Source organism: Anolis carolinensis, chromosome 6, assembly GCF_035594765.1.
Source record: "Anolis carolinensis isolate JA03-04 chromosome 6, rAnoCar3.1.pri, whole genome shotgun sequence".
Classification (NCBI taxonomy): domain Eukaryota; kingdom Metazoa; phylum Chordata; class Lepidosauria; order Squamata; family Dactyloidae; genus Anolis; species Anolis carolinensis.
Genome location: NC_085846.1, coordinates 101,763,822 through 101,835,910, shown reverse-complemented (window position 1 = coordinate 101,835,910; position 72,089 = coordinate 101,763,822). Strand labels below are relative to the sequence as shown.

The window sequence follows — 72,089 nt, the reverse complement described above, 5'->3', positions numbered from 1 at the left end:
ATGCTGATAGTGGCAAATGTAGCATTACACATGAACTATTGCACTAGTGGATACACACCAGATTCAATGAGTAGCTGTGGATGTGCTATGCATTTGTGTTAAATTTCTATTTAGTTGTGCAGGACAAACCAGTAGCGTCATTGGAATTGATGCAGTAACTCATGGTATCATCCCCATAGATCCTCTCCATTTGTATGAGTTCCATTCATAGGATAAATTTTGGATACAATAAAATAACCAAATTGAATAAAAATACCAACTTCTGCTATTGTTTCTTTTATTTGTGTAAACATTGAAATCATGGTTGATATCTTGCATTGAAGAGACATTGAAAAGTTTGATAAGGTGGAACTGTGCCCTGTCTCAATGGCCCCTTCTACACTGCCATATAAAATCCAGATTATCTGCTTTGAACTGGATTACATGGCAGTGTATAAGGTGCCAAGGTCTCTCCACCCTGAAAACTCCCCTTTTTCATGCTGTGTCTTGTGAACATGTTCATAGCGTGGCCGCTATAGAAGAATGGTTTAGAAGCTTTTGACCATGGCCCCAGCTACACTGCCATATAAATACAGCTTGAAACTGCATTATATGAGTCTACACTGACCATATAATGGAGTTTGGAAGTGCATTATATGGCAGTGTAGATGGGATCAATGTGACTGCAGCCACATGCACAATGGCAACACCATCTTCCAGAACCTCTGCAGGACCCCTAGGAAGTCTTAAAGGACGCCTTGCCAAGGTATATCTCATCTATGTATATTATATCTGTCTGTATTACTTGCAGGATGACAGCCAACATTATTTTGCTATTAAGAGAAAGAAAAGAAATCAATAATTAGTAATTAAAGCTTGTTCTTCAATAAGATGTGTTCATCAGTAATTCTCGCGTTATATTGAACAAGAAACTGTATGAGGAATAGTACATCTAAGGAGCCAGTGAAAAATTAATACTGCAGGGCAATCTTTATATTAGAGGGTTCTTGACCACAAAAAAAGCTAATGCTGCAGAACATATTGCTGCATTATATGCTATATGTCACCACAATTCTGCACCTAGATGAAAAAGAGCAAAAATGAGGGAGATATCCAAGGATTGCTGGGGAACCTTCGTTTGGAAGCCATTAGAAGAATTCAAGACATCTTCTGGCAAATTGATATAACTCAATATGAGTTGGGGATTAATATTTCTTTGAAATTTCTACATACCCTCCAACTGTTCTGATTTGGCAGGGACAGCCCAATTAATCCTGTCATCCCACTTTTTCAGCTTCTTTTAAAATGTCTGAGTAACTCATACCTCTTCCCACTTTTGCCTTGTCCTCTGGTGATGTCAGTTACTGCAAACTGAGTTTGAAATGCTTTGTACTCAATTAATTCAGTGGTTGTATGTTTTTTCTGTACTGACAGCTTTTGCCAGTTTGACCACAATCTCCTCCTCTATGAAATGTTGTAAGGCAGGGGTCCCCAAACTTTTTAAACAAGGGGCCAGTTCACGATCCTTCGGACCGTTGGAGGGCCGGACTATAGTTGGCCACCGAGTAATAATAATAATAAATAATAATAATAATAACAACAACAATAAAAAAGTGGGTTGAAAGAGACCCTTTGGGCCACTGAGTCCAACCCCCTTCTGCCTTTGTGCACCAAAAGCACAAGCAAAGCACCCCTGACAGATGGCCACCAAGCCTCAATGTTAATAATAATAATAAGGGTTGTAAGAGAAGAAGAGACCCCTTTGGTCATTTAGCCCAACCCCCTTCTGCCTTTGTGCCAATGGGGCCGGATAAATAGCTTCAATGGGCCGCATCCGGCCCCCGGGCCTTAGTTTGAGGACCCCTGTTGTAAGGTATGTACTGTTGCCTTCACCACCTATGGAGGACCCAGGTGGCCACTTTTGCTCTTCTCCATCAGTGGCTGGGTGTGGGAAAATAAATATACCCATCCCTTCCCTGTCTGCTGTGCCATCTGTTCTCCTTGCCTAGCCATCCCTGGATGTGAGACATCTGCTTTGTAATCCTATATTGCACAATGGAAAAGAGCTAACTTCTGTTTCATCTTTTCCTTAAGTGCTAATGTAACACTAGAAAGCTGCATATTTCTTTTTGGGTTTTGTTCACAGGCAGGAGAATTAAACCCCAAGATTTATGACAGAGAAGTCTGATTAAAGGAGAAAGGCAACCCAGGAGAGATCACTGGGCTTCTTTGTTCTGCACTTTCCCTTAAAACTCTCCCTAGTGTGACATTTTAGGCTGACTTGTGTTGGGATATTTTTGGTCTACACAGGAAACACATACAGGGATAGCTGTGTTGTCCATGCAGTTAAATACAATACAAACCAAAAGATCTTCATTGGCCAGGTAAAATGCAGAAAATGCATCATTAAAACTTTTGAAGCTTCGCTGGTGTTTTCATCAGGTAACGTTGAAAATTATACAGAAGAGACGACGTTAGTGTGGCAGGTCTACATTTTGTCTCAAACATCACATCTGTGAATCTAACATCATCACTCTTCCTCCATATGAGAAGCCATCTACTGAGTGTTTTAGAATGGTTCTAGAAGAAATGCAACTAGTGTTCAAGGGGAAGTCATGGGAAAATAATAGGGGAGGAGAAAGAAATTTGGTGTTTGGTAGAGCGACCTTCAGACTACAACTCTCAGAATCCCTCAACTCATGCATCTCAACTGAGTGAGGGAGCACCCCTCCCTCCTCCCATTATTTCACCTTCCATCTGTTGAGTGTGAACACAACTCTGTTGAAACCTGAGGTCAAGTCTGAACCAAGAGAAATAATACAGGCCAGATCTATACATGCAGCAGAAATAGATGGGAATGAAATAATTTCAATGGCAAGATGACATTTTAGGACGTTCTACCTCTTGAAACCAGCACAACATTAAAAGGTAGGGAACCAGACCTTGCTGTCTCATCAGCTTCTAGACGTTGACTTTATATAACAGTTATTTTTAAAGAACTGTTATTAAGGAGCAGGCACTAGAAAAACATACCAGATACTTCTGATCCCCTGGAAATCATTGCATAACAACTGTGTTTTATTTGTTTCTATGGCCACATGGTTAACCAGCCTACGCTATCTCAGATTCCAGCTTCTCTGACTCAGATTCATTCTGGTGGATCTGGAGGGCTCATTAGGCATACTTTGTGTGGCTGTAACTTTAATTCCTGTTGGCTCCAAAGGGCTTTATGCACATTGGAGCAAATGGGATATCCACGCATGGGTATCGTTTAGTGGCTGGGATGGAAGGATGCCACATAATACTGCAAGCCTATGTTGGGTCAGAATCAACCCAGATCTATCAAAGTTCTCTGGAAATACCCTAAGACATTTTGTTGCTTGAAGCAAAGGATGAAATAGCACTCCTCTCTGTGCCATATTTAGAAGCCCAGCTGATCCAGCAGCTGACTCTTCTTTTAATATTGGCAATATTTGATATGCATGAAGGCAGATGATTACTTTAAGGGGTGCAAGGTAGACTCTGAAGGTAAATATAGTCAGAAAAGCAAGAAGGGGTAAGGGACATGGGAACACAGCTGGGTACCTTCCTTGCTGCCCACACACCTGATGTTGGAGCTAGTTTCCTCACTTTGCCAGTCACAGTTCCCCTTTTCTTTTACCATTTTTTGCACAAAGTATAATGTGTTTTGCTATGACAAATGTCTGACTCAGCGACTCATCAGAATATCACCTAACAGAGATGAAGCAAATAGTTCTAGAAAATAAAAAGACACCTCTAGAAAACAAACATATAAAAAAGAACAACTCTGTTTAGATATATAGAACCTAAGGTGAGGAAGGGAGTAATATGCTGATCATATATTCTGACTCTTCCATTTCAACTTCCAGTTTAAAAGAGAACACATCTTACCGCTTTCCGCTCACCTGCAATCTCTGTTTGCATTGTTCTGTGGCAACATTGGCCCACTGGATTTCAACAGCAAAAACATAAAAGCATGCCGAGAGCATAAACAGGAAACTTGTGTTTAGGTGGGAGTTCCCAGGAATTTTGTTCTGCTGACCACAAAGGCCATGGGAGAAAGGAAGTAGGAAAAACACTGTAAATACCTGGGTGACTAATAACTCTGCGCCGTTCATCTGGCCTTTTTGGGTCATGCAATTCTCTGCTCTTTCTGTGCAAAAGGAGGGGGAGCTCTCAGAGAAGGAGCTAAGAAGGCTTTTTAGGGTTTTCCATATTTTACCTTTTTGGGGGTAAATAACTAAATTTGTTCCATACTGTCTGTGTTTCTGCAATGCTCACTTGATCTAATATTAGATATACAGCATGACTCTTGTATCTACTAGGAATACATTCCAAGACCAGACCCCCTGATCAGATCTGAAACCATGGATAATATTGAACCCTATATTTTGAGTATACTTGGGCTCAAAGCCTACCTTAGAATCACACTAGAGGACATAAATAAAGCCACAAACACTACTGGGAGGATATTTCTTTGGAACATGGGTAAGTGAAATCATGGATATTGAATATTGAATCTATGAATAAAGTGGTTACACTTTGCAGTAGTCTTTAGTGAGGCTGATGATTAATTGAGCTTCTGTCTTTCCTCACCAGGCTGAAACTACCTGCAAATAGGCATAGGATGGTTGAGGGTTTCCATGCTTCTGGCGGGGCTCTGTGGCTCAATTGGGCACAAACGTCCTATGACGCCATGCCCAGAATATAGGAGACTTCCTGTGTTCCGTTGAAAACCACGGGGCCAGTGGGGGGGAGGGTGGAGTCATGTCGCTTCCCCATATGTGATAGGGAACCATCACTGTCAGCAAGGCAGGAAACTGCCCACCAAATTGCCATGGAGGTTGACGAATCGCCCAGTAGGTGTAGTTGGGTACACCTTTTGTTGACGTTAGCTTCATTACTCTTACCACTGTTAATGCTCATCAACCACTACTGTGTACAGTGGTAGAAATTTGTTCACAGCCCAATCCAATGCAGGTATGCTCAGAAGTACTACCGAGTTCCATGAGACTTCCTTCTAGATAAATACGTGTAACATCCAAGCCCTAATCTAGAACAGCCTTCCCCAACTTGGACCTCTCTGATGGTTTGGACTACAAATCTCAACTTCACTATCCAGTATGAGTAGAACAGTATGTAGAACATTGCTGTGTATCCCCTTCACCAAGAAAATTGTTCATCTTTGTTACCGCCCCTTCATCTGCAACATTTTCTCAGCAAAAACTTGGTGATGGGGAAATGGGATGAGGCTGTGCTTCTATCCAGACAAGACAGATGCCATCCTTTCTCTTACTGTAATTCCCATCTTCCCTCATTCTTATCTATTCTGGCCATCCTTATGGCTGGTGAAGAGAAATCATGATTTGAGATCTAGGAATCCGTATTGAAACCACAATGCTTAAGAGTCAAGAATGTCTCAGAGCAGACAATAGTACTAGAGTTCTCTTCCCATCAGTCCTCTCTCAACTTTTTTTTTTAAAATAAAGACAGATTAGACTCCTGAGTAACTTTTCTATCTCTCCTAGAATCATAGAATAGTAGAGTTGGAAGAGACCTCATGGGCCATCCAGTCCAACCCCCTGCCAAGAAGCAGGAAATCACATTCAATCCTATCTTATAATGGAGTATAATGAAGCCTTTAGTTTGTTTCTCTAAATCACTTATGTCTTTGCTCCTGAATCAAGATCTCTAACCACTGTACACACTCTTATCAACCCATGTCCTTCATCTTTTCACAGGACACATGGAGCCAAGCAACATCAGATTGTGGTTCAGAAGGAAATAGTTACTAACAAGGAAGAACAAACAAGCCAGGAGAGGCTGCAGCAGTTTACTTTTGCCTGAGTCTTCTGGGAAGGACAAAATTTCACCCCTTTTTTCTTCTCACCCTGCTGAATTCATTGAGTGCAAAATACTTTCACACTTTGGACTGTTTGTAGCAATTGAAATAAATTGAATACAAAGGGAGAACGTGGGAGGAAGCAAGGGAAATTTTAACAACTTAAGAACAGCTAAAAAACTGGAACAGTGGATTGGGATAGATGCAGAGTATGGTGTTGTGGTCTTAAAAGTAACCTTTCTGAGTCTGCTTGTCTCCACTGGGAGGGGCATTTTCACTGGTGTTCTCCATGCAACTTAAGTTCTTATGACTCTCCTGAAATTTGTTGCCAGCATGCTGCATTTTTATCTCTTTTGCCCAAAGATGTCCCACTGTCTCTGAGACAGAGAAAGTGGAACAAAGGGGCAAAATCACCCCTTTTGCATGGGCATTGTCTAAGCGGATTTAGATGAAAGCAGCCAAACCTTCACTCCCCTTGTTTTGTACTGAAGCAGCAGCTGGAGGTGGGAGTCTTGTATCTCTTTGTCAGAGGTTTTCCCCCTCAGATCCCCAAAGGATTTCCATTGTTACCCAGAGGGGCCCCTCGAAGGGTGGGCTTTTATTCTTTTCTTCCCCAGTGAGCAGCTTGGAAGAATTTTTTTTTGTTTTTCAACTGACCAGCCGCCTGCATCTTGCATGTGACGGAGGAAATAGGGAAGGAGTGGATTTCCAAGTGGGGCCATCTGTACAAAACTGGCAGAGCAAGGGTGGTTTTGTGGGTCTTGATGGTTTTCCTGCAAATGCCAAGGCCTGGCTAAACCAGAGACATCTGGTCAACTTAATTTAGAATGCAGGCTCTAATTTCACTGGACGGCTTAGGCCATTTAACCATCTACATAGACTCCAGATTGGCAACACAGGGGCAGAGACTGATATAGAACTACATTTCTATAATAGGGAAATTCATCACCCTTGGGAAAATCCATCCGCAATGAAGTCAGAATGAACAGATCAAATTCAAGACAGGAAGAAAGCAAATGGGATTCTACCAGTTTGTATAATGGATAGAAAACGCACTCTCCTTCAGACATCCCTTTTTTTTCAGCTAACCAGTAAAGGGAAATATAGAGACACCGCAAAATCATCTTCCTTGATCCTATGGTTTGCTGGCACTCAAAACAGATGTTTTGCATTTGTTTGCATGTGCCCATGACAACTGATACTTTGTCTTAGCGACTGAGTCATCTGCCTTCTTCACCTAAGAGTACAATATGAAACCCCCATGTGTATGGAATATATATTCACCCTTGTATATTTAAATGGTTCCCCCCCCCCCCCCCCCCAATATTTCTGGCTCATCCTGTAGATGAAACCTATGAATGGCTGGCAACACAATCAATTACAAAACTAAATATTCAAAATAAATAGAATCCAGATATTTTACAAATCTATCAATTGTGAAAGATAAACCTGTATAAAACCATGCATGTACAGTGTTCCCTCACTTATCGCGGGGGTTAGGTTCCAGAACCACCCACAATAAGTGAAAATCCACGAAGTAGGGACACTATAATTATTTTAATATTTATACACTATTTTAGTAGTTATACACTATTTTAAGCCTTTATCAACCAATTGTGTGTTGATAAATCACCTCCTTCTCCTCCCGTTGCCGCTTGGGCTCCTTTTCTCTCCCTTTGGCTTCTCCTTCCTTCCTTCCTTAGGCTGTAAATTGTATTTTTTTATGATTTATAATAGTCTTTTAGAGTTTACTGAAAAACCGAGAAGCAGCGAATCCGAGAAAAGTGAACCGCGAAGTAGTGAGGGAACATTGTATATAGGTTTTTATTACAGTATGACCCCCTTATTGATTTGATATCCATGGTTTCATTTATTCACACTCCCCCTCCCCCACCAAAAAGAAAAAAAACAAGTGTTTCTGGGCCACTCCAAGTCCTTCAGATCAATTATGTAGTAATCGTTTGGCCCAAGCATAGCACAAAGTAGCACTGGAAAACCTAGGGAGGTCCCCAAATAGAAATGCTTGCTGTCCTCTATAAGTTCTCTAGTGTTGTTCTATGGTATGCTACCATCCCAAGTATAGTCAAAATATAGGGTTTACTGTTTATCCATGGTATTCCTTGGGATTTTTGGAACAGATCATATGTGGATACTAGGCTTGCTCAAATAATTCGTTTTCCCCGTTAACCGTTATTAATTCGTTATTTTCGTTTGTTTTGAAGCAATATACGGCATTGGTTGTCCACACGTCTGGATATCGCGGTTTCGAATCGCGAGAGGCCGTTTTTCGTTATGTCGTCGTTTTTTTCGTTAGGAAAAAAAAGCTTTTGCAAATCACCCAAACTCCCACCATTCAGGCCCTTTCCTTTTGCCCCTCAGCAAAAGGGGCGTCACGGGCTCAGCCAATGGGAGGGGGCGAGGGGGAAGGAGGCCGAGGAGGAGGAAGAAGACGGAGGGGGAAAATGGCCGCCGCCGCCTCGCCTCAGCTCAGGCCTGATACTCAGAGGTTTTGACGTCTGTGCGGAGCTAGGCAAGTGGGGTTTATATATCTGTGGAAGGTCCAGGGTGGGAGAAAGAACTCTTGTCTGTGGGAGGCAAGTGTGAATGTTGCAATTGGTCACCTTGATTAGCATTGAATAGCCTTGCAGCTTCAAAGCCTGGCTGCTTCCTACCTGGGGGAATCCTTTGTTGGGAGGTATTAGCTGGCCCTGATTGTTTCCTGTCTGGAATTCCCATTTTCTGGGTGTTGTTCTTTTACTGTCCTGATTTTAGCTTTTCTGTAGCTAAAAATGCATATAAAATTGATTCTATAGGGAGGATAAATGATTGGATTTCAACTCCTACAGCTTAGCTTTCTTTGCCAATAATGGTACCATATCAAACTAAACCTCCCAAGATTCTGTAGCAGTGAGCCATCTTGGATATTGTAAGGGATTTATTATTATTATTATTATTATTATTATTATTATTATTATTATTATTATTATTAGACCTTGCTCCCAGGAAGGTGCCTTCGCTGTGGCTCCCAACTTATCTATCTACCTTTCCACATATTCTCCACATTGTGTGTATGTGTATGTATATTATATATACATGAGCCCCGATGGCGAAGTGTGTTAAAGCACTGAGCTGCTGAACTTGCAGACCGAAAGGTCCCAGGTTCAAATCCCGGGAGCAGAGTGAGTGCCCGCTGTTAGCTCCAGCTTCTGCCAACCTAGCAGCTTGAAAACATGCCAATGTGAGTAGATCAATAGGTACCGCTGTGGCGGGAAGGTAATGGCACTCCATGTAGTCATGCCGGCCACATGACCTTGGAGGTGTCTATGGACAACACTGGCTCTTGGGCTTAGAAATGGAGATGAGCACCAACCCCCAGAGTCAGACATGACTGAACTTAACGTCAAGGGATACCTTTACCTTTACCTATACACACACACACACACACACATTATGCAGGGTCTATATATATACACAGTATATATCACACACACACCAATTTAACAAAGTTTCAGCCACAAAAACAAAGTTTCTGAAGTAGAACAATGACTTTCACAGTAAAGACAACCCAATTTAACAGGAAATAAGACTTTCAAACCAGGAACAGATTTCTGCAATTATTAAAAAATGGTTTATTATAAAAGCTATGAAAATTCGCCAAAAATCAGAGGATAAGGGAAACGTTCCAAATTTTGGTGAGCTATCAGTGTTAAATGTGTTCTACCACTGTACCAAGTTGGAAGAAGATCACTCAAAAATGAGGGTGGGAGAGTCCTGTAAAGTCCTCTCCCTCTGTGCTGTTTTTGGGAATTGCACATGCGCGTCCGCCATTAACGAATTAATTTTGAAAATAACGAATTTTCGTTAATTTCGAATTTTTTTGGGGGCCAAATTCGGAAATACCATCAGAAACGAAAAACTGCCCCCCTCTAGTTTTGAAACGAGTTTAGAATCAAATTTTTCGTGGATCGATCAAGCCTAGTGGATACAGACGTTATACTTTATTATTATTAAGCTGGTTCTCCAAAAGGAAGGCATTTCCCAGCTGGTGTGCCACAACAAAGGAGGTCTTCTCCCATATCTTCACATAGTGGATTGCTCCTAGAGGTGAGACACCAAGGAGGGCTTTCTTGGCATTTTGTCTGCATCAGGGCCAATTCCAGTACCTTGTAACCACTACACTATTCTATCACTGGGACAAAAATCCATTTTTTATTTTTGTTTAAACTTTAATAAAGCTATCCCAAATCCTGAACTCTTTTGTTTGGACAACTTGTTTGAGGTATAGACTGAACCTTAAGACTCTGACATTGGAAATCCTCAGTCTAGTCTGCACAGAGCTATGAAACCCATTGGGGAAGTTGAAACAAGTCACACTCTCTCAGCTTGACATTCCCACAGGGTTGTTGTGAGGATTATGTCAGGAGAAAAGAGAATCATGCATACTGCCTTTGGCTCAGTGGTTTTTATGCATCTCAGAAATAAATAACATCAAATCAAAATTCAAAGCACTGGTTACCTGATCTACAGGTCTAACTTGAGACAATGTATTTTGTTGGATGTGGATAAATGAATCCCCAGAAACCATACCGTACTTTCCAAGCAAACTCTCTACATGGTGGTTTCTGTTTTTTAGGCTTTTCCTCTGCTTTCATCAGCTTTATTTTTTATTAAATGATTGATTCTGGTGTCATTTAAATTTGGTTACTGAAGGCTGCCAGTGGGGATTGTTTTAAAGGCTGAGTATAAATATTACACAAATAGAACATCTGTGCTGAGGAAATTCTGGATGGCACATAAAATGCATGCCCTAATGATGGCAAACAAAACTGGATGACTCAGCTTCCTCAAGCACCAAGTACAACATATGTGCACACCACATCAAAATGACTTTATGAAATTAACAAAATATTTAAAATGGCAGAAGGGGTGGTTTAAGGAGAGTAGCCAGCTCATCAATTGTATGTTTGGACATTTCAGGCACCATGGTGGAGTGCTCCATGGTGGAGTGCTTTTCATGTTGGACGATTATCCTGGAGACTAGGGTGAACATGGCTCCTGGCCATAGAAACCTTGAGCAAGTCACACTCTCAGTCTCAGGAAGGCAAAGGCAAACCCCACTGTCTTATGGTTGCCAAGAAAAGCCTGTGATAGGGAGAGAGGGGTCTTCCTTTTTTACACATATTTCAAATCTTTAAAGCAAGGGAAGGCAAAGTTTGGCTGTCCTGGTATTGTTGAACTACAGTGCCCCACATTCCTCACCATTGGCTATGATGGCGAGAACTGACAGATGTTGTAATCTGTTGTCCACTACCAGCCTAACGTTTTAATGACAATTAAAACATCTGAAAAACATTACCTACTAAAACAGAACACCTATGCTAGCACATGAAAGAACAGTGGAAAAAGAAATACCTGTAGCAGACTTAATATTAATTCTATATATCATAGAAAACTTGTAAAACTTCTTGCATTAGCAAGACAGTACAACTAGTTTGCTACCAAATGCCTCCACCGTCTTATGCTTACCTATTATTTATTTAATTTAGTGCTGCCATTGTTGTTGTTGTTGTTGTTGTTGTTATTATTATTAGATACACAACAAGATGAGTGCACAGCAAACAAGACCACTATGCTGGCTTTGCATTGGATCACACGCTGGATACTTCCCAAGTGTCTAGGACTATGTGATGTATTGGCAAATAATGCATGCAGATCCGAGTAGGGTGGCCATTTGCAGCTAACACGATGGTAATTTTGTCAAAGATGATTGTTTTTAAATGCTAGCCAAAGTCTTTAGGCATTGCACCCAGTGTGCCGATCACCACTGGGACCACTTTTACTGGCTTGTGCCAGTCTTTGCAGAGTCGTTGTCGTTGTCCTCCTCCCCCCTCCCCCTCCTTCTTCTTATTGTTATTATTATTATATTTATACCCTGCTTTATCTCTCCCGCAGGAGACTCAAAGTGGCTTAACATAAAAGCATTAGCATACAATTTAAAATGTACAAATATGCAAACATTAGAACAGGATTAAATACAAACAGCATTTTAAAAATCACAGTCAAAAACCATTAAAATATATTCAAAATTAAAACCACAGCAGCCCCTGATTTGATCTTAAAAACCTTCATCTTTAAAAGCCTGTCTGGGATTGAAAACATCTTCCAAAGATAGTAAATTAAAAACATTTACTATAAAATTTTAAAACATTCCCCAGTAGACCTTAGAGCTCTAGCAGGTTCATATTGGGAGATATAGCTCAAAGCCCAATCTATATAGGGTTTTATAGGACATGAGCAGCACTTTGAATTAGGCCTGGAAACAAACCGGTCACCAGTGAAGTTGTTTTAACAAGGGAGTTATGTCTTCCCTATATCTAGTCCTGGTCAAGATATAGACCAAGTTTCATAATGGATTAAATGAAGGATAAATAAAATAAATGTAATTAAAAAGCAGCCTGAAATTGTCACACAGCAGATGTGTGCTCAGATTTTATTTCTAGTAGATTTTAAAAATCTTTTCGCCACATGCTCTGAACCTTCACCAGACATGATAAATATTTAATCAACTGTTTATTTCAGTTGATTTAAACTTTCAGGCCTTAATCTGTAAACACTAATAATAGTTCAAATGGGTTAAACCTGGTTTCAAAGCCCTTTAGGATGATGTGAACGATGAAATGGTTTTGAGTAGTTCAGAGGAAAAAACAGTGAAAATGCCTTTAAAGTTAAATCCAAACAAGTTCTGCATTTCTATGTACTGAATGGAGTTTATTTTCTGAATAATTAAGCATTGGTTTAAGATGCATGTGTACATAAAAATAATTAGAACTCCTATTGGTAAGATTGACCAGGGCACTGAAGTGTGATATGGAAAATTACTTAAGATTAAGAGTGTAGCAGTTTGATAACACTTTAGCCACCATGGTTTCACGCGAGTTCATATTTTAGATTTCTGTGTTGGATAGGTGTACTGGATTCCCTTGAATGGCATCATTTAGACCTCATTTAGACCTTTAGAACGCATAGGAAATATCTACAAACCCAGCTGAAGTGGTATCAAACTGTTGGAACTCTTGCATAGATACTCTTGCATAGTAACTATGCACCTACATTATCCCAAGAGGATGCCCTGGTGTAGAGTGGCTTTAATGTAGCTTTTCATTTTATATCCACTCATCTTCCAAGAATGTACGGTCGGCGCTTATGAATTGAGTGCCATTCATCCACAGTAAAGTAGTGAAACAGGACAGATATTTATTTACCTTAAGTGATGTTGAGAATGTCATTTTCCCCCTGAAAATCCCACCCTGAGAGACAATAAGAACAAAGGCTAAGGGAAAAATTGCATATTGGTCAAAATGGTGAAATGAATCACTCTTGTAGCTTCATTTCAGACATTTTAGCTGACACAGCCTCAGAAATGCAAAAGGGAAGCCATTCGTCTTCAGTGACATGAACTCAGAGATGCCATTGATCACTTTTACAGTTCTTCCCAGCAAATGTCTCTTTATAATTAGATTCCTTTTCACAACAGTTCTGTGGGGTAGGCTAGGTTGGTCCATGAATCCTTTCCCCAGGTTCACACAGTGGCCATCTTGGGACGGATTTGAAATTAAAATTCAACACTCTGTTTATGGCGTGACAGTCCATATCTGGAACTCATAGATCCTGACTGTTGATGGGCATCTTCTAGGTCCCTTCTTGCTCTTCCTTCTGATTGTCTTCACCTTCAAATAGGAGGCTACTTTGAAAAAATGGACTGCCACCTGACAACCCTCTAAATCGTAGAATCATAGAGTTGGAAGAGACCTCGTGGGCCATCAAGTCCAACCCCCTACCAAGAAGCAGGAAAATCACATTCAAAGCACCCTCAATAGATGGCCATCCAACCTCTGCTTAAAAGCCTCCAAAGGAGCCTCCACCAGAGTCTGGGGCAGAGAGTTTCACTGCCGAACAGCTCTCACAGTGAGGAAGTTCTTCCTAATGTTCAGGTGGAATCTCCTTTCCTGTAATTGAAGCCCTTATTCTATGTCCTATAGTCTCCAGGACAGCAGAAAACAAGTTTGCTCCCTCCTCCCTAATACTTAACTTATTTATGCATGGCCATCATGTCTCCTCTCAACTCTTTTCAATACCCAGTTTGTCATTATAAGAACTACCGTTGGCCCACCACTTTTGCCAGGGTTCAGCAATTGCCCAATTACCCCCATGAAAGTGGAAAAACCGTAAATATCACTAACTATATTTAATACACACACAAAGTACTGGCCAGGAGTCTGGGCTCGAGAATACACACATTATACGCTCATTCACTTGGGTAGGAGGAAGATGGGATGGGGAAGTGAGAGGGGGGGGGGGAGAAAGGATACCACCCCATCCCTTCTTCCCAAATTAGGCAAGTGAGTGAGAGAACGTACATGTCTAGTCCAGCCATTCTGCTAGTTTGAAACCCCAGTGAATGTTGGGGCTTGACCGTACTCTCTGAAAAATATTCGAATTGGCAAATGTTTTGCCTGTAAATGTGGAGGGCCAATTTTGTCCGCATTATCCTTCTTCTCCCACTTTAGTGTTGTCCCTTTTAGATTGTGAGTCTGATGCAATGTACACCTTCTGGAAGTCTTTATGGCTGAAAGGTGTGGTAAAACTGCTTTAAAACAAATAAAATTCCAAAAAGTCTAATCGAAGAGGAGAAACAGATGTGGGAAGGTGATATATAGGTTAGAAGGTGGTCCAATATAATTTTGGTACTTTAAAAAGTGTGTGGGTGTGTGTAAGAGACAGAGATTGAGAAAGGGATGGCTGAATGCACAGGCTGCCTGACAGAGTTCTTTCCTGCTTCCAAAAGATGCAGATGGATGTCCCAATTAAGTACTGCGGAGACGGCTATATTGTCACCCTGTTTTAGCAATCAACAAAATAGATCAGAGCAACACCTGAAGGCACCGCTTTGATCACGGCCCTGTCAACATTTCCACTATTAACTTTTCTTTTTGGTTTATTAAAGGTTGAAAAGTTGGCTAAAGAAATTCCCTATATACTTCAGCACTGAGTGTAAGTCTTCTGCCAGATTTCAATTAAAAGACCCAGGACAGTGGAATTAATCACTGTGTTTCTCTGAAGAATTTTGGAACTTTTTTTGGCTAAAAGTAGAAGTTGTATAGATAGGTGCTTATGAATTTTATACAAGGGTCTAAACTGGGATAGGAAATAGGCAGGCCCCAAGCTTGTTTGTGGTCCAAGTTCGTAGAGCAGGCATGGCCAAACTTTGGGCCTCTAGGTGTTTTGGATTTCAACTCCCACAATTCCTAACAGCCTACTGTCTGGAGGCCCAAAGTTTGTCCATGCCTGTACTAGAGGAACTATTTTGGATTTGGATACTGCCGGTTTCTTTAATTTCTCCTCCAAACATATCAATGTGTTTTATCTTTTAGGTAGGGTGGTATTATTCATGCAATGATTTTAATACTACTTTAAAATTTTCCTTTAATTTTGTTTTAAAGGTTGATTCCATTTGTTGTTTAGTTGTTTATTGCAATTCCTTTATCCATAGATTGTATCAGATTGTATCGATGAGTTCACTTACCTATGCTTCAGAAATATACCCCTCACTTCTAGAGGTATTGGTGGGCCATTCTAGATCCTCCAGCACTTTATTTTCCCTCTTCTCCACCCAAACCCAAGATATCTCAAGAAATATTGACGCTTGTCCTAGTACTTTATTAACGGTCTTGAAATCATGCACTTTTGACCTGATTGCCCTAATTTTACATATTGATGGTAATGTTCGTTTTTATTACCCTCCCTATTTGTCATCATGGTTGTTTTCTATTTTGTGCTTTTAATTTTGCTTATTATACCTGAATTTTATGTTGATATCGTTTTACTTATGTGTTGGTTAACTGTTATATTTGTATTGTTTTGGGCTTGGCCCCATGTTAGCTGCCCCAGGTCCCTTCAGGGAGATGGTGGTGGGAAAGAAAAATAAAATATGATGATGATGATTTTATGGTATGTGTCTAATCCAAGCTTAATCAAAATATAGCAATTTCGGAACATATCCCCATCTATTTGGGGTTGTACTGTAACACTATGTAACAAATGTTCTGTTTCTGGTTTGAAAGTGTTATTTCCTGTTTAATTGGGCGGTACATACTTTGAAAGTAGTTATTATACTCCACAAACTAAGTTAAATTGGTTGGAACTCTATGAGATATTCATGAAAAATCTATAGCAAAATTTGCCACAGGATGTCTGGTAAAAACAAAGTTTTTGCAGTTTAATAAAACTTTTCCATGTTTTTATGGTAAAAGGTAAAGGGAAAGGTTTCCCCTGACGTTAAATCTAGTGGTGTCCAACTCAGGGGGTAGATGCTCATCTCTATTTCTAAGCCGAAAAGCCAGCGTTGTCCGTAGACACCTCCTAAGTCATGTCGCCAGCATGACTGCATAGAGCACCGTTACCTTCCCGCCGGAGCAATACCTATTGATCTACTCACATTTATATGTTTTCGAACTGCTGGTTGGCAGAAGCTGGAGCTGACAGTGGGAGCTCATGCCATTCCCACTGACAAATTCAGCAGCTCAGCTGTTTAACCCACTGCGCCACCGGGGGCTCCTTTTACGATGAAACCAGCTAGGAAATGACATTGATAACCTAGGAACAAAAATTGTGTTACACAATGTAATGTTCCTTGCTTGCTATTACTGTGATCCACCTTGAGTTTCATCTTTGAGAGAAAGATGGAATATGAATTTAGTGTTTAGAGAATAACCTCATGGTGTAAACTGGAGTTGGCAGACTAAAGTCCCATCTGCACTGATCATTTAATGCAGTTCAAAGCTAGCTTCAAATTTTGGCAGCCATAAAACAAATTCCTAAAAAACACACACAAACGAAATCCCTTAATACAGATCAGTGTCTGTGGTTAATCACCCACCATTCAAGCCTCAAACTAGTTCCAGGATTTCCTGTGTAATCATCTGCACAGAGAAACCACTGTCTTCAATATCGGTTTGAAACTGCATTAAATGGTCAGTATTGATGGGGCCTCAGTTGAAGAATCTACATGTTTTTTGCAGATTAAAATGTGTATATTAATTTGCCATGTAGAAAGCAGCTTATGAAGAGTACCTTGCATTATGAGAAGCTGTGTACCAAGAAAATTGAAAGCTTGCTGACCAAAAATTCATTTACGTTAATAGAACAGTTCATTTCAATAAGGTTCACAGTCAGCCGAAACTCTGGAACACGTTGCTCCACTTTTTAAATTTAAGTGAAAGAGACTGAACTCTTCGAATCCAAGCGTGGTGCATCTGAGATCTGGTGATCAATGCCATGTGTTAAGTCAGATGAGAAACTGGAGGCCATATTCTTTCCAGTTCAACTGGGAGGAGGGTGCAGACAAGATGCTTTTGATCAAGGATTTGGCTTAAGCTCAATTGGCCCAAAGCATCCTTGGACCTGCAACTATGTTCCAACAGGCCTGCCTATTCTCACACTCTTGAGAAAGGGGATAAGCTGGGAAATAAGCCTTACATTTATTTGTGCTTGGCAGATAAGCACATTTTTAATATGACATTTGGTCATTCAGATGTTTTGATCGTCAACTCCCAGAATTTCTCAGCATTGTCTATACTATACTTTCTGGGACTTCTGAGAATTGAAGTACAAAAAATCTAGAGGGTGAAAGATTGGGAACCATTGATCTAGAAGACTGTGGCTAAATGTTAAAAGACAGTGAACCTTTAATAGGAAAAGGCAGAGGCATCAGATGAATCAGCATGCATTTTGTGTCAACTTTTGGCGATCCTATGGTTTTAATAGTTTTCTTAGGATATTAAGTAATTGATTTTCAAGTAGATATTGCTGAATACAAACTTTTTTCCAAGTCAATGGCTTGCGATAGCAATTCTATAATCCCTCGTACACATTGCCTCTAGCTTCTATAATCAAAAAAACGATTAAGGACTAATTTAATATCCAGATAGGACTAAATGGTACAAATAATGACTAATCTAATAAAGGGATGGAAGTAACGTAATGCAGGGGAGACCTTTAATGAGTTTGCATTTTAACAAGCAGCTACTTAATTCACATTTCCCAAAGTAATTCATACTTCAGAATAGTAAACTGAAGCATGTTTATTGTAGGGTACTCATCCTTCTGAGAGCCAAGTTTAAGTGCTGTACTACCACTCCGGAGACCAGGGTTCGAAACTCCACTCATCCATGAAATCCCACTGGGTGTCTTTGAAGAAGTCATGCTCCCTCAGTCTCAGAAGACAGCAAAGGCTGATTCCTTTGGAATAAACCCCGTCATAGGATTGCCTTAGAACTGCCCTGAGTCCAAAACAACTTGAAAGCACATAAGAACAAGAAAAAAAATTCATCCTTCTCCGAATTCACAAGCCATTTCTCCCTGCTGTCAAAAATTTGTGCAGAAGCTCTTTCTGAAAGTGTACAAAAATATATTAAACACAAATATGTAGTATTATGTGAAAATGACCACAAAAAGTGAATATTATGAGAAAGGCACATTGAACTCATGCAGAGAAGAGAAAGTAAAAAAAGACACCAAAATTAACAGATTTATCTAATGGTAACCTAAGGATAGCTTATGTGGGGATGAATGCTTATGTGGCCAGACAAAACTAAGATTGTCAACTCTTGCCCTTCTGGACAATTTTATTCATTTATTTATCAAAATACTTCCATTTTGACCTATATTCTGGGGTTTCAGGATGTAACACAAGTAAAACAATACAAAAAAGGTCTTAAAGAATTCTACCTTTAAAGCAAATACAAATAATTTAAGAAGGCTGAAAACATGTTGAACAATTCACCTCAAAACAGCATAAAAGATTAAAGCAATGCACTTCTACATTTTGAAAAGTTAATTAGCCCCAAAGGCTTTCCTAAACGTCATGTACATCATACAAGATTTTATATTGAAAGAAACAACAGCTTTAAAACAGGTATCCAGCGGTTCACCAGAGACCCACAGTATCATTGTTTCTTGAAATACCAATATTCTCGCTCTGGTCTCAAAAAGGCGGAAGACATCATGATCACCTCCTAATTCAAGATGGGGAATCTGGAAGATGGACCATCATCCTACTCATAAATCTGTCTGCTCCAAATCACAGTGTGTATTTTTTCTCACCATCCCAAATATATGCTTAGAAAAAGTACGCTTGGGGATTTTTAAGATGGACCTGCAAATCTACTCCTTCCAACTGTATCAAATGAGTACTAGCTAGAAACAGGTGAACAGGCATTTCATTTTTAATTGTGAAAGAGCTAAATTAGACTCTCTCACCTTCTCAATGCCAAGTTCCTGTGCATAGCACATTTTTATAGTCTGGTAATAAAGCCTAGACAAACATCGTTTTATAGGAAATGTTGACACAACCTTAACTGAAGCAGTGCGAGCTGACACTTCTACATTTCCAATTTGGGGAATTCTACTGGGAAAATATAAACGCCAAGGCAGCAGTGGAAGCCAAGAATAATAACAAATCTTTAATCTTCCTCTACACCCCATGAAGACCTATTTCCAAAAGCACCAGTTCACATGAACCGAAGTTACTCATATTCCCATAAGGGTAACTAACAATTTGTTTCTAAGGTTTGGGTTTCAGTAATCATTGCTTCCCTCGAATCTTTGCTTAATTCCTACTGACACAATGCCTGCACAGCTTAAATAAGGGTCCTAGGACATTTATCCAACTTCTTTAGTGAAACGGGGAGGATTTTGAAGTGTTCAAGAGAAGGCTTCTTAAACTTTTTCCATTCGAAATTCCTTTTTGCCCAAGAAATGTGACCCTGGGTATAGGTATATAAAATCATCAGCAAACAAGATTATCATTTGCAAGGCTTGCTGAACAAGACAGGTTGATTTTTCTTTTTTATGAAGTACAGTAGAAGCATTTCCTGAATGAAGAAGCTAACACAATTATGCAAATATCTATAACAACCACTGGGAGGCAAGCTACCAGCCCACATTAAGTTAGGGAACCCCAAATTGCAACCCAGTTTAAGAAGTTTTATTCTACAGCAAAGGTGTCAAACTCATTTTAATCAAGGGCCACATCAGCTTCATGGTTGCCTTCAAAGGCCCACTGACTCCATGGACGGAGAATCAATGAATACAGAGGGTTACCTATAATTTTTTACATAGTGGTTGGTGCTCTTCAGTTTTTACCCAGATGTTATGAACACCTCCCATTGCTTTTGATGATATGTCATGTGGACTGGTGATAATGGGAATTGCAACTTGTAGTTCAGACGTTAGGGAATGGTTAAAGGGCATTTAAAGTCAGATATCATAACCACAAGCCTTGCATCTAAATTCAAACCTCACTCTCCTGGCCAAAGAACTGCAGACTTCCCAATATTACTGTAGCACAACTCCCATCTGCTCTAGTCATGATGTTTAATGAGGAACTGTCCTGTTTTGTCTTTCAAAAACAGCCTTAAAACACTATGGTAAGTAAATGAAAACTGCTTTATTTTAGCAAAACATAAAGTACAGCATACTCAGTGGAATAATGCAAAAGGAAGCAAGGGAATCTTAGGGTAAACACAGTTCTTTGTCTCTGTTAAATTCCCAAATCAAATAGCAGTCTTACTTCAGACAAAGAAACAGCAATAAATCCTTAGGGGCAGTTTCCCAGATGCAGACTTGAAGCAGGCACAAGGAGAGCGAAGAGTCAGTTTGTTACCAGCAAGAGCTGGCTGCACCTGCTTCTGCTTTATAGCCCTGAGTCCCCTCCCAGCTGCTAGGGCAGTTCCCTAATTACTCAGCTGCATTTCTGGCAGCTATTCTAGCTGAATGACGTCTCTGCTCTGTTTCCTTTCGCCTATCCTGAAATGTGGGTACTTGCAAAATCTCCCCCTCAGATTCCAACTCACCCTCAGATTCATCAACACTTTCCTGCTCCCCTTCCTCTTCTGAAGAGGGATCCCTAACAGGAATACAGGAGTTGTAGTCCAACATCTTGGGGGGGGGGCACCCATAAAATGGCATGGCACAATGGATTCAGCACATAGGCTTTGAGTTTAACACATGTGTTTCACAGGAGACATGATATTATTGGTTTGAATGCTGGACTGGGACTTAGGAGTCCAGGGTTCAAACACCCATTCAGTCATAAAACAAAACCCAACTATTGGGGCAAATTGTACTCTCTTAGTCTTGGAGGAAGCCAATGACAAACCTGCTCTGAATAAATCTTGCCAAGAAAACCCTAATAAATAAAGAATTGCCTCAAACTGATATCAACTTGAAGGCAAGTAAGAAGAAAAAGAGGAAATCCTCATAGGTTATTGAATATTATCCCACTCTAATCATAGTGACTGCGTTTATTCAATTGCTCATCTGCACACTTTTCAGCAACTAATCCACAAATATAGTTCGAACTGTCCCACCATTGTTTTGCTATTTTCTTCAGGCTGAAGTTGAGAAACTTGAAGAATTCAGCTGTTCTTTTTACGCCATCTGGATACGCTCACAAAACAGAACTAAGGAACAGTGGAGCCAGAGTTCGCCTGGTCAAAGTGCCAAGGCATTTTGCTTAGCAAAGATAATGGAGTCACCTTCCACCTCATCCACACCTGCCAGGTTTCCATTTTTTCTTTAAAGTTAAGATACTGGGATGAGCAATTTTTTGCAACAACACTATATAGTTGTGAGAAATCCATGGTAAAATAAATTCAGGTGGCTTCAAGGCCCACTATTTTATAAAGAACAAAATGCCTAGAAAACGGATGGGAATAGGTTATTTTTGATATCTCCTTGGAGCCATGGAACCTATCACAACAGATTGCAAAGCATGACCTTGCCTCTGCTCAGTCATGGATGCCTTCAACACGTAACCACATTTTTCTAAAAAGTGACTTCCCAAAAGTGACTGTGATTTCATTGTGAAATTTTCCATAATGTGGCTGGAACTGAACAGGCTTAACATTCATGTCTTGTCTCACCTTAGTGTATTTTGGGAGTTTTAAGTGTAAAAAGAGATGTACAATTTTTGCAACTGGTAATGCTAATCTGCACCAAAATCCAATAGACAGGATTTTTTAAAAGGGGAACCAGGACAATTAAACGAATGCAAATTCAATATAATGGAAATCAAAGATACAGAATGGGGGACGCCTGGCTTGACAGCAGTGTGTGCGTAAAAGACCTTGGAGTCCTCGTGGACAACAAGTTAAACATGAGCCAACAATGTGATGCGGCTGCTAAAAAAGCCAATGGGATTCTGGCCTGCATCAATAGGGGAATAGCGTCTAGATCCAGGGAAGTTATGCTCCCCCTCTATTCTGCCTTGGTCAGACCACACCTGGAATACTGTGTCCAATTTTGGGCACCACAGTTGAAGGGAGATGTTGACAAGCTGGAAAGCGTCCAGAGGAGGGCGACTAAAATGATTAAGGGTCTGGAGAACAAGCCCTATGAGGAGCGGCTTAAAGAGCTGGGCATGTTTAGCCTGCAGAAGAGAAGGCTGAGAGGAGACATGATAGCCATGTACAAATATGTGAAGGGAAGTCATAGGGAAGAGGGAGCAAGCTTGTTTTCTGCTGCCCTGCAGACTAGGACACGGAACAATGGCTTCAAACTACAGGAAAGGAGATTCCACCTGAACATCAGGAAGAACTTCCTCACTGTGAGAGCTGTTCGACAGTGGAACTCTCTCCCCGGGGCTGTGGTGGAGGCTCCTTCCTTGGAGGCTTTTAAGCAGAGGCTGGATGGCCATCTGTCGGGGGTGCTTTGAATGCGATTTCCTGCTTCTTAGCAGGGGGTTGGACTAGATGGCCCATGTGGTCTCTTCCAACTCTACTATTCTATGATTCTATGATTCTATAAACTATCTAAGTAATATATTAATAGTCACAGCAATATACGGTAAAAAACTTAAAAGTGATAATATGGTAAAATGTGTTAGAATCAGTATGTTTTCAATAGAATCAGTATGTTTTCAATAGGTGTCTACAAGGATGTTGCCCAGGGGACGCCCGGATGTCTTACCATCCCGTGGGAGGCTTCTCTCATGTCCCCGCATGGGAAGTTGTAGCTGAAAGACAGGTACTCACCCTGCTCTCCGGATTCGAACCGCCAGCCTTTTGGCGCAATGGGTTAAATCCTCATGCTGGCAGGACTGCTGACCAAAAGGCTGGCGGTTCGAATCCAGGGAGCAGGGTGAGCTCCTGTCTCTCAGCTCCAACTTCCCATGCGGGGACATGAGAGAAGCCTCCCACGGGATGGTAAGACATCTGGGCATCCCCTGAGTAACATCCTTGTAGACAGCCAATTGTCTCATACCAGAAGCGACTTGCAGTTTTTCAATTTGCTCCTGACACGAAAAGAAAAAAATAGGTGGGAGTCAAGATAAAAAGTTAAAATACCTTTGCCTACCAGACAGATTCCTAAGTCTGAACAATTAACACCATGCCTAGGTTAATCCTTTGATAGGAACATAAGGCAAATTTTAAAAGATTGGGTGACTGAGAATCAAATGCAAGAGGTAACCGTGTATTACAGACCAATAAAGAAGCATTTGCAGAGAAGTGAGAGGTGTGTTTAACTCTTCCTATGTGTGCTGCTTTCTTTCCCCAACACCTGAAATGTTCCTAGTTAAGCAAAGAAAAGCAGGGTGATCATGAAATCAGGAAAGTTTGTAGGGAAGAGAGCATCCTGCCATTTCTTCCCACTACGAAGGCTCCCTTCCTATCCTTACACCAAATAATAGATGTAAATGTGGAATCAAGAGTTCACATAGCCAAAATTCTGCTTCCAGTCTAACTTGCAATTAAAAATACACTTCCATGGAGTTCATTTCCATGTCACACTTTTTTCATCCTGCCAAACAGTATAAAATACATTTGTGGTGTAGGAAACTAATGTATAACGTGACCCTGACATTTCATTGATTTTGCTGAGACTCCAGTTAAAGGAGAACAGGCCTCCCCTTCTCAGACCTACCATGACCCTTTAAGTACCTTTATTAAGACATAATAATGGTAATGATAATAATACTGCTAGATTTTCAGCCTTGCTACCAATAACTTTGCATTGGACTCAAAAGCAGTCACAAAGAAAGGATTTTTTTGGGGGGGGGGGGGTGATTTTTTTAAAGTAGAAAAAAGTCGTGTGTTTTCATGTTAACATTACACTTCTGCAAGACATTATTTCAAAGTTTCAAAGAAAGATAGTGAGTTTCAGCATGTACCTGTCAGTGTTAAATGATTGTTCATTTCCTGTGAATTGGCAATAAAGTAATAAAATACATCTGGAACGCCAGGACATGCTGCTTGTTTTCTTTTTTCCTCCCTTTCCCCCCCTTTTAACTATCCATGAGCCGTATCCTTTACCAGCTGTGAAACAGTAATGTATAAACTCTTGGAATAACTTTCAAGAAAAAAAACATTAAATCTCTAAAGATGTCAGCAACTGATCTGGAATCTGATGCAGGCTGTTCATGACAGACAGCATGATGATACTGGGGAAGAGGATTAAAACCCCTTGAGTGTAATATGCACCAAGTAACCTTGGACTTCTCACTATCTTTCAGGTCGATTGATCTCACAAAGTTGTTGTAACAGGCCTATATAGCTTTGGTTCAGGCAATCAACAATCTGGCTGAACATTCAAGACCAAAACACCTGATTAGATTTTAGTTTTTTTTAATTGCATGAAGCAGGGAAATTGGTGCACTGGATGATACTATGTACATTAAGTTGCTGATCTGCCTCCTCCCCGTGATTCTCCGATCCCTAGCTATTAATTGGTAAAACCCATCAATAGTTCCCAACCTACTGATGGTTCCTTTCTGATTCTGCAATAGCAATAAAGTGACATAGAGGTTTTTGGGATCCTCCCCCTCTTCTCCTTAATCCTATTCCCAAGATGACTTTTTCCCTTTTATTTGATATGCCTTTTTTCAAAGCAGGAATTGCAAAAATAAATTGCACTAAAAATAAATAAAAATAAGGAAAAAGTGGTAGTGGGGAAACCTAGGTTACAATAGCATGCAGAAGTACTATTATGGAATTGTGTGATTGAAAAGAGGAGTGCTATCTGTGCTTCGACTATAGTGGAATATCAGGATCATGCGATAAAGTCCTATCTCTTTGTAATAAATCCCAACACAGGTTGGGGCCAGACTATCTAAAAGACAGCATCTCCTCATATGAGCTACTCGGAGTTTTAAGATCTTCAAAGGAATGTTTGCTTTTAATCCCACTACCTTCACAGGTGTGTTGGTGAGGACAAAATAGAGAGCCTTCTCAGTGACTGCTTGCAGGCTGTGGAACCTGCAGAAGGTCCTGTTAGTCCACTCCCTGCTATCTTTGTAGCAGGTTAAAGCCTTTTTATTTAGGATGGCCTGGTAGTTGTCAAAACTGGCTGAGGTTTATGGGAGTCGAAGCTCCATACATCTGGAGATCCAAAAGTTGGGAACCACGGCCCTAAGATGATCCCAGTGTGTCATTGTTCACTTAAAAAGAGTTGGTGTGGGAATATCCAATGCAAGGATGGTATAGTACCGAATTAGTATCACTGAGTTGCACGGAAATAGGTTGCTTCATACCTGGCTCCAAGGATTATACACCAAAAAGAATTTTTCACTGCCAGAGACTTCACCAATAAGGAAGGCAGACCTCCAGGTGTGTAAGCAGTGATAACTCTGGCGACTGTTGCTGTTTTACAATTGTTCACAGTTGAAGGCTTGGTGGGCTGCAGAGACAGGAAGGGAAAAGGTCACAAAAGGACAGTGCCCCTTCCCAGCATCAGGTTTCAGACAAAAGGGATCATAAGGAGGAAAATAAGGAACATTTGGACTTAATTATAGCACTAATCTGGCAAATAAGGAACAGTTGTTTGCAGGAGATATTGAATGATGTACGGAAGGTTCCCCCCCCCCCCCCCTCCCCAGGTCCGCTCCACCTCCAGTTTACTGAAATATCACTTTCTGAAGTTTTCTGCTACTTAGAAAAAGCTAGGAAGAGGTTGATACAACTCAGTTGTTACGTAAAATGTAAAGCTTAATTTTGCTAAGCAACAACAGTTGGGTTAAATGGGTTGTGTGTTGTACAATGCTGTTAAGCCAAATTCTAAGCATACAAATGCAAGTAAATCTGAGTTTCAGCGGAACAGATTTCCAATCCATGCATGCATTTAGTAGTGTAGCATGAGATTTGAATCTTTTTCATATTTCTTTAAGACGTGCAGTGTCTGAACCTCAACCACCCAGATTTGCTGGTGATTTTATTTTAACGTTTTCATAATCTTGAGGAAACAGTTCCAAATATTACTGTATCTTGCATTCTAAATTTTTCCCAGAACTGTTCAGTAGATGAGATTGCATTGATTTGGCCAAAAAATTAATGTCAAGTATAAAGAAACTGGTTTTTGTTTGTTTTGTAGAAGCGTGCATTAGATTAATGACCCACTAAAATTCATGTTGCCAAATGTGAACATGTGCTTTCTGATGCTCATTGCCAATAGATCAAAAGATCCAATAGATCTAAGCTATGCACAAGATGAAAGAAAACAAGGTCAACGGCTGGAGAACACACAGTCCGCATAATGGAAAAAGAGACTAGGGGAGGCATTTGTGAAAAGTCAAAAGGAAGGGGGAAAACACAAGCAGGATGACATAGGGAACAGAGAAACACAAAGTAAATAATAGGGAAGAAAATGTAAATGAGGACTTAACAAAGGGCTATCAGTAAAAAATATATACTGAAATGAATCACAAAGAACTCTACCAAAAAAAGAGTCGCATGTAAGGAGCCACACCTAAATAAAAAATAGTGGATTTTCTGAGAATCATTACAACGTTAAGACTAAAATTGGCAATTTGTCAAGGAAGAAAGGGATGTAAAAATGGACATGATCACATGTAAACTTGTTTAACAATCAAGAGGAAATGGAGTCCAAGCCTATGTTTGTTCATTTACAAGTATTGGGATCAATGGGTCTTATTCCCTAGCAGAATCCAAGAGTTGGAAGAGACCTCAAGAGCCATCAATCCAAGTCCATTCTGCCATACAGAAATACACAACGAAAGCATTCCCAACAGATGTGCATCCAACTTCTGTTTAAAAATCTTCAGAGGAAACTCCTTCATCTTCCAAGGTAGCATATACTACTGCCAAACACCTCTTGCCATCAGGAAGTTCTTCCTAATATATGTAACATTTCAAAGCTTGAAGTATGATTGAAGCAGAAAGCCACTGAAAAACCATCCTTAAAGGGTTAGGATGTCCTCTTCAGCATGAAAAACAATATTACTGCATTCCTTCTTCCAGACTATGGTAGGCCTCGGAGAGGTATTTGTTTAACCAGTGAGGAAACCATAAAGAATGCCATTCAAAAAAAGATTTGGTGGGAAATGTAGCCCTCCAGGGTGCAATGGGGGCCAATACAACCACCCCAACTCTGGCCGTTTTACATCTGCACCTTAAAAATAGTCAAACTTTAACAAATCAGAGGTTAGTGATTTCCTAACCATCCCGAAATACTCCATAATTTATTCTAAGTCTGTAAAATATTGGTGTCTTTCCCAGATTAAGAGCAAAAATCAAGAGACGTGTGCATCAAGGATTTTTGTGCATGTATAATGGCTTGCAATAAAGATGCTTACTATTCAAATGAAAATTGCTTTTCCATGGTTTTAGCTGCAGGGCTTCAAATATTCAAAGCTCTGACTATGAGACTACATAACACCCAATTTTACAAGGAAGTATTAAATGTTTCTGAAAATCTTCTGGCCCTTCCCAGTAATTGGACATCTGACAAGAATCTGACGCTGTATATTGACCTGTGACAAGGACTTATCCTCATGATTTCTGCTTTTAGCTCAGAATAAAAGTAAAGCATGACACAATTTTGGATTGCTTTAACTTTTACATATAATTTTTGTGTTTTATGATTCCTTCAACTTTCCCACTGAGCTGCCTGGAAAATACGTGGCAGAAATCTCATGCTTGTAGCATTAGATTTTGTCAAGGAGTGGTTGCCACTCCTATCTCTCCTATGATAGTTGAATTATCAATCATGTGATTTCCTATTCACTTTTTTTCTGATTGTATAATTAAATATCTCAAATGTGTCTAAACATACATAAGCGCTTAGTAAATTCTACCAATTGTTATGGGAAAGGACCCACACAATCAGTTCAAGGATTGACCCAATCTTCCCAATGTACAGTCAGTCCCCAAATTACTAAGATAGCTTCTGCAGATTTGTTCTTAAAAAGAATTTGTTTGTAAGGTGGAACAGATGCACATTTTAGGTGCCATACGTGTGTGTAGCTTTGGATAGCATAGAGCAGTGGTTCTCAAACTGGGTTCTCAAGATGTTTTTGGCATTCAACTCCCAGAAATCCTAACAGCTGGTAAACTGGCTGGGATTTCTGGGAGTTGTAGGTCAAAAACATCTCAGGAACCCAGGTTGAGAACCACTGGCACAGAGGATTGACACCCCTTTGGTGGTTTTTTTTGCTGCCTGTGCTCCTGTTCAGAAGATTTCACCTCACTTTCTATCCCTGTGACAAATGGATTTGAAAAAAATGGCTTGTTGTGCAAAGGATTTGTGAGAAAGCTTCAGCTGAGACCCACTTTTCCCTGCAAGAACTCTTTCAGGAGTGAATTTCCCTTCCTAGGAGTAGATTTATCTCACTTTCTGTTGTCTCACTCCTTGGTTGCTGAAACTGACTGAGCTAGATAAAATGGGAAAACTATCAATATTAGCAACATTTTTGAAAGATCTTGTACAACTACAACTTTTATGATTCCATAGCATTGAGTCATAGTAGTTAAAGTGGATTCAAAACTGCATTAATTCTTCAGTGTAGATGCACTCTAGGTTTGCAATCCTATACACACTCAGAAGAAAATTTCCTTGAACTTACTGTACTATTGTGTAAAGATGCATGAGACAGTACTATAATGGAAGAAAATGCTGATTATTAGAAATTATTATTTCTGCACTGTGTCCTGAGGAAAAAATATTAAAAGAGCAACATTCCTTTTACAAACATTATTTTTAAGACCAATCTTTCTAACAAAAGTTTTAGGAAACAGATCTTGGGAATAGGAAATGTGAGAAAATATATGGGCAGGCACTTTCAGTTTCTTTAACCATTATAATGATTTCCCACAAATTCTGAGAATATTCATGTGTGACCTCATGATTCAGTTCCAGGCCAAACAGGCTGAGAAACTGTAAAAGAGGCTCTGTATCAAAAGAATGCTGACTACTTATTCCCCCCAAATAAAGACCCATTGAAAAGTCATAAGATACAAGAACAGAGCAGAAACACAAAAAAACCGCTACTCCCTCTAGAATAATAAACTTATTATATGTGATTGCCACCCTGGTTTTTTTTGGTGTGCTCTTCAAATTGATCAGGCTGCTTCTCAGTTCTGTACAACTATTCTTCTCAGAATGGTTAATAGTTCGTCATCTGTTAAATCAGAATGGCTTGCAAAAGATGCCAGCCTTATTCAACTAGCAAGTATTGTCCTTTTATTTTCGATTGCTTTCATCCCAGTCTATCTGGAAAAGTACAAATGCATCTCCAATGATTCAAGCATATGGGGAACCACGGCCCAATGTAGTTACCAAATTCAGTATACTGGAATACAAGGCTCCTGTGCAATCTTAGCAGCTCAGAACATGTATCCCCACCTTTCCTCACATATTAAAATGAAATATTATCATATAATAGTACTTTGCTAATGCCCAACTTTAGCCCTTGTCATATATACTGAATGTTATCCAAATTCAGCAAGCCCTCCACATTTGCTGAGGTCAGGATCACAGGATAGTGAGGTGTCCTCTAGGAATCTCTAGGTTCTCCAATTTGATTCGACATTCAACTCCTAACAGAAGTTGATCACAGAGATTCCTAGAGATAAAGTTTTATTCAAATCCATGAATAAGTAAATCCAGAAAAGCCAAACCTGTAAATATGGTGGGTTGACTGTACTATCTTGTTTGGGAATAAAAGATGGTCTAAGGCTCAACTACATTTGAATTTGTTTTATGTATAGAGACCAACCAAATGCCTTTGGGAAAGTCAATCACAGAGTTTGAATGCAACAGCCTTCTGAAAATGTTCTCCAAATCTTGGTATTTAGTGTTTCAGTGGTAATTGTGAATTGCCATTAAGGAGACCTATTCTTCATGATTTTTTTTATCCTCTTTTAAAACCATCAGACCTAATCAGATATCTAAACAATAGCAGGTGACTGCATGAAGTATATCAGAAACCAAAATGCAACTGAAAGGAAAGTGGCAACTGTCTGGAATTATGAAAACTTTCTATCAAGATAATATGACAGAAACACAGGCCATCTACAGAACTTGGTTTTTTTTTCAAGGTTAGGAATCAGTCCTGGATTCAGACATAATTATGAAATGATAACATACTTTTGAATATTTGCAAATTTCTTCTCTTTTACAACTCAGTGATCAGAGTAGGCACAGAATCCTGTTACTATTCACTATCTTCCCAACATGGTATGTTTCCACCTTTTGTAAACTACAGGCAAATGCACATAAAAACCCATCCTTTATAAACTATAAGAATATTTCTGGAATAGTAAAGAACATTGTGTTAGATGACAGGTGCTTCAGGTGGGAGTGGATTTGCACGTGTTAGGCACACTGATTTGATATATGCTGGAAGTTGCCTATGAGTCAGACTATTAGTTTGTCTAGCTCAGTACAACTCTGCACACTTTCTATGTTTCAGACATGAGTCTCTTGTCTGGACATCTGTCTGAAAATGCCAGCAATTTAAATCAGGAGCTACTGCCTTTCTTCAGCACCTGCAAACACAATACCTAGAAATAGTTATATGGGGAGTCTGTTAATTTCTGCTAATAACACCAAAGATCTAGAAAACTTATCTTGCATTGCATTGTGAAAAGAACAATTCACACACACATCCACAACCACAACATTGCCCTATTAAATTACAGATTAGCTGAAACCTTCACAAAGAAAACTGATCCTGAAATAGTCTCATTATAAGTTTTACAGCTACAATGGGCCCTTAGTATCCCATGAGGTTTGCTTTTGTGGACCAAAATCCAGACTCTCAATGCTTATTATATATGATATCACAGTAAAATGGTGTGCTTTATCTAAAATGGCAAAATCAATGTTTGCTTTCTGGAATTAAACAAATTATTAATATTTTCATGTCATAGATGGTAGAATCTGTGGATACTGAATCCATGGATATGGAGAGCCAACTGAACATTAAATCTTTTCTTCATTCCTCAACATACACTTTAATATTCTCACTCTTATTCTATATGTAGAATGTTGACTCATATGCAAGCAAATAGCATTACTGTACAAAAACACGAAATGTCAAATTCAAGATTTTGTATCAAGGTTGAAGGAGAATAGATCAATCATCTGGCTCAGAGTTCCTGTTTACTAGAAATGTCAGGAGCTGAACTTGACACTTTTTTCACTCATCGTTCGTGCTATGGTTAAAATGACCAAATAATGGCCTATATAAATTGCAACTATGACTTGTATTTGTGCTCAATTGTTCCAATACTTACCTTTAGTCTGATTTTTGCTAGAATGTTTCTTGCTTTCACATGACACAAAGCAAGGAAAACAAACGTTAGGAGTCATTTGTGCCTGTGCAAGATGCCTTTCATGTAGCACTGATGAACATTGGTAAATCATTCATATATGTATAGTATATTGTCATAATAACAGATCTGCTGAATTAGGCCACCTAGCTCATCATCCAACTTCCTAGAATAGGTAGCCAGATGGCTCTGATAATCCCACAGCTATGACATGATAAAAGCAAATCTCTTCCTTGCATTTCTCCCTAGCAGTTAATAGTCTGTGGCAAGCTGTTTTTTAAATGTGAAGGTTCTACATCGCCATCACAAAATGGTGATTAGAAGCAAAGGCAGTCCCCAAGTTATGAACAAGAGAGGTTCTATAAGTTTGTTCTTAAACTGAATGTGTATGTAAGTCGGAACAGGTACTTTTTAAAAGTATAACTCCAGCCACACACCCACATATATACTAGCTTGGGTACCTGGTGTTGCCCGGGTTATAAGTACCTGCAACTCCTACAAATCATGATGAATTCTCCCTATAGTTCTCTAGTATGTTCATTTGTCACAGAAAAGGATAGGAAAGGGTTAAGGGAGAGGTAGTGGGTGGGGTCATGCAAATTCCACACCAGTGGAGAGAGTAAGAAACACTGGGATATCTGTGGTGGAGGAAAAACAGAAAATCGAGAATGAAATTGTCTCTGTATGAAAGCCTTCACTTGGGTGGGAGGCACTATGGTGTTTGTGGAGGACACTGGCAAGGCTCTCGTGCAAGTTTACGGCGCTCTCTATAACCTGCAATGTCACTGGAGGGAGGGTCATTGGTGTCTCCCGAGTTATGGGAGATATAGCTATTTGTGGACGTGGGAGCTTGTCTGTGTAAGTGGACACCCCAGCCTCCCCCCCCACACACACACACCTACATTTTCACTTTTATTATGTGTATAGATAATATATTCCAGTAGAACAAAACCAAACACCTTGGGTTCACTAGGGGTGGCTCTCTACACTGTAGAAATGATCCACTTCAACACTTTTTACTGCCATGGCTCAACACTATGTAAGCCTGAGATTTGTAGTTTGATGAGGTACCAGCCCTTTGTCAGAGAAAGACCATATACAACTTCAACTCCCACGATTACATAACATTGAGTCATGGATGTTAAAGTAGCGTCAAACTAAATTAATTCTCCAGTAAAGATGCAACCCTTGGAGGGTGGGGTGTACTTACTGTCTGTGATATAAAAATACACAAGTTTGAATATTTCTTAAAATTATGATAATTTGTCACCCTTGGTTTGCAAAAAGATGACACAAAAGGCTTTATTAAATGACCATGAAATTTACAAGTAGAATAGCAATCTGAAGTTCTATAGCAGTGTGGACACCCTCCCCATTGAAGTCAGGCAGGCTCCCTCCCTCCTATCCTTCCGCAGGAAGGTTAAAACTTGGTTGTGGGGCCAGGCTTTCGAATAACAATTAGCAGTGTTAATTATTATTATGTACGCTGGAACTCAATCAACAGACCTAGTCTTTTAAAATTGAACACACCCATCTGTATTTTAGAATGTGTTTTATGAATGTTCGAAGTAAGTTAATAATTTTTAACTGTTTTATAGTGCATTGTACATTTTTTAAAATATATATGTGTGTTTTATTGTAAGCCACCCTGAGTCCCCTGTTGGGTGAGAAGGGCGAGATATAAATATTGTAATAAATAAATAACCCAGTTCAAAGCAGATATTGTGGGATTTTCTGTGGAAGGGTCCTCAGAAAACTATACTAATTAAATTATTATTTTGTTTATTTATACCCCTCTTTATCTCCCACAAAGGGGACTCAAAGAGCATCACCACAATTTAAAAGTATACACACAGAATTAAATGTAACTAGTACAGTAGAGTCTCACTTATCAAACATTCTGGATTATCCAAGGCATTTTTGTAGTCAATGTTTTCAATATATAGTGATATTTTGGTGCAAAATTCGTACAGTAATTACTACATAGCATTACTGTGTATTGAACTACTTTTTCTGACAAATTTGTTGTATAACATGACGTTTTCGTGCTTAATTTGTAAAATCATAACCGAATTTAATGTTTAATAGGATTTTACTTAATCTCTCCTTATTACCCAACATATTCGCTTATCCAACGTTCTGCCGGCTCTTTTACATTGGATAAGCGAGACTCTCCTATACAAATAAAGCACAGAATAGCAACAGGTGCGCTTGCTAGTCAGAGTAATAAACCAAGCGTTTAAGGACGTGTCACAGTAACAGGATAAAGTAATACCAAGCCACGCCTATACAAAAAGCTTAGTCATGGGACTAAAAAACCAGAGAAATAAAAAACCTTCCAACACCGCCACCGCCCTCAGCGCATCTGACTCCCGTCGCGTGAGCTTCTCCCTTATATAAGCTTCAGAACCACGTGACGCAGTGACGTAGCCCGGGCGTGACGCGGCCTCGGAGAAGGAGGGGATAAGTAATCCCCTCCCGTCTCCGCCTGTACTGCTGCGTCAGTCACACAGCCCCGGTGGAGTCTGCGCATGCGCGGAATGGCAACTAAAAAATCTAACGGTCCGGCCTCTCTCCTCGCGCTGCCTCAAGGACCGGACCTCAAAGGCGCGCATTGGTCTCTCCGGACGCAGGGCCGCGTGATCCGCCTCAGGAGCGCTTCCTCCGCGTGGAGTGCCGTTGCCCTCTAGGGGAAGAGGGAGGAGTGCTGTGTCAGGCAATTGGGACTCTTTTTCCTCCCCCCTGACTGAAGCGAGGACTGTTCTTATAGTTCCCTTCAAGAATTAGGTTTGTAAATAACGCTTCTGGGAAATTATTCATCCTTCTGTTAATTACAAGAAGATTTCCTTAGTGACTCCCGCCATTCCTAACAGCCTCAGGCCCTTTCCTTTTCCCCCTCAGCCGCTTAAGCGGCTGAGGGGGAAAAGGAAGGGGCCTGAGGCTGTTAGGAATGGTGGAAGTTGAAATCCAAAACACCCGGAGGGCCCAAATTTGCCCAGTTCTGGAGACTAAAGGTGAGAGACATGTATGCAAGATTATTATGTAAATTCTTGATTGAGAAGTACAGTAGAGTCTCACTTATCCAACATAAACGGGCCGGCAGAACGTTGGATAAGCGAATATGTTGGATAATAAGGAGAGATTAAGGAGAAGCCTATTAAAAATCAAATTAGGTTATGGTCTTACAAATTAAGCACCAAAACATCATGTTATACAACAAATTTGACAGAAAAAATAGTTCAATACTCAGTACTGCTACATAGTAATTACTGTATTTACGAATTTAGCACCAAAATATCACGATGTATTGAAAACATTGACTACAAAAATGCGTTGGAAAATCCAGAACGTTGGATAAATGAGATTCTACTGCAGGGGTCCCCAAACTTTTAAAACTGGGGGCCAGTTCACGATCCTTCGGATTGTTGGAGGGCTGGACTATAGTTGGCCACCAAGCAATAATAATAATAATAATAATAATAATAATAATAATAATAATAATAATAACCACAACAGGAAAAACTCAGCTGCTATCAGGACCTCAAGATTGAACTTCAAAGACTCTGGCAGAAACCAGTGCAGGTGGTCCCGGTGGTGATGGGCACACTGGGTGCCGTACCAAAAGACCTCAGCCGGCATTTGGAAACAATAGACATTGACAAAATTACGATCTGCCAACTGCAAAAGGCCACCCTGCTGGGATCTGCACGCATCATCCGAAAATACATCACACAGTCCTAGACACTTGGGAAGTGTTCGACTTGTGATTTTGTGATATGAAATCCAGCATATCTATCTTGTTTGCTGTGTCATAATATAATAATAATAATAATAATAGGGTTGGAAGAGACCCTTTGGGCCATTGAATCCAATCCCCTTCTGTCTTTGGGCACCAAAAGCACAAACAAAGCACCCCTGACAAATGACCTCCCAGCCTCAATGTTAATAATAATATAATAATAATAATAATAATAATAATAATAATAATAATAATAATAATAATTGGAAGAGAAGAAGAGAACCCTTGGGTCATTTAGCCCAACCCCCTTCTGCCTTTGTGCCATGGGGGCCGGATAAATGGCTTTGATGGGCTGCATGTGGCCCCCGGGCCTTAGTTTGGGGACCCCTTCTCTACTGTATATAGGTCTGAACTAATAATCTGAACAAACCCACAGTCTAAACAAGTAACAAACACTTGCCATCTTTGACAAAATACTGCAGCTGTGAATTAAATTATCACCTTATCATAGTCCTTGTGACTAGTTACATTTATTTATTTACCGTATCAGGAGCAAATTGAGGGTACAGTTAATAAAAACACAAAGTTTAAAAAGTTGACATACTAGATTTCCTTTAACTACTTGGAGTGCCTCTGGTGTCACTGTGAGAAAGTAGGGACTCTGGCTCACCAGCATTAAACGAACAATGCATGAGCTTAGGTGTCCTCTAAAGATCCAGGCAGTGGTGCAAGGAGGATGCCACAAGTTGGATTCTTACTACAAAGGCTATTTATTTTGGGCCAAGCAATGGCGACAAAATGCATGCAGTAGTGCATGAAAAGGTTTTTTGATGTCGCAACTTGAAATAAGGTTGCAAGGTTGCAACAACCAGGAAGACAAACAGGTGATATCGAACAAAGGCAAAATTATAGTTTTTCATGTCTCTGACCCTGACTGTCATATGCTTTTCTGTTTCAAGCAGCTGTGAAATCAGGGAGGGCTGGAGCCCCTGGTTGTGTAGTGGGTTAAAGCCTTGTGACTTGAAGGTTGGGTTGCTGACCGAAAGGCTGCCAGGTTCGAATCCAACCCGGGGAGAGCGCGGATAAGCTCCCTCTATCAGCGCCAGCTCTATGCGGGGACATGAGAGAAGCCTCCCATAAGGATGGTAAAAACATCAAAAACATCCGGCCGTCCCCTGGGCAACGTCCTTGCAAAACGGCTAATTCTCTCATACCAGAAGCAACTTGCAGTTTCTCAAGTCACTCCTGACACGAAAAGAAGAAGAAGGGAGGGCTAGCCAGCCAGTTGCATTAGGGTGGATTTATCTTTTACACAGAGAGTAATCACCTCTCTTTGGCAGCTTTTTCTCCAAACATCAGCATTTTTACAAACATAGGCCTCTGCAAATTAGGACATATGGGACTTACAGTCATTGAAAGCATCCCTGAAAATTCCCTTTTAAAACTACGTCTCCCTCACCTCCATTGTGCACATGGCAGGGCTCCGACTGCATTGTAGTGAGTGGTCTGTGGTTTGCTTTTCTCCACACTCGTATGTCACGGGCTCCACTTTGTGGCCCCAATTCTTAAAATTGGCTCTGCATTTCATGGTGCCAAAGCGCAGTCTGTTCAGCGCCTTCCAAGTTGCCCAGTCTTCTGTGTGCCCAGGAGGGAGTTTCTCATCTGGTATCAGCCATGGATTGAGGTTCCAGATTTTAGCCTGCCACTTTTGGATTCTCGCTTGCTGAGGTGTTCCTGCAAGTATCTCTGTAGATCTTAGAAAGCTGTTTCTTGATTTAAGGCGTTGGCATGCTGGCTGATATCCAAACAGAGGATGGGCCAGAGATATCACTGTCTTGGTCTTTCCATTATTGGCTACTACTTACTGGCAGATGTCAGATGGTGTAATACCAGCTAAACAGTATAATTTCTCCAGTGGTGTAGGGTGTAGACATCCTGTGATAATGTGGCATGTTTCATTAAGGGCCACATCCACTGTTTTAACATAGTGAGATGTATTCCACACTGGGCATGCGTATTCAGCAGCAGAGTAGCAAAGTGCAAGGGCAGATGTCTCCACTGTGTCTAGTGAACTCCAGGTTGTGCCAGTCAGCTTTCATATGGTATTATTTCTAGCACCCACATTTTGCTTAATATTAAAGCAGTGCTTCTTATAAGTCAGAGTGACTCCCAGGTATTTTGATGTGTTGCAATGCTCCAGTGGATTTCTTCTCGGGTAATCCTTGGAGCTTGAGATGCTTGCCTATGAAAATCTGTGTTTTAGATGGATTAGGAATCTGCTGGCCTTCCCTGTAATAGGCAGTAAGAGCATCTAAAGCTTCAGAAAGCTTCTGTTCAACTCTTTCAAAGCTCCCTGATTGAGCAGTGATGGCATGATCATCAGCTTAGATGAAACTGGTTATTTGTGTAAATGTTAAACTTTGATGGAACAAGCATGCTCCCCTGAGCCAGACCATTATTCTGTTTTTGCCATCTGCTTCTCTGACCCTGGAACTCAAAAAAAAAAAGAAGCTGTTTTGTAGCAGATTTCCTATGAAGCTGGTGAGATGTTAGTCCTTTCTTATATTATATTTTTTCTCAGGAGAAGGCAGTGATTTATGCTGCTGACAGGTGAATAATTGTTAAAATGTCATTAACATACTAAGGAAACAAGCTAGATTAATTTGGCTTAGTTGTTTAATCACATGCATATATTGAATTCTGGATTTTATTGGTAAGTATTTCTGATAAAATGTCAAGATTTGTTGCATTTGACATTCATTTGAGAGTTGTTTTCCATGTTGATGCAAAGCATTTAAGTAATATTCCATTCGGAGAAGTGGAACAGCTATAGTAATCCTCTTATGTGTGCATTTTAAAAAACATTATTGTATCTGCAGTGCTCTAGCATTATAGCATTGAAGAATGAAATTGCCTTCTTCTATTTTTTGCTCTGAATTAATAATTAGAGAAAGTAGAACCTTAGTTGTGAAAAAAAACCAAGTTTGCAACTTGAGAATTTGAAGACATGGAAATACATTAACAGGTGGTTGATGGAAATATATGTCCGAATGCTCGATCATCATCTCCCAAAGCAGTTACTATACTCCCAACTCAAGAACGGAAAATGGAATGTTGGTGGACAGGAAAAGAGATTTAAAGATGGGCTTATAGCTAACCTTAAAATCTGTGGCATAGACACTGAGAACTGGAACGTCCTGGCCCTTGTGTGCTCTAGCTGGAGGTCAGCTGTGACCAGGAGTGCTGTGGAATTTGAAGAGGCATGAATGGAGGGCGAAAGGGAGAAATGTGCCAAGAGGAAGGTGCGTCAAGCCAACCCTGAGCAGGACTTCCTTCTACCTGGAAAATGATGTCCTAACTGTGGAAGAACATGCAGGTTAAGAATAGGACTCTACAGCCACCTACACATTCACCACCATTCACTACACTTGGAAGGCCATCATACTCGGACAATGAGGGATTGTCTAAGTAAGTAAAAAAAAGTACATTTTAATTTATTTTTACATAAAATTATGACACCAGCATTTTTTTACATTTTTTTATAGGTGCCCCCTGTGGCACAATGGGTTAAACCCTTGTGCTGGCACGACTGCTGACCGACAGGTTGGCGGTTCGAATCCAAGGAGAGCGAGTGAGCTCCCTCTGTCAGCTCCAGCTCTTCATCCAGGGACATGAGAGAAGCCTCCCACAAGGATGGTAAAACATCAAACATCCCGGTGTCCCTGGGCAATTTCTCAAGTCGCTCCTGACGCACAAAAAATAATAATTCATGTATGCATATTTAATATATGTGACAGAAATATGAAGAAGAAAGGTGACAAAAATAGTCACTTTTGATTTCTTTATCTTTTTCTCATTTTTGTTTTAAGAAAGTACCTTGTTCCTGATTAAAGCACATTTTGTCAATTACACCAGCTCTTATTTCCTACTGAACATTATTTCTGTGTTGCACAAATGTCCAGCTAGGCAGTAGAATAATCCTGCCATAACACTTTCTTCTATAGTCCTTTTCTTTGCTTTATGTGCTCTCAGCATTAAAATGATTTTATTAGAAATGCTAGAGCCATCAGATTGCAAGCCAGAGACATACTTAAAGGGATGCAATTTTGCACAGAGAAGAGGCACTTTCAATAACTTTTATCTTTCTTTTTTCTTCTTTCATTTTTACTCGAGAGGGTTTTTTTCTTAATGATTTTGCTTTTGTCCCTTTAAAAACACAAATAGGGTTTTAAAAGAAGAAGACAGCAACCAACCTCTTTTAAAATTACTGTTATTTGATACAAATAAATTTAGTCTTGTGTATAATAAAAAGAAAATCTCATAACAGCTTGCTTGATTGCCATCATTCCCAGGGATTAAAGTGTGTAATTGCTATAATGAAGACCATCAACCGTCTAACATCCCCACCCCTGAATTGGCACTTGAGTATTTTGTAACCTGATCCAACAGCACCTTCTGAACATTCGGATATTTCCTTGTAGTTCGCCGAGGACTTGAATCTTTTTATAATGAATTATTGGTGTTTAGATCAGATATTATTAGGAGCCCTGGTGGCGAAGTGTGTTAAAGCACTGAGCTGCTGAACTTGCAGACTGAAAGGTCCCAGGTCCAAATCCCGGGAGCGGAGTGAGCAGTTCGAAAACATGCCAATGTGAGTAGATCAATAGGTACTGCTCCGGTGGGAAGGTATGGACAACGTCGGCTCTTCGGCTTAGAAATGGAGATGAGCACCAACCCCCAGAGTCAGACATGACTGGACTTAACGTCAGGGGAAAACCTTTACCCTTACCTAGATCAGATATTAGGAAACTCCTTGAGATACAAGCAAGCAATTCAGAAAGAACTGGCCTAAAATAATCCTGCCTCCACACTGTCGTGCTTGATTTCACTGTAAGCCAAACACTATATACTCTTGAAATAGATACTCAATTGCAATTAAAATTAAGACATGGCTGTGTATGCTGATTTAGCACTTTCATAGTTGGCATTCAGCAGGTTAGACAGCCAACGCTGGCAGCTACAGCAGGACAAGATCGAAAGTTAAACTTCCCATAGCTTGGTAAAATTCACTTAAATGGTTTAAAATGGAAATGGATTTATCAACCAATATCTGATCTCTTTGAGATCTCAGTTAATGAATGGATCACACAAAGGATTGAAAAACAATGACAATGTTTTGAAGCAGGGCTCTTTGACTGCATGGGAACTTCTCCATGAACATTTTTTGTGAGAACTGGACACAGCCTGGTATGTGTGAGTCCCCTTCCCATGGTTCTGCTCATATTTCTAAATCAGAGTTTTTTTTTGTGGGGGGATTGGGTTGTTAATCAATTTTGTTAATTTTCCACTAATGAGACTAAACTGCACAGATTTCTTAATTAACACTGAAATTAATCCTTTAACAAATTAATTGATTAGGTCATTAGAATTTGTTGACAATCTCTGTGATAAATTCATAAAACAGCAGGGCCCCAGGAGAAGGAAGATTAGGAAAGGAGAAAATATAGCTCACTTGCACTGTGTCTGGCTGCTTTGTTGTTTTAATTTGCCTCCTGTCTTGCATGATGTCAGGGGTTGAATGTCAGATTACAACTCTGGAGACCACTGAGTGATTTTGAGCAAATAACACTCTCAGCCCCAGAAAACCCATATGGTCAACCTAAAATTTACATGATGTCAGATAACAGAAAAGAGAGAAGGGCCATGTATAACAGCAAAAAGTCATATTTAATCCATGTTTTTATTAGAATGTTTTTGAATTAGAATGTAAACATACATACGTTTTCCAACAATACATAACAAAACAAGTTACCATGAAGATATCTTCATCATCTATAAACAATTAAAGCTGGGAGACACCTGCTCGGACTTCTGGCTTTTGACCTGTTTGATCTTGTAAGGTTCCATTCTATCTCCTATGCTTATTCACATCTACATGAAAACACTGAGCGAGGTCATCCGGAGTTTTGGAGTTGGGTGCCACCTCTATGCAGATGACAACTCTACTACTCCTTTCCACCTAACTCCAAGGAAACCCCTCATGTCCTGGACCAGTGCCTGGCCGCTGTGCTGGATTGGATGAGGGCTAACAAGCTGAAATCCAGACAAGACAGAGGTACTCCTAGTCAGTCGCATGACCAATCGGGATATTAGGTGGCAACCTGCGCTTGATGTGGTTACACTCCCCCTGAAGTCTCAGGTCCGCAGTTTGGGTGTCCTCCTGGACTCGGTGCTGACACTTGAAGCCCAGGTGTCAGCAGTGGCCAGGAGGACCTTTGCACAATTAAAGCTTTTGTGCCAACTGAGACCATACCTTGAGAATTCTGACTTGGCCACGGTGGTCCATGCCTTAGATACCTCCAGATTGGACTACTGCAATACACTCTATGTGGGGCTGCCCTTGAAGATGGTCCAGAAACTCCAACTAGTACAACGGTCGGCAGCCAGGTTGTCAATGGGAGCAAATTATAGAGAGCAGACAACCCTCCTATTTAAACAGCTCCACTGGCTGCCAATAAGTTTCTGGTCCCAATTCAAGATTCTAGTTATTACCTATAAAGCCGTAAATGGTTCAGGTCCGGCTTATCTTTGTGACCACATTTCCAACTACAAGCCTACGCGATCCTTGAGATCTGCTGGGGAGGCCCTCCTCTCGCTCCATCTCTAATACGGTTGATGGGGACAAGGGAGAGGGCCTTCTTGGTGGTTGTCCCACGGCTCTGAACCCTCCCCCCCCCCCCGAGACAATCAGACTAGCCCCCACCATGACCACATTCCAGAAAGAATGGAAAACCTGGTTATTCCAGTGTGCATTTGATGAATAGGCATGAATTTGACATAAATTGACGGTGTCCCTATCTCCACTTATACCCAGCTACTGCACTTTTTTGGCCCATTCTCAGAGTTACAAGATACTGCAGATATATAAATGTTATTGCCTTGCACCAATTTTTGAATATGCCCACTGCCCCTGGCTATTGATATCGGTTCAGAATATGTTCCGAATATGTTTTTATTATATTTTACATGCTTTATGATTTTATATGCTTACATGTTTTCAGTGTATCTATGTTATTGTATTTTATTGTGTATTACTGGGCTTGGTCCCCATGTGAGCTGCCCCGAGTCCCTTCAGAGAGATGGGGTGGGATACAAAAATAAAGTTATTATTTTCCTCCATCCATATTCTGCAATAACTTTTCCCAAGCAGCATATAAAGCCTATCTAAAACTTGTGGGAAAAGTGGTCTCTCTTGCTATATTGACAGTTGACACTCAAGCTCAGAGATGTTGACAGATCACCCATTTCCTTGAAGAAAATGTGATTTATGTATTTATTTTATTTATATTCTACTTTCCTCCCAAATGGGAATCAAAGCAGCTTACAACATGTATTAAACCAGAACATCTAAATCAGGGGTGTCAAATTCTGAAATATTTAAAACAGGGGTGTCAAACACTGAGGGCCACATCAGATTTATGGTTGCCTTCAAAGGGCCATTTGTAATTGTAAGACTGTATGAGTATAAATGTATGTTGCCCTTTACATCACTGTCCGGCTCTGAGGCTCGTCTGGTATCGCCTTTCTCCGCATTCTCCTCACATAAAGTGATTTGGAGGGCTGGATTCAGTCCATGGACCTTGCATTCGACATACATGATCTATATGAAGAAAGGGCTTGGATCTGAAGAGGAGCCAAGGCTTTTATTACCTTTCCAGACTTCTGCAGAACAGGGTACACCTGAAAGAATATAAAACTCAGAAGTACTTACTGCTCATATCTTTATAGAATTTGGTGCCTTTAATTCTGCGTCAAGATCTCAATTTATTATTCTCTTTTATATAGCGGTTACTTTTTCTCATCCTTTCCTTTTCCAAGCATTGTAGAGTATTTTTGGTCAGAGAAGCAACTTACAAAAACTCAAAAGCAGGAATTCTTAACTTATGGCCCTTCAACAGCTAGACTGATTTTGGTGTGTGTGTGAAACAGACACACAAATAAGTGTTTTCTTTTCCTTCTTCTGTTACTTTGAAAATTGTGTCAAAGTGGTTTTAAAAAGAAGGAAAAGAACCAAAGGTGCAAAGGAGATACATTTCCAAACACAGAGAAGGAAACTGCAGCTCTTAAGAAAGTAGTCTAAATCCAATCATTTGTCCCAATTAGATTACATGCCCTCCAACTATCCTTACTTAGCAGAGACAGTCCCAATAAATCTTCTATCATCCCACTTTTTGCTTTGAAATATGTTTCTCCTCTTCCAATCCCCATTTATTCTCAGTTTACCTTAGTTGCTGTTAACTACAAATTGCAAAAATAAATCTTTTGCTTCAAGCCAGCAAAAAAGGAGGGCAGAATCATGTCCTTCCCAGTAGGTTAAGGCAAAAGCAAACTGCCGCATCCTCTTCTAGCTTATGTGTGGTGTCTCGTTAATAGGTTTGCCATCTTGACCACCTTTTGATATTGTATTGCCACACATGACCCAGTTTGCATGGGTGAAACGTTGAAGTGTATTGGATCGTAGGGTGAGTCTAAGCTGCCCCTTCAATCTGTAGTTATTTTGCTCTGCAGTGTACTAGACGAATTGTTCAGAGCTAAGTGATTGGTAAATGGGGAACTAAAGGGTTACTGTTCACATTTCCTGTGTAATTCCTTCTGATCTTGCTGAGCTGTAATTATTTTCTTGAGGTTAAACATTCCCAGGCTCCTATAACCTTAGAGTCTGTTTGCACTAGCCAAGTTTGTCCCAGGTGATCATGTAGGCGAACCTCCTGCTTTCAAAAAAGAAAAGAAAATATATTTCCTGTGTCAGATAACTTGAATGTGCTGTCCTTTGCTCTACAGTCCCAAAAGAAACCCCTTTAAAAATAATAACATGGTAAGGAAGGTAGTCTTTTCAAGTCAGATTTAGGAATTAAAAAAATACTTGACAGATCAGCAGTATGGCTTTAGAATTTGCTCAGTCCTAGATGAACAGCTTTCGTTTTCATATTAAAGATGATCTTGTGCTAAGGCCTTTAGAGAAGTTATGGTTCGAAAGGCACATTTTACTGCCTCATTTTACCTATATAATTAGCAACCACTCAAGACTGGATGTAGGTAAACTGCAGATGATATTGAAAAGTGCTGTCTGATGCAAAATTTGTCCTCCTTAGTCTATCTTATGTGATTAAGGAAATGCCCAATGGGATAGCTTTAGAACATTCATCTCACCAAGATAGAGACCAGACATTGGGTTGTGAATTAAGTTGAATGGTTATTCCACTTAATTTTCTTGTATATCCACATTCAAAAGTTTGGTTATTCATGAGTTTATAGCTGTCAGTTAATTAACTTGATCTCCATTCCCCTTCCTCCTCTCCATCTTCTGTCCTTCCAAAAAAACCAGTCAGATTTTAAACCCCTTTCCATCCCATCAACCTTGCAGAGGAGGTAGAGAATTATGCAACCCCCGCACATTCTGGGAATGGGCCTGCTGGGCACATTGGGGGACAGCAGTGGTGGCAGTAGTTTGTAGACCAATGGAAGGAGAAGCACTCATTCACACTCTTCCCCTGTCTGTTGTAACTGGTAAGCCACAACCCAGGACTGGGGAATGTCAATTTTTTGACTCACTCATGACTATATATGATAATATATCCTTATGGCAGGTAACAACTAAATATTCTGCCCAAATCTGTAGTCTTAAAGGCAAGAGGTGAGACAAACAGGCAGTTCCAGCATTCTTGAGCAGAGAAGGCTAAAGACCTTATAGAACTACAACTCCCAAAGAACTTATAAAATTACAACATTAAGCCATGGCCGGTTTTTTTTTTCTTCGTGTCAGGAGCGACTTGCATTAAGTCGCTCCTGGTGTGAGAGAACTGGCCGTCTGTAAGGACGTTGCCCAGGGGACACCCAGATGTTTTGATGTTTTTACCATCCTTGTGGGAGGCTTCTCTCATGTCCCCGCATGCAGCTGGAGCTGATAGAGGGAGCTCATTCGCACTCTCCCCAGGTTGGATTCGAACCTGGCAGCCTTCAAGTCAGCTACCCAACCTTCAAGTCACAAGGCTTTAACCCACTATGCCATGGGGGCTCCCAGCCATGGCAGTTAAAGTGATGTCAAAATGCATTATCTTACAGTGTAGATGCACCCCTTGGGGCTTGAGATTATTTTAAGCTACCAACTCTAGTGTTCAGATTATACTTAGCAATGTACTTTCTCTGATGTAAAATATAAAGCTTGGATATAATTTATTAAAATTAATTTGTTAACCTTAATTTGTTTTATAAAGTGATGATGTAAAAGTTTTCATTACATGACTGACATTTATAGGTTGAGTAGTAATTGCAGTTCTATTTTATTTTAATTCATTACTTTGGAATCATTTGATGGACTTTGGTTTACTTATAACCATATTAATTGATTTTAACATGTTCAGATTAATGTATTATTAATGATTAACAAATTAAGTTCTGAATTAACTTCTAATAGCAATGAATTAACTTTAATTCTAGCATGTCCAAGCTCTGAAAATTCACAATTAGGCTTAGATATCTGCCAGGACTCTGTTCAATGGTTTCAACTTTCCACTCCTTTCATTTTCTGGTCAGTTAGCAAAGAATTGCATACATTTAACAAGCTGTTCTGTCTGGAAGCCATTCTGAGATACAGGAAAGCTGAAATTATGACTAGTATTAAAAGTGCATAAACAGGGTCATTTTCTCATGTGGGATCTCCTGTTTAACTTACTCAATAACAATTTTCTCTATAGTCCACATTCTCCTCTGGTGGTCTCAATAATGAGATCTCTACTCTTTAAAGTATGGCAAGAGTAATCTCGTATTTCTTTCACCTTCAGATTTTGAAAGTGTCTTCTTTTAAAAAGGAGGACTTAACTACCTCTGCTTCTATTGTAGTTTCTTGGTGAGAAAAATAGAATACTTTAGGAAAAATGAACCATACCCACACAATGTGGAACATTTTGTATTAAAATTAATGGCTTCTTTATGCAGCTAACATCCCTGAGTGTGTATTCATCTATATATTTTTTTTATTTGAGGTTGGAGCGTAGCTCTAAAAAGAAATTGATAAAATATGTATATATTTGAACATAAAAGTGAAGCATTCTAATTTTTTTTCTCCAGGAAGAGGTTGTTCCAGATATGAAACCTTTGGAAAAAATACTGTTACTGGGCATGGGGTGAGTACAATCCTGCTTCTTGACAAATTACATTAGTGATATGATTGATGATGATACTGACCAGAATTGTTGCTTATCTATCAAGGTGGCACTCTTTTGTTTTGCAAAGTGACATATTTGTTTATTTTGAACACAAGTCTCAGTGGTGAGTGACCTGCTTGATACTCACACAGAAAAGTAAATGGACCCTTCGGGTGTTCTTGCTAAATGTTTCAAACCCTGAAAGAGAATTCCCAAGCATTTGATTAAGGTGCCAACCTTAATCCTCTTGCTACCATTGGTTGTTTTCCTAAGGTTTGTGTTTTCCTTGGAAATGGGGGTGATGCTGGAGGAAGTGGATGACACTTTGGGGTATACACTTTAAAATGGTATTTGACTTTCTCAGTTAATCTTCAAGAAGCCCAGAAAGGGTGTTTTCCTTTTCAAAGTTAGATATCTCTTCATCTTATTCTCAGTCCAACTCTAACCCTTTCAGTTCTATAGATATGTATTCCCAAGTAACCATCTGTAGATTGGCATTATTTTATTCCTCTTTCACTTAACCAGCTACTTACAAGTGTGGTAAATGGATTGATCAAGGCTACAACACCAAAAAAGTTAAGGGTGATCAAAAACAGCCTTTCAAAATCTGTATTGGTATTCCAAGGATGCAGCAGGACATAGCATCTTCTACACTTCTTTGGTGATCTCCAAAGGCATGTAAAGGAGTGACTTAAAAACTATCATTTGCATCCTGTCCCCACTACAATACATTCTAGCATACTTTCCTCATGCCATTGTGGTTGAAATCAATGGTTCACATGGCGTGTCCCAAAAATGTATACAAGGAAACACTTCTGCACAGGAGCAGCATGTATCAAGACCTGTCCCCTTCCTAGAAGCTCTGAAAATGGAGAAACAAAAGACAATTGGTCCTCTATTCATAGACTCAACCATCCACGGCTTGAAAACTTCCTTCCTCTGCCCCCCGCCATCCAAAATGCAAGCCTCAATGATGCCATTTTATTACAACATTATATATAATAAAACTTGAACATCAATGGATTTTGGTATCTGTGGGGTGGGGTGGTCTTGGAACCAAACTCCAACAGATACTGTACCAAGTGCCTACTGTAACTATAGCAAGTTTCCTGCTCCCTACTGTTTTTGTATATAGGTAGACTGAGAGGTGGGGATAACAAATGCCTGTTTGGTTCTCACAGGAAAGCTTATGATCTAATTTTTTCTTGTCTGCTAGAATGCCATGCCTAGATGAATGCAGCCTAGCTACTGACTATACTAAATGTAAACTACCTTCTTACATTCTTACATTCTGTGACAATCCATTTGGAGTAATGGTCATGTTTAACTAATATTCTTTTATTGACAGAAGGATTGGTTGCGAAAAGCATTTTACAGTGCAGTCCTAAAATATCTTGTATAGGAGGATTGATGAAGGAAAGTTCAGGAAATATAATTTTTTTCCAGCTAGAATGATGGAGGATATATGTGACTGTGAGGCTTAAATAAGAAAGAATTGATGTGAGTCTTTGCAATGTCTTTGGATTGTCAGTGAAATGATGCTACTTAACATTAAATACTTGACTTTTGTTGTCGAAGAGCAGGAAGATCAAAGGCATGGCACGTAGATCCTCTGCATGTTTTTTCAGTGTGACAATTTTTGGCATTAATTCCTTTTCTGTAATATGTACTGCTCTTCTTCGTGGAATCTATATTTGCCAGCTTTATGCAGCAATGATTTGTCAAACCTGGTGCGGTATATGTCCATGCAGTCAATTAATTCTGAAAATTCATATTATGCAATATTTTAGATCAATGGTTATGGTGAGGAAGTCAAACCTGCCACTGTAATGGCCTATATCGATTCCGTCACCTCTAATAGTGTATTGAATTCATTAACATCCATGCATGCAAAATAAATGGTTATGCTGTCATGAAGTTCACTGGGTAGGCAGAACATTTCTTAGTCTGCTTAACTAGATTGTGAGAATAATGTGGGAAATGAGTGTCAGGTGCCCTCAGATTATTGGAAAATGTACAGAATGTACATGAAATTCAGCATGGTTATAGTGGTTTGGATGTTAAATGAGAGTGTGTCTACACTTCAGAATTAGTACAGTTTTTCCATGGCTGAGCATAGATTAGAACCTTAGTTTTTCAGAGTCATAGGGTGTGCCTATACTGTAGTATTAATGCAGTTTAACACCACTTTAACTGCCATGCTTGCCTCAGTGCTATGGAATCATGAAGCTGAAGTTTGGTGAAGCACTAGTGCTCTCTGTCAGAGAACGCTAAAGGCCTTATCAAACAACAACTTTCCTGATTTCGTAGCAATAAGCTGTGACAATTAAAGTGACAGACTACATTAGAACAACAATATAGGCTCACCCTAAAACTCTGGGAAACAAGAATTTGAATCCCTGCTAAGCCTTCAAAAATTAGATTATTTGGAGTCATATTCTCTTAGGGTGGGAGGAAAGCTATGACAACCCCCTCAGAATAAATCTTGCCCCCCAAAAGTCCCATGAGTTGTCATAACATACAAATAATGTGCAGTGTGCTAAGAATATTGGTAGATGGCATATTTATAGATAAATAATGGCAAAAAATTCTCCCCCCATACATTATAGGTTAACTTTGGGGTGGACAAACATGATAGAATCATATTTTCCCATTAACCAGTTCTAAATCGGTTAAAAAATGTCTGTTTCCAACCCCTCCCAAAAAAACCCAAAAACAATTGTTCTAATCACAACAAAAACAACAACAACAACAACATTAGTAAAGAACTGGTGGGATCACAAACCTGCAAAGGTATTGGAGAATGAGCACGCAAAGATACTGTGGGACTTCCAAATCCAGACTGACAAAGTTCTGGAACACAACACACCAGACATCACAGTTGTGGAAAGGAAAAAGGTTTGGATCATTGATGTTGCCATCCCAGGTGACAGTCGCATTGACGAAAAACAACAGGAAAAACTCAGCTGCTATCAGGACCTCAAGATTGAACTTAAAAAACTCTGGCAGAAACCAGTACAGGTGGTCCCGGTGGTGATCGGCACATTGGGTGCCGTTCCAAAAGATCTCAGCCAGCATTTGGAAACAATAGACATTGACACAATCACAATCTGCCAATTGCAAAAGGCCACCCTACTGGGATCTGCACGCATCATCCAAAAATACATCACACAGTCCTAGACACTTGGGAAGTGTTCGACTTGTGATTTTGCGATACGAAATCCAGCATGTCTATCTTGTTTACTGTGTCATAATAAAATAAATAATAATAATAATAATAATAATAATAATAATAATAATAATAATAATAATAATAATAATTGTGCAGTTTTCTGGCATTGTATATTTCTGCCGCTTCTGTGACTGTTCATTTGTATTTTGATTCCGTAGCCCACTTGTCGATGGATGTCCAGAATCAGCAGCATCCACTGCGGTCCTTTTTATCCTGGGCGATGACCGAGCCAGTATAGACTTCGTTTTGGTTTGATTCTCCATAATGCTAATGGGTTAGGTTCTCTTAGTTCTACTCCTCAGCTGAGACCTGTCTGGCTTGGTTGGACCTGCTGGTAGTTACACTACCGCCAGCACAGCTCTCAGTCATCATTGGAACAGTTAAGCCCCTTCCCCCACCACAACAAGGTGGCACCTACGGGGTGCCGTGCCAAAAGATCTCTGCCGGCATTTGGAAACAATAAGCATTGACAAAATTGCGATCTGCCAACTGCAAAAGGCCACCCTACTGGGATCTGCACGCATCATCCGAAAATACATCACACAGTCCTAGACACTTGGGAAGTGTTCGACTTGTGATTTTGTGATACAAAATCCAGCATATCTATTCTGTTTGCTGTGTCATACAATAATAATAATAGACTACAAACAGCGGCACAACTATGTGGCCCAAATGATTCATTGGAACTTATGCCTCAAGTACCACCTGCCAGCAGCAAAGAACTGGTGGGATCACAAACCTGCAAAAGTATTGGAAAATGAGCACGCAAAGATACTGTGGGACTTCCGAATCCAGACTGACAAAGTTCTGGAACACAATACACCAGACATCACAGTTGTGGAAAAGAACAAGGTTTGGATCATTGATGTTGCCATCCCAGGTGACAGTCGCATTGACGAAAAAAACAGGAAAAACTCAGCCGCTATCAGGACCTCAAGATTGAACTGCAAAAACTCTGGCAGAAACCAGTGCAGGTGGTCCCGGTGGTGATGGGCACACTGGGTGCCGTGCCGAAAGATCTCAGCCGGCATTTGGAAACAATAGACATTGACAAAATCACGATCTGCCAACTGCAAAAAGCCACCCTGCTGGGATCTGCACGCATCATCCAAAAATACATCACACAGTCCTAGACACTTGGGAAGTGTTCGACTTGTGATTTTGTGAAACGAAACCCAGCATATCTATCTTGTTTGCTGTGTCATACAACGTCGTTGTGTCAATAATAATAATAATAATAATAATAATAATAATAATAATAATAGTAACCTGCCCTGTCTCCCCGAGGGAACTCATAATGTAAAAGAATAATGTAAGATTCTGTTTTCTGGTCTCCACATGAATCATTTTCATTTCATTTGGTGGTTTCTTTTAGCATCAAAGAAGAACCATATAGCAACAGCACCTCCTGTGTCTGGAAGTCCACCCATTCTCAGTAAAAAGTATATGGTTTACATGCTAGTCCCCTACCTCAATTTTTACATTGTTGCATCTTACCAGTTGAGGAATCAATTGTCATTCCAGTACAGGGAAAGGTAACTGAGGAGGAGGTAGATCCAATTTTGTACCTGATGCTATTGAAAGTGGTATTTGGTCACTTCTGGGTTTAATTTTTGCAAGTTTTCAATTCTTTTTTTTGTTTGATACAGTATGACTCTCGTACCTGTGGGACCAGTATCCGTGGTTTCGTTTATCCATATCCTACAAAAGATGTTTCCTCTAGATATTTTCTTGGCCCTCCCAATCAATAATATGATATTTGGTCCCAAAAGTCCTTACAATCAGTGGGCTTTGCTATTATTTGTGGTTTCGCATATCCATGGGAAATCTGAGAATGAATACTCTATGGATATGGGCTTGTATGTTATTTTTATATTCTTTGTTGGGGGCCAAAAAGTGTGCTTTGTAGCTTTGGAACTATTTTGATGGAATCATCTGAATTTTTTAAATTGAGGTAATGGAGGATTCAATGCAATCTCCAAGGCCCTAAGACCTGCGTGCCATGCAGTGGCCACATATTCATCACCTAGTTTTAGGCATTTTTTTCTGCCAGCGACCTTCATTTTGTGCTGACAGAGCTGTTTACTCTCCTGGCTGACAGAACCTGAAATAGAAACAGTAGCCACAACATGTATTTTGTTTTTTGGTTCTGCATGAGGATCCCTGAGAATCTAGGCCCTAAGGAAATTGAAACTTGAATATAGTCTAGTCTTGGAGCAACATATACCAGCAACTTCGGAAATATCTACCATGCCACATACCTGTTCTGTAAAAGGATAGAGTGAAAAATCCAAAATCCATGGCTCACCACCTGGATAGGTATTTTATCAACACTGTGTCTTTATTTGGATGGGAAATTTGGAATCATTTCAGCTTGGTCAGTTCCTGGATAAAACAATCCTTTCTTTTTCATTGCTTGCATGTTGTTCATGGCCTTTTTATGGGATTTTAAAAGAACATTTCATTGATGTCAATGCTGGCCTTTGGAGACAGAAGTTCAACTGCAATTAACATTCTGAATGTATTTCATAGCATCAACTCTCATTGAGTGGGAACCCCTGCTGCCTTTCTACTATTAACATAAATGCCGGTGCAAATAGCGTTTAGGTATGTTGATAGGAAGCAGTTGGTGGCATTTCACTGTGGGACACAACACTTTCATATTGCATGCATCTGTTCAAATAATGTATCCATGCTCAGCGACATGAGCGTAAGGATAGAAACATCTGCCCCTGAGACCATTTGCCATAAAGCAGATGCTTAGATCTTTATTTATGCAGATGGTTTGCATGAAGAGCTTGGTAAGATGATAAAAGCAGGGAAGTTTGACAAAGACTTCCTGTGTGTGGAGCAAACCAAAAATAAAGAAAAGGTGTTAAGACATCTGTATTTTACACAGACACATAATTCAAGGAAGAAGGGAAATCAATATAGATCTGGTTATTCCTTTCATGAAGAAGATACACTATGATTGACATGACATGGAGAACTACAAACAAAAGACTATTAAAGTTTTGGGCAAAACACATTATTTGCATAATTCATGTAGATGAACATACCAGCTGTGGGCAATATATACAGGTGGTCATGGGGATCCGCAGGATATATTTTCCCAGACTTCGCGTTGTTACATGACATAACAGATAATAGCAAACCACATTGAAATTAATGACTTCTGGCCCAAGAGTGCTATAAGTCACCCTGGAGGGGACATACTGGTATTTTGGATGTGGCTAAATGAAACAGCAGTAACTGGTTCTGCAGATATGGGGATCATACTGTATTTATTTTACTTATTTAATATCCATTCTGCCTTGCTAAGGATGCATTTAACTGAACTGGCTGTATTTAATTCCCACTGAAATCAATGGGGCTTACATTCAGCTAATTTACTTTGGATCCAACTCATAGTTCCTGATCAACTTCCTTAGTCGGCTGCATTGTTTGCTTATTGGACCACCCCTTGCATGCAGGGCTCAACTGTGGGTGTGGATCCAGAAATATTTCTGCAATTCAGTGAATATGAAGAAGACACCTGATATAAAGTTTTGCCAGTTGCCAGGGCAAACCGGCAACTGGCAAAGCTTCCCCAGTTCAACTGCCAAAGGCAACTGGATGGGAAGCTGAATTTTAGTTCAACACCAGAGACGGATGAAGCTGCGACATTTCATCTATTTTGCAGTATGGATGGGCAGTCATATCTCCTGCCCATGTGTCTTTAAGTTACAAGACTATCCTAAACTTGATTCCAGGTGTGGGAAAGGCACATCTCTATGTGTGAAAGAGAATAATATATATGTGTTTGTTTCCAAAAGGTACCAAATGTTTAAAAAATTGAAAAATGTATCATAGGTTCCAGCACATTGTTGGCTAGGAGTAGAATAGTATGGACAGGTCAAAGCTATCAAAATGTATCATATCACTTCAGTACAGGGCTTGGAAAATTGCATTTTATACCTAAAGAATGCATATCCTGAGCACTTTTTTATTCCTATAAACTTTGTTCAGGTGGATTGGGTACCCTTTGGAAACAAGCTCCACATATATATTAATGTGATTTACAATGGTCAGTGATATGTGTGAGTAAACTATGGGAAATATTGCCAAGTTTCAGCAGCTGAGGTGGAAATTTATCTGAAGGACGATGGAGTTCATTTGTGAGACAATGTGTTATAAATGTGTGCTATCCATACATCACAAGTGAATTGCCTCAATTACACTGCAGATCTAAACTGCTGCAAAGCAATGGAAATGGCTTTTTTCCCTTATGCAACAATAAATGCCTGCTGAAACAAATATGCATTTGCAGCTTAATGGAAAACATGCAGGGTTTCATTGTGAAGATTTGTTATGATTAGAAAAGTGGCAGAGAAGCAAGCAAAAGCCGAAATAAACAGATTTATAGTAAACCTCAACTAGAACACAGGTTTCTCAGATCTAAGAGCATGTCTATAGTATAAAATTAATGCAGTTTAATGCCACTTTTACAGTAAGAAACTTCTTGATGTTTCTGTAATTTCAGTTAATTGGTCTGCATCTCTGGAGCAGCAGAAAACAAGGGTGTTCCATCTTCTCCATAGGATCCGTACATAAAGAAATAAATACAATAAACAATTTTATTCACCAATCTAAAAAAAGTCTAAATCTCTCCTAAATGTTTTCTCCTCAAGTTTTCACACTCTTCTCCTTGCTCTCTCTTCATTCTGCTGGATTTCTCTGCTATCCAGATTTAGATTTCCTGGGGACAGCATTTTTGCTTTTATCATATATCATTGGTACTTTATAAATAACCACAGAGCTATTTAGTAATTGCAGGATGAATAAATTTCAATAGTATTCACTCATCAGTTCAATAATTTAATTACTCAGTTGTTTGGAATTGGTAGAATAGTTTAACCAAATATATTTTAGTGTCAAGTTTGGCTATATGATCTCTGGTTTCAGGGTGATTCCATAAAATATTCAGTGCTCCTCTCTCCATTTCAAAGGCTTTAGAAAACAAGTATTTCCTTTATCTTTTATATTTATTATTCAACTACTGCAATATATCAAAAGGACAAAATCAAAGTATAAATCATATCTCTGTTGAATAATGAGTGTTGTGGCCTCAGTTATGGGCTGTTAAAGTAGAGAGAGAGAAAAAAAGATCACTATCATTCCGATCTTCTTGTGTTTCTTTCTTCTTTGGGAAAGTCAAGCCAAGCAAGTACTTAGTTTAATTTTTCTTTTGATTTCTTTTAATTTACTGCTTTTTCTGGCAGACTGCTGCTATATATTGATTGCCAACACAGCAGATTTATTTTTTTCATTTTCCCATGAAAAGTTTATATTTTATGGAAACTGTTCTATTGGCTTGAGGTTTGATTTATATTTTCAAAAACTAATTTGGCTTTACATAACCATAAAGCTTATGTAAAATCAGTGCTGCTGGGTTAATACTGCAGTACTAACCACCTCATCCTTCTTTCTTTTATTCCGCAGTCGTTAAATTAAAATAGTATGGGTTTCTGTACAATTCAGTAATAAAGACAATGTTTAGGTCTCGTTTTCCTGCATCTTTGGAAAACAAATAAAAGGTGCTCTTTCATGTATAATTCCTTTGGCATTTTTCCTCTTATTAACAAAAAGGATTTTCTGCATATAGTTATATAAGTTATGGATAAAGCATATAGTTATGGATAAAGATTCCTAGGAGCCCCAAAAATGGCCCTGGAAGGCTGCATATGATCTGCTGGCCTATCCCTGATAGAGGCGGAACCCTAACTCTGTCCTTGATTTTCCTGCAGAACCCTAACTCTGTCCCTAAGCACCGTGAATCCACAAAATTCTTTCTTCTTTCATCTACTCCTATTGTTGAAGTGTTTTGTATAATGTGTTATCAAAGATTTTCATGGCTGGAATCATTGGGTTGCTGTGAGTTTTCTGGGCTGTATGGCAAAGCTTCTGGAACATGGCCATACAGCCCGGAAAACTCACAGTAACCCACTGTTTGTATAATGTAGGTTTGGAAATAAAGAGATTCAAAGTTCATTTTTAAAGCAGAGGTACATTGAATTTCAATAAGATGTTCATACTCTGGAATGGACATTTTTAAAAGTGTTAAAGATTTTTTTGCAAAACATCTGTGATGCTTTTGTGGAACCCTAGGGTTCCACAGGGGGCCCCTTGTGGCGCAGCAGGTTAAACCGCTGAGCTGTTGAACTTGCTGACCGAAAGGTTGGTGGTTCAGATTCGAGGAGTGGGGTGAGCTCCAGCTGTTAGGCCCAGCTTCTGCCAACCTAGCAATTCGAAAACATGCAGATGTGAGTCGTTCAATAGGTACCACTCCAGCAAGAAAGTAACAGCTCTCCATGTAGTCATGCCGGCCACATTACCTTGGAGGTGTCTTTGGACAACGCCAGCTCTTCGGCTTAGAAATGGAGATGAGCACCAACCCCCAGAGTCAGACACGACTAGAATTAATATCGAGGAAGCCTTTACCTTTACTAGGATTCCATGGAACACAGTTTGGGAACCACTAAAGTAGAACACTGAGTATTGAGTTAGTTGATACCAACAATTCAACAAACAATAAAAATAAACACATAATAGTAATAATAATAATAATAATCCCCCTGATTGGGGGGGGGCACCTTGTTGTGGTGGAGGGTTTAACTGCTCCAAGGATGCTGAGAGCTGTGCTGGTGGTAGTGTAACTACCAGCAGGTCCAACCAAGCCAGAGAGGACTCAGCTGAGGAGTGAAACTAAGAGCATCTAACCCATTAGCACTATGGAGAAACAAACCATGCCAGAAAACCACACAATTATGAAAAAGGCTCTGGCATAAACCAGTACAGGTGGTCCCAGTGGTAATCAGCACACTGAGTGCTGTGCCAAAAGATCTCAGCCAGCATTTGAAAACAATAAACATTGACAAAATCATGATCTGTCAACTGCAAAAGGCCACCTTACTTGGATGTGCACGCATCATTCAAAAATACATCACACAATCCTAAATGTTTGTCTTGTGATTTTGTGATACGAAATCCAGCACATACATCTCGTTTGCTGTGTCATACTGTGTTTTTGTGTCAGTATAATAATATTAATAATAATAAAAACTTTATTTATAACCCTCCCTCTCTCCCTGAAGGAACTCATTACACAACTAAAAATAATTGGAAGCAGTGAGTTGAACAGATTATGAATTCTTACAAATGGTCTATTATCCATTCTGATTTATTATCTATTCTGATTTAGGATCTAGTTCTATATTTTACATTACATCATATCTGCTGGACCAGACCAAAATCCTATTGCAGCAGTATTCAGGCAGATAGCACTTTGGTACATCTACTCCAGTTTTGTTCAGTTTTGACTAACGGCAGCTTAGGAGATTAGCATCTAGATTCAACATGAGAGGTCAGAGTTATATCTTATTGTGTTTGTAAACTGACCTGATTCTTTTGATAATGCACCATATTATGGTATCAGCTGCATGGGATGAGCATATCAGCTCTCCTTCTACTGTTCCCAGAGTGTGAAAAGTGCCTGTTCAGAACATACACATTCTTGTTCAGAAACACACATTCCAGGCTTTTGAAGAAAATGGAATGTGATCACTTGAGAAGAAGAAGAAAGATTGTCTTTTCTCATTTTAATACAGTTTTTACATCCGATTGACTCTGTTTTCCCTTCCCTACAACAAAAATTAGCCTTAAAACATTGATTAGAAAAAAACAGCTCAAACCAAGAAAAGAGACATTCACAGATATGTAGGGAACCCCATATTTTGGTGCCTTTGCAAGAGTCAATAAGGCAACCGCACTTTGAAATATCATGTGGTCAAACATCCCATCTGGAGGAGCTTACATACAAGAAATGACTGAAGCTTTTTAGTCCATATTGGTGAAAAATAGAGGGAAGGATCCTATAAGTTTATAGAATACTGTTGTGTGTGAAGAAAGTAGATAGACATTTATGCTAGAACTAAGAGCCCATTGAGCCAAATTGGGCAGGAAGAAATTTAGCCCACAACGCTCCCAAAACTGGAATAGTAATTATGTTCTATCATTTTACTGTCTCTCTAGTTTTTCTAGTGGGTTTAATCATGGCGGTTTATGTAATTTTCTTCAACTTGGTATCCCACATGCTTTTGATATTGGCTCCCATGGTCCTTTACTATAGGCCATGTTAATTGTGGTTGATGTGTTCAAACCATAAGGAGAAAGCCAGGTTGGAGAAATAGTTACCTCAAAAACTATGCATGTACATGTATGGGTACGTACAGTATTGTGTGTGTGTGTGTGTGTATGCATGTGCATATGTACAGTATGTACTATGTATATATAGCACAGTAAGCCAATTAAGTCTCTCCCTAGATGTTTCCACCTGATTCTGAACTGGCTTTCTTTATGTTATCTTTTTAAAGCATAATTCTTTTGGGTTATGAATAGACTTTACTAGGACAGAGAAACAAAGAAGAGATTCAGTGCCAGGTTTCTTGGGACCATCAGGTTACAATGTAGGATTCTCTTCTCCATAGTTATATTATGCCCCTTTTGTGGGTGAAGGAAGGTGACCATTGTTGATATGTGAAACACATGAGGCCCTGATATCTGACTGTTCGGAAATTATTAATATGTACAAATTCCCTAATAGGATTACGCTCGTTTTTGTATGATATCTTAGAAAACAATCAGAATGTATGACTCAAAAGATCTAAAATTTCTTTTCATTCATTTATATTGGAAGAGGTAATTACAAGTGAAATGCAAATTTCTAGGATTGAGATATATTAATTTCTGGCTCACATATTATTTTCATGATTAAAGCAAAGACAGCTTTTGGGGAGCAAAAGCTGTCTTTTGGTACTGTCTGTCAGTACCAAAAATTGGGTCATACAATGACCTGCTATAATGTGCTCTTCAAATAAATCCTTGCCCCCACCCCTCTTCATATCTCTCCTCATTAAGAACTTTAGCCATTTTGACTACCACACTTGGATGTTGCTTAGCCACAGGTGTCCCAATTTTAACTTGTCAAAGGTTGGAGGATAAGTGTCAGTGGAACAGTGAGTTTGCTGTGCCTTTTAACCCATACTTTAAAAGAAGTAGTCAATGTGTTATACCAATGTAGAGCTGAGCCCCCTCTGATAGCTCTTTTCGGGTTCACACTAGAATTTACAATGGATTAACTGTCCCAATAATATACTGTAGAAACCATCAGACTAGCTGTTCCAACTGTGGGGAGAGAGAGTACAAGCACAAGCAAGCATACTCTTCCCTACCTTCATTGTGTCTAGCAGATTTTTACTAAAATTGATGTTACCACAATGCAAAATTCTGGGGTTTTACCATGCAAATATAATTGTGTTATGGCAGCCAAGGCCTTTCTCCCACATCCTAAAAAGTATCCTGTGAAACAAGAGAGATTTTCCTTCCATACTCACCCACCTTCGCCAAATAATTCTGCGCCCAAGAGTCGAGCCTCAGGTGGCAATTTGTGGCAGATCTAGGGAATGAGTCCCTAAAATTGTCTTTCCCTGAAATAATTGTCAGGCTATGAAGCCACTTGAAGAGGTTTCTCTCGGTCCCAGCCATAGACAGTGTGAGAGCAATATAAGGCAGCCATTAAAGAACATCTAAAATTTAGCTTTAGATTGTGAAGAAAGCCCACTGCTGCATTTGTTGCATTTCCTCAGACTGAATGACTTGGCAGAACATTGCTAAAAGAAAGCCGTAATTCTCCATTATCGATAGAAGCAACAAATCACAGTGGTGAAGGATAAGTGGCTCATATTTACTTGGGCTGGTACTGGTGACCTAAAGTCAAGAGCTGTACCAGCTACTTCATAGCAAGTTAGTTCCTTCCCAATCTCAATTATTTTTGATTGAAGTAAATTGGACCTGCTATAATGTGCTCTTCAGATAAATCCCTACCCCGCCCCTTCATATCAAATCAGGCAACAGTTGAATCCTGAATCCTGTCCAACCACTTCATGCTATCTGCCAAAACATTTTTGTCCTAAGTGCAAATCAGACATGTCTGCCAGTAAATTTGCCTTCATGCCCCTAAGTCATCTGGTCACCTGCAATATGTTCTGCCAAGCTAATCAATGTTGGCGAGAGGGAGAGAGACGACTTTCAAATATTGACAGACTCCAGAAGGCTTTCACCGCTGGGCATACTAAAGAAGATGAATGACTTACCTGCAAAACTTTCAGACAAAGTCTTGATTTCTTTGCCACTTTATAGACATGCTGGCAGGGAGATTCTGGGATCCATAATCCAGAAGAATAGCATTTCCAAGTTCCATATAAACTTGGATATAAGACTGCAGGTGGGAGAGAGGAAAAAATGTCAGGGTAGCTTTAGGAGAGAAGTTTTGATTTATTATGCCGCTTTTCTGAAAATATGTTGAGTCCAAATTGTGCAACATAAATATACTTTCCCACTTGCATTATATTTTCCTAGGCCAACAGCTTAGAGCTGATGAATGTCTGAGACAACACTGGATGGAAACAGGACTGATTTCCAAAATGTTAGTTGTGCAATGACAGTCAAAGGCAAGATTGCTTCAGACATTGTAGTTGGGACACATGAGGTCATATAAGGAGGAGCTTCAATAGCCCAATGGGACGTAGTTCTTGTACACATTTCTTTATGAACACCTGATTCCAGTACCATAGCAAACACTTTTGAAGTCTTCCTCTTGGTATCAGGAGCAATTTACCATGTGAGATGAGTTGGAGCACCACTACTGACTATCGAAATCACTCCTGGAGTTTGTATTTGATTGGGTGTTCCCTGTGAATTTGTGGAGACAGTGGGACATTTGACCAACAGAGCTAGCTTCTCTCTACTGGAGAGTCTTAAGGTGGGTGGGTGCAGTTGACAGTGTGAGGGATAATGCCAGTTCTGCATGGTAGACATCCCTTCAGCTGCCTGGAAACCAATCGAAACAATGATTCATGGGGGTGATACATACCTTATGGTCCTCTCTGTCACAGGCATGGGTTATATAGCAACCTTATGTTAATTACAAGCTGAGCAGAGTTTTTGAAAAAACAGTGGAGAATGGTTGATCTGTATAATATTAGGAGTGTGATTCACCCAGTAAAATAAAAATACTATGTATAAATCTAGTAATTTTAACCAAAAAATTGGGTTGAACTACAGGTCAGTCATGGAAAGAAGTGACAAGTGGAGTGCCGCAGGGCTCCGTCCTGGGCCCGGTTCTGTTCAACATCTTTATTAACGACTTAGACGAAGGGTTAGAAGGCACGATCATCAAGTTTGCAGACGACACAAAACTGGGAGGGATAGCTAACACTCCAGAAGACAGGAGCAGAATTCAAAACGATCTTGACAGACTAGAGAGATGGGCCGAAACTAACAAAATGAAGTTCAACAGGGACAAATGCAAGATACTTCACTTCGGCAGAAAAAATGGAAATCAAAGATACAGCATGGGGGACGCTTGCCTTGACAGCAGTGTGTGCGAAAAAGACCTTGGAGTCCTAGTGGACAACAAGTTAAACATGAGCCAACAATGTGATGCGGCTGCTAAAAAAGCCAATGGGATTCTGGCCTGCATCAATAGGGGAATAGCGTCTAGATCCAGGGAAGTCCTGCTCCCCCTCTATTCTGCCTTGGTCAGACCACACCTGGAATACTGTGTCCAATTTTGGGCACCACAGTTGAAGGGAGATGTTGACAAGCTGGAAAGTGTCCAGAGGAGGGCGACTAAAATGATTAAGGGTCTGGAGAACAAGCCCTATGAGGAGCGGCTTAAAGAGCTGGGCATGTTTAGCCTGCAGAAGAGAAGGCTGAGAGGAGACATGATAGCCATGTACAAATATGTGAAGGGAAGTCATAGGGAAGAGGGAGCAAGCTTGTTTTCTGCTGCCCTGCAGACTAGGACACGGAACAATGGCTTCAAACTACAGGAAAGGAGATTCCACCTGAACATCAGGAAGAACTTCCTCACTGTGAGGGCTGTTCGGCAGTGGAACTCTCTCCCCGGGGCCGTGGTGGAGGCTCCTTCCTTGGAGGCTTTTAAGCAGAGGCTGGATGGCCATCTGTCGGGGGTGCTTTGAATACGATTTCCTGCTTCTTAGCAGGGGGTTGGACTAGATGGCCCATGTGGTCTCTTCCAACTCTACTATTCTATTCTATTCTATTCTAACTGCTGTATGTTAATTCTTATTAAAAATGGAACAATTCCCTTCTTTGAGTAGAGTAGAGAAAGGCAAGAGCTTACGACCTCATCAAACGTGCCTCCAGAATCACCACAAATAGTGGCGATTCTGACAGTGCCTATCTGGGGGTGTGGGGAACATGTCGCTCCATGCCCCTCATGGCCTGACTCACCCTAGTCCCCATCCCACAGGGGGAAGCATAAGCTACCCGGTTTCCTCCCATCGATCCAAAGCAACATGGGAAGTCTCCCATTGTGATGACTCATGGGCCATGTAGTCCCGTTCCAAGTACTATTGTGGCAGACGAAGAGGAAAACTTTGGTTTCCCACCGTTTCAGCCAGAATTGGAGCCCTTGCACCTGCAGGATGTTTGCCCTCCAGAAGTCAGCCAAACAAGCCTTGGGCAGAAATCTCTCCCGTTCTCTCGCCGGGATAATTATAATCGAGATAGAGGCGCTAGGGAGGCGAATCGCCGAAGCGCCAGGATCGCTGCCAGACAATTAACTGATTAAGCCTGTTTCCCTTGGGAAATATTAAGGAGTCATGCATCTGGACATAGTATGGGTTTCACTTCTTGTTCCCCAGGGAAAGTGTTCCTTGGCGGGAAAACAAGATCCTATATAGGTGTTTACCCGCAAGGAGATTCTTGTGGAGTCAATTCGTCAGCTTCAGGAGTGAGATCGTGTGTAGACTACGCTACTCCAGTTCCTTGTTTCCAGGACCTTGTTCTCGTTCCAGCCCTGCCTTGTTCCCCGGACCTCGCCACGGATTTCGCCACGGACCCTGTTCTTGTTCCTTGCTTTTTGTTGCCTTGAATCAAGCCTTGTTTGCCAAGAATCTAGTTTGCTCTCCAGCCTTGTTATCAAGCTCCATTGGACTAAAGGACCCTGTCATTTCCCCACACTTTGCTCGGCAAAGTGTGTGTTTCGGTTATTGGATTATAACTTTGGACTCTAATATCTCATATTGGACATTGATTTCCTGGACTATATTTGACCTTTCCTGAAAGGTCTACTTCTGAACTATATCCTTCACTTGTTTTTATTGACTTTATATATTCCCTTAATAAAGATATTAGATAGATTCTGGTCTCTATGCATGGTTATTGGTGCTCTGCAGCCTGGGTCCTGACACCCATGTTGCCACTGTACCTGCATGCACTGGTTCGCCTTTTCTTTTATGACAGAGCCCCGCAGAAGTTGCAGTGCATTGTGGGATGGAAGCCGGTAGGCTCTGTTGTAAAAGGATAGGTGAACTGGTGCATGCCACCAAATTTGCCCCCGTCTGATGAGGTCATTAGTCCATCCCAGAAGAACCTAAAAGAAATGCCAACCCCTTCTCCTCTCTCTCCCATGGTACACCTTCTGGACTTTTCAAATGTCTGGGTGGAGAAACGGCGATGGCGACCAGAGGCAGTTGGTATTGGCGCTATCCCGCTCTGAAGAATGACCCTCAAGTTATCCATGGATCATATATCAAAATCCATAATTTTGCCCCCAAAATCTGCCCTCAATTTAAATATGTGACATATAAATGCAGTAGATTCACTCCTCTCTGTGTGCACCCCAGGATACAATCAGTGCTTCCTTAACCTTTCACCCTCTTTACTGCTGAAGAACAGAGTACCTGAACTGAAGAACCACCTGTTTCCCCACGTGCTTGGCCATCATCTGCTATGGCATAAATCCAATTGCTAATCCCATCTGGATTAAACTCACTGAACATTTACAATGACTTCACTGGTTAGGAGATTCTAAGATAATATCATCTTTTTTTCTTTAAAAACTCTCCACGTTTATAAGCTCTGCATTATGATAACTGGAGATGACTGATCACGGCCATAGTATTTAAGAGTGTTTACCAGAAAGTCAAATTTAGCTTACATGGAAGGATGATCTGGAGTTTGGTAACAGCAGTTTAGTCATGGAAATAATTGCTGACAAGGATGTGAATCTCCTGTCCTTTGATGTTTTTCCAGAAATTTTTGCGAAGACATTTGCCAGGGGTAGTACAGTAGAGTCTCACTTATCCAACACTCGCTTATCCAATGTTCTGGATTATCCAATGCATAGTCAAAGTTTTCAATATATCGTGATATTTTGGTGCTAAATTCGTAAATACAGTAATTACTACATAGCATTACTGCGTATTGAACTACTTTTTCTGTCAAATTTGTTGTATAACATGATGTTTTGGTGCTTAATTTGTAAAATCATAAACTAATTTGATGTTTAATAGGCTTTTCCTTAATGCATCCTTATTATCCAACATATTCGCTTATCCAACATTCTGCCAGCCCGTTTATGTTGGATAAGTGAGACTCTACTGTATTTCTGATTGGTAAATGAGACGTCTCTGGTTATTTGGTTCTGTAAGATATAACTCCTGCCTTTTTTCATTCTCATTCATTTAAAACATTTGTTTTACCTCTCTTCCAGCACTTTGGTTTCTTGAAGTTGTTGACTGGGAGTTGAAGATCACCTGAATGAGTATGAGAACAATAGGTCTATAGTGTGAAGTGGAGTGTAATATGGAGTGTATCCACACTTAGTCATTATTGCCTTTTGATACCACATTAAGTGCCATGATTTCACTGTATGGAATCCTGGAATTTGTAGTTTGCTGAGTAACTTAGCATTATTGGTCAGAAAGTTGTAATACTGTAGTTCAGGAGAATGGCAAAGCTCAGGATTCTGTAGGCGACATCATAATTACTTTTGCTGGTCAGGCTGTTAGTTCAGGACTCAGGTCATCTGGCTCCAAATCCCCATTTGGCTATGACATTCTCTAAATGACACTGGAGCAATCATTTTCTCTCAGAATAACCTATCTCATGAGGTAGCTGTGAAGATAAAAATGAGACACTCTTTGGAGAAAATATAAGCAATATTGATAATTTATATCCATCGTGAATTGTAGCCTTTAAGAAGTTTTGTTATGTTTGGTAGCGAATAAATCCATAAGAAGTTGGAATTGCCATTTATTCAATAAGTAGAATTTGTTTTTCCTCTTTCTTGTGACCTAACAAGGGAATGATTGCTTTGAATTGGAAAGCTGATGCTGGAATTTTCATGCCTGTTAAATCTACAAAGCAAAATAATTTCTAACGTTAATCACAAAAACACATTGGGTGTCATTTCGCTTTCTGTTTCTGTGTGTGTCATGCCAACACACACGCCTGATATAATGAAGGTTTAAGTAGCTTGCCATTCCCCTTTCAAGGTGTCTGCCATTCAGAATATCAAGGTCTGATTTAATACAGTGATACCAGTTTTTCACAGCTTTGCCTTTTTCCTCTTCTTTATCTTCAACAGGCCAAATAAAAACCTTAAAATCTTCATAAAACCTTTCAAAGCATCTAAACATTGACTCCAAAAAGGATGGCTAAGATCATTCGGAATGAAAATTATGAGTTGTTTGAGTTTATTTTTATCTTCTGAGCTTATAAGAAGAGCAAGGTTTAACTCCTAATAAAAACCATCTTTAAGATGATCCACAATATCTTGCTAATAGATCATCTGGCCAGTTACTGGAGTATTTGATTATTTGATATGTGAAATGCTCAAAACTTGTACTTTGTATAACATGTTGATACCAAATTCTTGTTTCCTGGTGGCTGTGTTTTGACTATAATCTAGTTGCATAGCCTGGGAATTTTACTTGGGAACTTTATTTTTGAACTATATTTCAAAACATGGCCTCAGGGATTGGGGGATTGTCGCAAAAAGGACATTTTCCAAGTGCTATCCTTCTGGCACTCATGATCTGAGTTTACTGTTAGAAGGAATAGTTGCATAGTAAAACAAAGGTCTCTGTTCCTCCAGCCCATCAGAATAGGTGTCTCATCCTTTTTTGTTTTTCATCTTCTGTTGCACTCCTTGCAACCCATATTTTCTTTCTTATAGCTTCTCAGATCCTGCTTGGCTAATAAATTGCCCATATTAAACAGCCTTGTGTAAGTTTCAATCTGTATTCTCAGAACAGTATTTTGGTTTCATATACAGCCTGCACAGGATGACTCTCATTTGTAATATAATAAATAGCTTCAAAGATGTAAGTGGCAGGCACAAAATTTGAAATAAGACTTGCAAGATCCAGGAGAAGGAAATCAATAAATCCAATCAGCTAAGAACTAGCAGCTGTCTGTCACAGCAGTTTACAAACAGTGATGAATAACTCAAAGGCAGAGAAAACAAGTAAGAATGTGAATCCCAAAAGAGATAGCCAGATGATATTCAGCTGCTATCTAGATAAGGATAAAAAAAGACATACACCAAGCAGCCATTAAATGACTAGCTTAGAGACTTGCTTTGAGCATTCCAAAGCAGCACAAACCTTTCTCCAGTCCTTTGCCCTGTGAGCACCATTCAGAAAAGTGAGTCAACAAGATATAAATCCATTTAGAAGCTCAATGTCCTTATAGGCTCATGAATGTAATATAACAATTCATATAAGTTAAGTCTCAATGCAGTTAGACATTCACTTAACTATTCCTATGGCCTGAATTACTGTTGCCAGAAAACATAAAATGTGTCGCTTTGGCTAAATGTTTATATGCATTTAGAAAAGTTATTTTTTTAACTATAGCTCCCAGAAATTGGTGCTCAGCAGTAGCTGGGGATTCTGTGTTTTGTATTCTAAAGTATAACTTTTCTCAACTCTGTCTTTCCAGTATGATTTGATAATTATTAATCATTTTGGTCAGTTTTATTTAAATTACGTGGACAGCCCTGTAACCCAATTGTTCAATTGTTCTATCTACCAACCGATGGAATTAATATAGAGTGCGTCTATATTGTAGAATTAATGCAGTTTGACATTACTTCAACTGCCATGCCTCATGTGATGGAAGCCTGGGAGTTGTACTATTTATGACCTCACCCCACTTACCTAAATCAGTATCCTAGAATGCTTCCATCCTGTCTTCTGGACGGAGCCTCAAGCTGGCTATCACACAACGTTGTGTGACTTTCAGTGGAGGCTCCGCCCTCCCACAATGTAGGAGGCTTCCTGCATTGTGCTGGCTTCAATGGAGCCAGCACAAATCCTCTACACAAAGGTGACACTTTCCACATGTGATATGGGTAGTATCGCTGAGAAAGAGCTACATGCGGGGTGACAGATTTGCCCTGCTGCTCCTCTCTTTTCTCACCAAATGCTTTGCCTAGCTTTTGTGATGAGGCCTTTACTCTTCTCTGCCCACCAAACTACAACTCGCAGGATCCCATGGCATTGAGCCATGGTAGTTAAAGTGATGTCTAGCTCCATTAAGTCTACAATGTAGGCGCACCCTCAGTGTGACTGACCTAATAATGAATTTTCATGGCTCTGCAGAAATCTGAATCCAGATCTCCTAAGTTCCAGCCCAAAATATATCCAAGTTTTCATCTGTGAAATACCGTGTGTGTGTGTGTGTGTGTGTGTGACACAGTTGCTTGGTCCTGAAATACTGTTAAATATATTATATTGCAGAATTTTGTGGAGATGCTAGAATGAACAATCAACTACTTATTATAATGCTGTGGTACAAGTCTATATTAGAGTTTACTTCTGATTCAGCAAGTAACTGGCTTGAAACTGTATTAGCACTGGTGCTGTTAAGATAACAAAAGACAATCTCAGTAATATATTTTCAATGTAGCCGGCTTATCTGCCCTGATTGTCCTGGCTTTTCTGCTAAGTGTAACCGTGGAAGATAATTACTATCGTGTGTTACCTGAGATTACAGGGTTGCTTTCTTGCTAATGACACTAGAAGAGCCAAGCCGTTGTTAATATTTAATCAAACTCCTCACTTAACAATTGGATAAATGAGGTGTGTAATTGCACAATTACAAAAGACATTCCAGATAAGAACTCTCATGTTATTAACACTGAAGGCTATTGCTATACTAAAGTTTTTTTTGTGTGTGTCAAGCTTATCATTTAAAGAAAATTCACATGGGGCGCATCTGCATTGTAGAATGAATACAGTTTAACACCACTTTAACTGCTATGGAGTTGTAATTTGTGGAGGCACCAAGCCTCTTTGGCAGAGAAGGCCAAAGACAACATAAAACTGCAACTCCTGGAATTCCAGAACATTGAACCACAGCAGTCAAAGGGGTGTCAAACTGCATTTATTCTACAGTATGGAATGGTCAGGATTTCTCATAACAATCCAGGGACAGTTTAATACAACTTTAACCAACATGGCTCCATTCTGTGGAAACTTAGGCTTATTGTTTGAGCAGCACTGAAAATTCTTATCAGGAGAGCTTTAGTGCTACAATTGAGGGAATATTTAATTTTGTAGTTGCATAATGTCTCAAAGCTGAATTAGTAACTTTCCTCAATCTATTTTTTCAGGTTGATTTAAACACAAGTATATTTTCAGATTTAAAATTCCAGGTTTGATGTGGAATCAATGGGTTTACATACATAGCCTAGTTAATAAAATTTAGTATTTTAGACATGTCAGTTGTATGGGTGGCAGGGGAAGTGGGGGGGCACAGACCTATTAAACTATTGTTCAGTCCCAACCAGACCACAACCATTTAATCAATGAGATTTACTTATGTGTTGGTACACTATTCAGAAATTGTTTCAGGCCTCATCTACACTTCCAGTTTGAACTGCATTATACGGTTTGTGTAAACACATATAATGCAGATTGAACTGAATTGAACTAGATTACATGAGTCTACACTGCCATATAATCCAGTTCAATTTGCACTTTAATGGGGCCTCAGTGCGTCTGCTTTAACTGGGATTAGCAACTGTTAGGCCTGGTACATGATATAACCACGCATGTTATTTTTTCTTAGCCTATTTCATTAGTAATTGTATACATCCCTGATATATTTTTGGTGGCATTTCTTCATCTCATTTTAAATTTTGTAAATAAATAATTGTCCAAAAACATAGAGAATTCCCATTTCTTAAGAAACTCAACTTTTGGGAAAAATTGTTGGACCAGATATTTTGTAGATTTGGAATGTTGTGCTCTTTAGTAATTAGGTAATATTCCAGTATGTAGCCAGGAATGTGCTTCTCTTTAATATTCATGCTTTATATATCAATGCATCTATCAGTAGTAGTGTATCTACATATTGCCCCAGTTTTTATGCTTCAGATGTTCAGATTAATACAAGATTTTGCTTCCCTGCCTGTCAACACCTTTCTTTTAAAAACTGTAAACAACAGCAGCAGCAACATATACAGCATAAAACATGTGGTCACTTCCAACAGGTAGTATCAGAAAAGGAAATCTATACAGGAGGTGTAGATGTTTGCCAAGATTGTACATCACAGTCTATGTTGCTTGAATTTGCAAATAATTCCTGGCTGCTCACTGGAGGGAAGGATATTAGAGGCAAAGCTGAAGTATTTTGGCCACATCATGAGGAGACAGGAAAGCTTGGAAAATATCACGATGCTGGGGAAAATGGAAGGGAAAAAGAAGAGAGGCCGACCAAGGGCAAGATGGATAGACGGTATCCTTGAAGTGACTGGGTTGACCTTGAAGGAACTGGGGGCATGTTCCCTCACATTAAAACATAGCTGATTACACTATATGCAGATCTGAGAAACATTTGGACTACAACTTCAATAATTCCCAGCCAGCATAGCTATTCTAACAAATGCAGTCCAATAGAGTAACTTTCCCCAGCTCTGACTAGATGGATAACACTCCCAACATCATGGAGGTTAGCCTCCCAGATTAAAAAGCAGAGCCAAAAATACTGTATGGTATTGCCAATAATATTGTGGCTCCCTGCCGTGTATTGGGTGCATATAATGCCCGAAATGGACCTCCGTGGGTCAGGATCTTGAACTACTTCCTAATCTGATGCTCTGTGTTTCTTCTGAATTCCAGACCGATGTTTGTCTCCCTTGGCAACATAGAGGAAGATGTGCGCCAAACATCTGTTGCACATTCAGCTGTACTTGGACTTCTCCGCTACAAGTTACTTCTTCCAGGTCCCTTTTGTCGTAAATTACATACCTCATCCCTTCTTCTGTTGAATAAGTCCTCCAAGAAGGATCGCATATGAATAAACTCCACTTCAAAGCTAATGCTTTAGCCCTGCTTATTAAAATGTAGATCGGTTAAGAGGATGTTCCTAATCGGGCAGCGTAATGAAGGAAGCTTTTATAGGCTTGATGGCATTGAAGTCTGGATTTTTGCAATGTTCCATTTTCCGGTCAACAAAAATGACAGGCAATTAAAGGTATCGGACTTAATATGCCTGAAGAGTGAGGGAAAATGAGAGATGAACCAGTGTCCTGGTCTGGTATTAAAAAGAAAAGAGGGACTTTATTTAACTGTAAACTGACAGGTGAAACAGCCCAGGAGAAAGTGCCGGGAGTGATTCAGGGACATGGTTTTTGAATTGCTGATTTTAATTTCTCTCTGTGCTAGGATGGGAGGAGAGTTATGCAACAGTCCCTTAATATCCCTCCCAGCTGCGGAGAACAACCACATCTGGCACGTAACAGTGCAATGGAATTATATTTACGGCCGCACAGTTACTAAATACTTAACTACAAATATATGTTCAACAAACCTAATTGGAGAAGAGGGGTAGATGTAATATGTCACATAGCAATACATTCGCTGGAGGGAAAAATGACAGGAGGCAGGTAACATTTTCCCTCAACTTAAAAACCCCAGGTTACCAGAACTGGAAAAAGGTTAGTTAAGTTAGCATCCTTGGCTGACTCTTAAAATGGGTAATCTCAGGGAGAGCTTGGTAAAGTTACGTTTACTTTACCCAGCCAGGATGTTTATTCCCATATCCTCTGAGGAGTTCAGGACTTGTAGTCCAGAAAAATAGGAGCCAGGGTTTGGGTGGCGGGCAAATTGTGCTGTTAAACGATGAAGAACTGTAAGTGAAAACTGTTTCACTTACAATCAATATGTCTAACTTTTATTATTTACATGAGGTGTTCCATTGCAGTTTTCCACTTCATGCACAAAATGTCTCAAAACCAAACCACTTAAAAGAGTGTCAAGCTCTTGTGCATGGTCACTTAGTGAGCTTACAATTGATTGAAGGCTGACTGAGGATTTTAGTTCATATAACTATAACCTTTATTGTTGTTGTTGCTGTTGGTGGTGGTAGTATGTGTCTTCAAGTTGTTTCCAACTTGCTTCCAAGCCCTTCAGAAATCCTACTATAGCCTAAATACCCCAAAGACACCAGATCCAATCTGATCTTGGAAGCTAAGCAGGGTGGTGAGAGATCACCAATGAACACAAGAGGCTACATTTTAGAGGAAGGAACTGGCAAAACCACCCCTGCGCACTCCTTACCCAAGAAAACCCTATGAAATTCATGTGGTTGCCATAAACCAATAGACAACCTGAAGGCGCGCACACACAAGGTGACCGTATCATGTTGTTTTGTGGCATGATTTGTTCAAAGAGAGATTGCTTTTCCTATCCTCTGTGGATGATGTCCCAATGTCACTTAACCAGTAACACTGGCTCCCCGCCTATGGAACGCCCTCCCCATTGAAGTCAGGCAGGCTCCCTCCCTCCTATCCTTCCGTAGGAAGGTAAAAACTTGATTGTGGGGCCAGGCTTTCGAATAAGAATCAGCAGCATTAATTACTATTATGTATACTGGAACTCAATTGACAGACCCAGTCTTTTAAACTTGTACACGCCTATCTATATTTTATAAATGCATTTTATGAATGTTATATGTAAGTTAATTTTTTAACTGATTTATAGTGTATTGTACTGTTTTTATATGTCTGTTTTATTGTAAGCCGCCCTGAGTCCCCTGTTGGGTGAGAAGGGCGGGATATAAATATTGTAATAAATAAAATAAATAAATAAACACTGCAGCTGATAGGGATTTGAACCCCAGTCTTTAGAATCATAGTCCAATACTCAGGCTACTACACTAGATAGTTCTTGTGGCGTCTTCCAACTTTATGATTCTGTCACATTGTTTTCACTATTTGTTAGAAAGTTGAAGCATGTACTTAGTCCCCTCCATCTCCACCCCAACACATTATTTTTCCACAAGTCAGGATGTAAACCTGAGTCTTTCCAAACCTAGGCCAATATTCTGAGTCCTGTGCTAGCCTTCTGGTATGGACAAAAGTTGTTCAACAGATCCCCAAGGATTCTTTTTTGCAGTATGGTATAGAAACTGCATTTGTAAGGAATTTTGGGAATACTCAAAGACAACTCTGACCACGTATTTGAGGAGTTCATTCTCATAGTGTCCCCTCTAAGAATTTTTTAGGTCCTCTTTCTGCTCGAGAATA

The 72,089-nt window shown here is 39.9% G+C and overlaps 1 long non-coding RNA gene across 1 annotated transcript; it reads left to right on the top strand.

Annotated features, from left to right (window-relative positions):
• Positions 1-33,958: 33,958 nt before the first annotated feature.
• LOC103279095 (uncharacterized) lies at positions 33,959-71,677 on the top strand. Its single transcript, XR_506549.3, has 3 exons — positions 33,959-34,254; positions 46,334-46,389; positions 69,682-71,677. It is a non-coding gene; the product is annotated as an uncharacterized LOC103279095 (long non-coding RNA).
• The last annotated feature ends 412 nt before the right edge of the window (positions 71,678-72,089 follow it).